At 41.8% G+C, this 72,089-nt stretch overlaps 1 protein-coding gene and 2 pseudogenes across 2 annotated transcripts; 1 reads left to right on the forward strand and 2 right to left on the reverse strand.

The window, feature by feature from the left end:
* Nucleotides 1-5,535: 5,535 nt before the first annotated feature.
* On the reverse strand, nucleotides 5,536-23,251 carry actr3b (actin related protein 3B). 2 transcript variants are annotated; one of them, XM_038997576.1, is made up of 12 exons: nucleotides 23,018-23,251; nucleotides 22,211-22,266; nucleotides 21,643-21,767; nucleotides 21,241-21,351; nucleotides 20,816-20,911; nucleotides 12,702-12,809; nucleotides 10,804-10,947; nucleotides 10,467-10,640; nucleotides 9,627-9,719; nucleotides 7,772-7,897; nucleotides 7,525-7,608; nucleotides 5,536-6,495 (listed from the first exon to the last, which is right to left on the reverse strand). In XM_038997576.1, the coding sequence occupies exons 1-12, from the start codon at nucleotides 23,059-23,061 to the stop codon at nucleotides 6,400-6,402; spliced, it is 1,257 nt and encodes a 418-aa protein (XP_038853504.1). In that variant the 5' UTR covers nucleotides 23,062-23,251; the 3' UTR covers nucleotides 5,536-6,399. The 2 variants fall into 2 exon arrangements, with proteins under 2 accessions (XP_038853504.1, XP_038853503.1); XM_038997575.1 differs by having other exon boundaries at nucleotides 5,536-7,608.
* A 515-nt stretch (nucleotides 23,252-23,766) lies between these two features.
* On the forward strand, nucleotides 23,767-27,645 carry LOC120050618 (annotated as a pseudogene).
* An 8,701-nt stretch (nucleotides 27,646-36,346) lies between these two features.
* On the reverse strand, nucleotides 36,347-38,327 carry LOC120050619 (annotated as a pseudogene).
* Between the last annotated feature and the right edge of the window lie 33,762 nt (nucleotides 38,328-72,089).

Genomic DNA, 72,089 nt, shown 5'->3' on the forward strand with positions numbered 1-72,089 from the left:
GTGTGTTTTGCTTGTTTTAGTGTTGGTCAGGACGTGAGCTGGGTGGGCATTCTATGTTGTGTGTCTAGTTTGTCTGTTTCTATGTTTGGCCTAATATGGTTCCCAATCAGAGGCAGGTGTTTTGTGTTGTCTCTGATTGGGAATCATATTTAGGTGGCTTGTTTTGTGTTGGGGATTGTGGGTGGTTGTTTCCTGTCTTTGTGTTCGTTTCACCAGAAAGGACTGTTTCGGTTTGCCACATTTGTTATTTGTAAGTGTTCACAGTTTCGTAATTAAACATGTTGAGCACTGGCTACGCTGCGTGTTGGTCCGATCCTTGCTACACCTTCTCTTCTCGTGAAGAGGAGGAAGGCTGCCGTTACAAATACATGAAAAACAAACAAAAGCAAAAAACAATCATATGAAACAAACACATTCTTCAGTAACACCCTCTAACATCCACGTGAATTTGCATAATTACATATTATGCAAATAATATTAATGTGGCAGCCTGAGCCTTGTATGCATACATTCATGTAAAGATATTCATGAGCTTTTGGGGACAGCTGTTTTTCTAAGCCCCACAATGTGTCTGTATTAAAACAATGAACATTCTGCTGAGTTTGAGTTTTTAGCCGAGCCTAGTGTAATTGCTATGCTACCAACAGTATTTCTGCTGATGTAAGGGAATTTATGAACATCATAATAACCAGCTTTATTGGTGTGGGAGGAGGGAAGATATGACAGACTAATCGCTACTCACACTGAACACACATACACACACACACACACACACACAAACATACTCTCTTCAAAACTAAGTCAGCTGTTGGTATGTCAGATATCAATGCTATGATCTGTAATGACATGTTATAATAGCTGCCATTTCAAACTTCTGGTGGCATCATCCCAATGGGCACAGATGTCATTTCAACATCTAGTTTAGATTTACATTAGGTTAAAGGTTTGGTGAAAAAATACGAAATGCCCTGACGTCGATGACTTTATGCAAATCCAATCAGTTTTCCACGTTGATTCAATGTCATCACATATAAAAAATAAAAATAAATGACGAACAACGTTGATTCAACCAGTTTTTGCCCAGTGGGATGTCGGCTATGTGGTGAGCGCAGCCAACCAGTGATGTCCTATTTTTGTTGAGCAGTGCTTGCATGTATTACTGGGGATTTTGCATTAATGAATTTGTCATCACAACAACTTGACAACTAAGCAAAGAAAATATTGATAAAATGTAATCAATTATTCAAACAAAGAAATCAATAATTTCCCTTTCCGGATATGGACCTATGTCTGAATTTCCAGCTACTGTACACTCCTGATTTATGAACTGTTTATGCTAGATTGTGTACATTACTCTAGTTTGACTCTATGGAAATCCATTAGCCTCAATTTACATTTCCCCCCTCAGTGTTCAGGGTAACAGTATGTCGGTAGGGTGTGATTATGCCCTAATTCTAATTAGATGAGCTCCATCCCTGGGGTGACATCCACCCAGACACTCCCTTCAGTAATAAGTCTCTCTGGACTGGAGCATCCACACCTCTAATAGGAATAGAGGAATATTATGTCAGGCCTGAAAAAGGTGGGCAGGGAGGGAAGGGGAAACAAAATAATGGAACAACTTTGGTAACACTTTACTTAAAGCTGACAGGAAAAATTTCTTATTTTAAAGCATATAATGTTATGTCTCTGTACAGCCTGGTCGGCAGCTTTAGACTGCTACAGTATACTCAACGTTTCTCCAAGGTATGCCAGGAGGTAGCGTAGCAAATGCTCAACTGACTCCAAATGGCTGTTCTTTAGTCAGGTATCAAGTGATGAGGGACACTTTTAACGCTTATACTGAAACAGCCACCCTCCAATGTTGAGTAACTCCCCACATTGTTCTGTCCACTGAGTTTTACAGGATAGACAAAGTGCAGTTTGACACTTTGCTCACTGGCCACATCCCTCTTGACTCATATCACGCCTCGGCTCCCCTCTGCACTTTCCATCCACCATGTGACTTCATATAGACTTTTCTATTTAAAAGCTGCCAAGGAGAGACTTCATCAGGGATAGAGATTCCTGTTTTTCACAGTACATATCACACTGATGGTGGAACTCCTTTGTCAAAAACCATGCTCAAATCAAATCAAATGTTATTAGTCACATGCACCGAATAGGTGTAGACACCTTACAGTGAAATGATTACTTACGAGCCCCTAGCCAACAATGCAGTTTAAAAGAAATACGGATAAGAATAAGAAATAAAAGTAACAAGTAATTAAAGAGCAGCAGTAAAATAACAATAGCGAGACTATATACAGGGGGGTGCCGGTACAGAGTCAATGTACGGGGGCACCGGTTAGTTGAGGTAATATGTACATGTAGGTAGAGTTATTAAAGTGACTATGCATAGATGATAACAACAGAGAGTAGCAGTGGTGTAAAAGAGGGGGAGGAGGCAATGCAAATAGCCTGGGTAGCCATTTGATTAGGTGTTCAGGAGTCTTATGGCTTGGGGGTAGAAGCTGTTTAGAAGCCTCTTGGACCTAGAATTGGCACTCCGGTACCGCTTGCCGTGTGGTAGCAGAGAGAACAATCTATGACTAGGGTGGCTGGAGTCTTTGACAATTTTTAAGGCCTTCCTCTGACACCGCCTGGTATAGAGGTCCTGGATGGCAGGAAGCTTGGCCCCAGTGATGTACTGGGCCGTTCGCATTACCCTCTGTAGTGACTTGCGGTCGGAGGCCGAGCAGTTGCCATACCAGGCAGCGATGCAACCAGTCAGGATGCTCTCGATGGTGCAGCTGTAGAACCTTTTGAGGATCTTAGGACCCATGCAAAATCTTTTCTGTCTCCAAAGGGGGAATAGGTTTTGAAGTGCCCTCTTCACGACTGTCTTGCTGTGCTTGGACCACGTTAGTTTGTTGGTGATGTGGACACCAAGGAACTTGAAGCTCTCAACCTGCTCCACTACAGCCCCGTTGATGAGAATGGGGGGCATGCCCAGTCCTCTTTTTCCTGTAGTCCACAATCATCTCCTTTGTCTTGATCACGTTGAGGGAGAGGTTGTTGTCCTGGCACCACCCGGCCAGGTCTCTGACCTCCTCCCTATAAGCTTTCTCGCCGTTGTCGGTGATCAAGCCTACCACTGTTGTGTCATCGGCAAACTTAATGATGGTGTTGGAGTCGTGCCTGGCCGTGCATGAGTGAACATGAGTGAACAGGGAGTACAGGAGGGAACTGAGCACGCACCCCCGAGGGGCTCCAGTGGTGAGGATCAGCGTGGCGGATGTGTTGTTACCTACCCTTACCACCTGGGGGCGGCCCGTCAGGAAGTCCAGGATAAAGTTGCAGAGGGAGATGTTTAGTCCCAGGATCCTTAGCTTATTGATGAGCTTTGAAGGCACTATGGTGTTGAATGCTGAGCTGTAGTCAATGAATAGCATGATCACATAGGTGTTCCTTTTGTCCAGGTGGGAAAGGGCAATGTGGAGTGCAATAGAGATCGCATCATCTGTGCATCTGTTAGGGTGGTATGTAAATTGTAGTGGGTCTAGGGTTTCTGGGTTAATGGTGTTGATGTGAGCCATGACCAGTCTTTCCAAGCACTTCATGGCTACAGACGTGAGTGCTACGGGTCGGTAGTCATTTAGGCAGGTTACCTTAGTGTTCTTGGGCACAGGCACTATTGTGGTCTGCTTAAAACATGTCGGTATTACAGACTCGGACAGGAAGAGGTTGAAAATGTCAGTGAAGACACTTGCCAGTTGGTCAGCGCATGCTCGCAGTGCACGTCCTGGTAATCCGTTTGGCCCTGCTGCCTTGTGAATGTTGACCTGTTTAAAGGTCTTACTCATATCGGCTGCTAGGAGCGTGATCACACAGTCTTCCAGAACAGCTGGTGCTCTCATGCATGTTTCAATGTTATTTGCCTCGAAGAAAGCATAGAAGTAGTTTACCTCGTCTGGTAGGCTCGTGTCACTGGGCAGCTCTCGGCTGTGCTTCCCTTTGTAGTTAATAATGGTTTGCAAGCCCTGCCACGTCCGACGAGTGTCAGAGCCGGTGTAGTACGATTCGATCTTAGTCCTGTATTGATGCTTTGCCTGTTTGATGGTTCGTCGGAGGGCATAGCGGGATTTCTTATAAACTTCCGGGTTAGAGTCCCGCTCCTTGAAAGTGGCAGCTCTAGCCTTTATCTCAGTGTGGATGTTGCCTGTAATCCATGGCTTCTGGTTGGGGTATGTACGTATGGTCACTGTGGGGACGACGTCATCGATGCACTTATTGATGAAGCCAATGACTGATGTGGTGTACTCCTCAATGCCATTGGAAGAATCCCGGAACATATTCCAGTCTGTGCTAGCAAAACGGTCCTGTTTTTTAGCATCTGCTTCATCTGACCATTTTTTTTATAGACCAAGTCACTAGTGCTTCCTGCTTTAATTTTTGCTTGTAAGCAGGAATCAGGAGGGTAGAATCATGGTCAGATTTGCCAAATGGAGGGCGAGGGAGAGCTTTGTATGCGTCTCTGTGTGTGGAGTAAAGGTGGTCCAGAGTTTATTTCCCTCTGTTTGTAATACTGGATGATCATTTTGAAAGATACTGTATTTGATCTGTAATACTTCAGTGGGAGATTATTGCAGTGCAATACATAGTAATGATACTGCTTATCAGTGTTCAACAGGGTTATAAGGTTATTTTTCAGGTAAGCTGCTGAGAGTACAATTGACACGTGACACCCACAGATTTACTCTGGTTCAAACGACTGTGTGTCCCGGGAGGGGTGTGCCAAGTTCACTCAGAGAACTCCTAGTTCCATTGTAATGCCTTCTGAGCATTCATTAAAGAACAAGAGAACATATTTATGGTTTGCAGAAGCCTTGCAGGAAGTTGGCCTCTTACTTTTGGTAATATTGAGCTTTTAACATGGATTGAACGCTGATCAGGAAAAATACGATACCACGACATGAGCTTTTATCATAAAGAATACCACTGCTATTAATATCACATGGAACAAGAATATCAGTTGTTTTTTTACACCATCAAATCCATTATTTTGTATGCCATTGGCCATAGAGATTGGATGCAATAACTGAATAACAATTGCAACTTTGGCTGACTCTGTGGCAACCCCAAACAAGACAATCAGTTTAATTGTTTTTATTATTTAACCTTTATTTAACTAGGTAAGTCAGTTAAGAACAAATTCCTATTTACAATGACGGCCTACCCCGGCCAAACCCGGACAACGCTGGGACAAATGTGCGCCGCCCTATGGGACTCCCAATCACGGCCGGATGTGATACAGCCTGGATTCAAACCAGGGACTGTAGTGACACCTCTTGCACTGAGATGCAGTGCCTTAGACCGCTGCACCACTCGGGAGGCAATGGGCTGTATACAACAACAAAGTCTACGTAATACACTTTCCAGAAATGGACACAATAAACAAATTAATTAAATATTTCCTGGTACTAAAGACAGTCATTTACTGTATGTCTGTCTTGAAAAGCATCACATTAGCTATCAATCAGAAACAACAAGCCATGAAGGTGCCAAGTACCTTTATTCACATCATACAGCAGTTTTATTTTTAGTGGGCACAGTTCCCTACGGAAATAACTTCTAGATACACAGAAATGTATAAATAAATACTTCAATATCATTATATACCATAGATAATTTGTGGCTGACAAAAATATATTAATAAATACTTTTGGACCTAATAAAGGAAATATCTCTTCTTTCACGTTACACTATTTCACGTCAATGAAGAACAGCATACGATCTACATCTTTATATATCTGTTCTGATAATCATTAATAGAAATATAAACACATTTTTAAATATGTTATATTGTAATATATAGTATCTTTAGCTATATATTCTATATACAATTTCAAAGCATGACATTCTATGGATATTGGACAAACGTAACTTGGGCTGCTCCAGAAGTAGCGTGGGTTGCCTCCCCACATGATTCATGCAGCCTGGGATGGGATCTAAAGTTAATCTTAAGAGTGTACAGCGAAACTAAGAGAGTAGGTGCAAGAAAACAGTCTTCAGTTCATGGCTTCAACCAAAGTGTTCCAGTTTAGATTTTTTTCTTGTTTAACTCTATTAAATAGTCTGCAATGTTGCTACAATGACAATATTGAAAATTCACTGTATGTGTGCTATAAGATGTCTTTGTCTAATTCAATGACTTTTATCCTTCACATTAATTCTAATTAGCCTATACTGATTGTACAATATACTGTAGTTGAGAAATTCAATTGCACATCAACGTCTAAGGGGCTCTTGTGTGGTAGGTTAGAGTGCTATGGTGGTAAAGTAAGGACATCAATCACGATGCATGGACTGACCCCAGGCCGGGGTCAACAGCAGGTTCTGTAGGTGTGGGTTTTAGCATTAGGACATGGTACCAAAGACTGGGTTATGGCGGCAGATGCTGGGGCCAAACTCATCGTAGTCCTTTTTTGAGTGACAAACCTGGAGAAACTCAGGCTGTGAAGGAAAGAAACGGAATACAAAAGCAAGGAGCAACAGGGGATTTATCTCAGTACTTTAGGCAGATGAAAAGGTTTGGATAACACCAGACACAGCATTATTACAGATGTACAATCTTAATTTGAGCCAGTTTGCTATAGCAGGAAAATAATCCTGCAGCAACAGGACATTTGCATTATTATGTAGATTTAATTAATTGTCACGACTTCCACCGAAGGTAGCTCCTCTTCCTGTTCGGGCGGTGCTCGGCGGTCGTCGGCGCCGGCCTACTAGCTGCCACCGATCCATTTTTCCTTTTCGTTTGTGTCTGTCTGTTTTGTTTACACCTGTGTCCTATTAGTTGATTTCGGTGGGTTTATTAACCTCCGCTGCCTGCTAGTCTTTGTGCGGGATTGTTTTGCTGTGGTTACGTTGTTAGGGGTGCGTGTCTGCACCACGGGGTTTTCTTTTCTCACAGCAGTTGTACCATTTATGAAGGTGGTTAGGAGTAGAGGTTTCTCCGTTTATTTCCCTGTGTGTGGCGACCTCGTTTTGGCGTGTTCCCCCCCATGTTGTTGTTGAGTTGGGACTACTTATTAAACGATTGTGCCACTAGGACTTCCTTGCTCTCCTGCTCCTGATTCCTGCACCTCCCTCCTTATTGGAGGCACGTAACATTAATGGACATTTTTTGTAGGAGTTTATCCATTTTTCGTTAGGGCAAAGTCAGACATTTTAAAGTGGAAATAATAAACTTTAGAAGCCTTTTTAAACCTAGAATACACTATTGTGCAGGAAAATGTTCAGCAACAAAAGAGTAATCAAATGAAGAGCCTACATCTGTAGGCTGAGTACTGTTTATATATTGATTATATATACACATTAATACAGTAGACATTTGTGATAGTGAATGATAATAATAATAATAACAGAACTTGTTAACCTTCACAGTATGACCATGTAGAAAATGTAGTGTGTATCTGTGTGTATGCGTGGGTGCGTGCTCTGTGTGTGAATGTGTACATGTGCACTGTGTGTGGTCTTTACCGTAGAGGCAAGCATGGATCCTCCAAACCACACGGCATAGCGCTGCATGTGGTGTGTAACAACCAGGACCTCCATGGGCTTGGGCTGAAAACACAGGAAAGTAGACAGATTACCATCCATCCTGAGCCCAGTTTCTACCCTGCATCACAATAGCCTGGACAATGTCAGATCTGTATTGCCAACTCCTATGATCGTTGTCGTACCAAACATGACCATTGGAGGCAGGAAAGCACGAACAGACACACACCTTTATCCTTCCTCCACTGAGCTCCTCACTCAATTTGAGCCGGGCGTCTACCGACCGCTTCAGGTCTCTCTGCAGCCGCCGGCCAAAGTCTCTGAACATGGTGGAACCGCCAGACAGGACAATATTCTGTAATGTGTCAGTACACAACACAACTATAGGGTGTCAGTTTTCTAGCCCATCAAAACAATAACAACACCTTCATTCATCAAGAAGTAGTCAATCTGGCTAAACACACAATCAAGAGACAGAAAAAATAAATAATTGGTGGGAGCTTATATTTATCCTTTTTTACACATACACAAGTATGTAATTTATACGCATGTGTGAATTGGAAATGTATTTTTTTAATATCCCACTTTCCCTGAGACACCGATGGAGTGTGGGGTCACAGCCAGGGTCAGTCATTATGAATGATGCACCTGGCGCAATTAGGGTTAAATGCCTTGCTCAAGGGCACATCGACAGATGTTCAATATTTTTGTGCATGCTTTCTGTGTCTAGTTAGGCTTCAATGTCATCACAGAATTAGGGCTTTATCACAAATTATTAACTGGGTGGTTCGAGCCCTGAATGCTGATTGGCTGACAGGTGTGGTATATCAGACCGTATACCACGGCTATGACAAAACATTTATTTTTACTGTTCTAATTAGGTTGGTAACCAGTTTATAATAGCAATAAGGCACCTCGGCTTTGCGTCGTGCCTAAGAACAGCCCTTAGCCGTGGTATATTGGCCATATACCACACCCCCTCTGGCCTTATTGCTTAAATAACAACCCTTGAAAGTTGCTGATATCTACACTGGTCAGGTCTCAAACCCTAACGAGAGCGAGTGAGAGAGAGAAAGGAAAAGGCTCAGGGAAAATCGGGACAGTCATTTGACCTTAATTAAATATTGACGTTCAGCGATAATAGGGGATCAACCAGCGATCCTCCGCCATTACAGGCCGAGGGGGTCAATCGTTTGTTAACAAACTTTAGAGGCTTTGGGAGGAAATGTATCCCGTTGTTTGGATTGGGCTGAGCTGGAATAACTTCTGGGGCAATAAAAAAAGTACTGTTCTCCATCTATTTTTCATCCCTCTCTCCCTCCCTCTTTCATCCCTCTTTCCATCCATGTTTTGCCTTTCTGAAATGAATCCATTTATTACTCGTGTCAGAGGAGGAGATGAGAGCCCAGCAGCAGAGCGTTTTACTGCAGATGACCACCTTTCAATTTGTGAAGAAGATGGTTTAAGCTTATAGTCCACCTCAGGTGTTGTGACTCGTGGGGATAGTTAGGATGCTCAGTGAATTGTTAAATGTATTCAATTGCCCAGAAGATTGCAATATTTTATTTTAGGCAGTTGGTTCACTGGGCTATTACAAGTTCAACGACTTGTCTCAATGTTTTTATAAATACCCCAGTTTGATGTTTTAATTTGATATGCAGATGAGTGGCATGGGGATCATGGACATTTATAACACATGAGCAAGATAATTTGCACTCATTCTGTGTTTAGAAAAAATATATGTTTTGTTGGCATGATCCAAGCTAAATGAAGAGTAGAATGTGAACTGAAATGGCCATTGAATAAGTCAGCTGCCGTGTTCAAGCCTATGTTCCCTCATTGCCTCCACAAGGCCAACATGCATCTACCAGTAAGATAACAAGGTGTACACTGACGCCTGGTGGACAAAATATGAAAAACTATTCAGAATCAAAACTGTCAATACTAAATGTATTGCAGAGCAAGTCTGACATATTTAAAATAATCTTCAAATCATATTCTTTCTTAAATGAATTGTTAAACTGGAAAGACATGCGTTTCCCCCATCACACAATCAATTGCAGAATGTAGTGTTGAAGCCATACCTTATATAGAGGTCTTCTGACATCTATTGGACAGTTCATTATAACCTCGTCAACTATATCTGAGATTGGCTGCATGAAGTCTGGGTTGGCAAACTGTAAAACACAGGAGCAGATTTAGTGGGTATTACATGTGAATGTTTAAAGCAAGGTCCAATGCAGCTGTTTTTATCTCAATATCAAATAATTTCTGGGTAACAATTAAGAATATTACTGTTATTGTTTTTAATTAAAATTTTCAAAAAAAAAAAAAAAAAGCTTCTTAGCAAAGAGCAATTTTTCAAGAAAGAATTTAGCTATGACTGTCTGGGAGTGGTCTGGAGAGGGGAAAACTGAAAACTAGCTGTTGTTGTCAGATAGGTTTGGAACTCTTTATTATTTTAAGTCTTTTTTTTCTCTTTTTTTTTTTAAAGTATTTTAATTTACCGCCTGGTGTTGTCACCAGGAAGGCCAAAACACCATCCCACCAAAACAGGCTGAAATATTAGGCTTTCTTTTCAAACAGCTCTTACACTAAAAAGGCATTATCATTCCAACCTCAGTGTGTAAATATGTATAAAACACATGGAAACCACGATGTTGACTGCACTGGGCCTTTAAATGAGAATAATCTTAAATTTGTCAACTTTATTCTGCATAACAATTATTTATCTTTTTTTTTTACTGATATCTTACATAACAACAATTGGTGCTTTCTTGAAGATACTCATTTCAAATGAGTAATTAATCCAATTGGATCCTTATTGGGTAACAACACTGGCTGATAACTGTTGTCATGTTAGTTCTTATAAATAGTGTAGCATAAAATAAACGCTACCCATTATTCAGAATATCAATGAATACCTCTGGATGAAAGAATATTTCTGGACCTAAAAAGCGTTCATATCCAACGTCTATGTGGAATTCAGATTTGCTGATGGCATTGATGCCTTTGTACTTCTTGATCCATTTCCCAGGGTCCGTGTCATATTTGGCAAATTCCTTCACAATGTCTGGACAGATGTAGCAGTACCTCTCCTGGGAAAACAAAACAACAAACAACAAATAAACAAGTGTGAGCTTACATTGTTCATTTATGTACATAATGTAGCATCAGTCCAACAACCATTACACCAATCAAAACCTCTTAAAGAGGTCGCTAGATGTTGCTAGGTAGCTTCACTACTATTCTCCTCCTCACCTTGACTGCCTTGGCTGTCTCCATGGACTGTTCCGGGGGGATGCCCACCTCCCTCTCTCTGAGGAGCTGCTGAATAAACAAGGTGATGTCTCGACCTGCTATGGGGATGTGTTTTATACAGCTCCCAATGACGTAGCCTTCAGCCTAGCACAGGACACAAGTTACAATGACTCAAACAGTCAACAACAGGTTAACATAACATGATCCTGATCATGTCTCAAAGAGTTACTCTATACCTGTAGCATAACTATGAATTTGCAAAACATGAAACACTTAAAGCTGCAATATGTATCTTTTTGGGCGACCTGACCAAATTCACATAGATCTGTCATTCTCATTGAAAGCCAGTCCAAGAAGCGATAGTTCTGTTCTATGTGCACTATTTCTATACTTCCTGTTCGTAAGTTTTTTTGCATCTTTTACTTTCGGTTTTGTTCACCAGCTTCAAACAGCTGAAAATACAATATTTCTGGTTATGGAGAAGATATTTCCCAGCGGTTTAGATGGTACAATGATTCTCTACACTATACTTGCTTGTTTTGTCACATAAACTAAAATTAGGCGACTTATTCTAATTTTAGCATCCAGGAAATGGCTGAGCGATTTCTGCATAGTCCATCTTTAGTAATAACAGGTATACCAGTGACTATTATTTTAAATAAAGTCTATGGAATTGAGGTGGGGGCATTTAGAAAACAGCTGACAGTGAAGAAGGCATCTGAACAAGTCTATGAACGTGCTGGGACTTTTACGTTAACAAGTACCAGTATATCTCAATATGGGTAGAGCACTTGTTTTTCACTGTATGGTATTCTATTTTATGGTATCCAATTCTATTTTATATTATATATAGCCATGAAGAAAAAGTCCACATACGGGATCCCAGCAATCATTGAATTTGACACAGCATTTTAATCATCATAAACAACAGACACAGAACTTCATGCCATATCACTTTTACAGAGAGGGAGTTATATTTAGGAGAGTCATGCGCACAGGTGTTGCATCTCAATAAGCTAAAGTGGCTACTTCTCCTTGTTTCCTCTCTGCCAGCAACCCTGATTTAAAAAGACAGGACAGCAACACTGATTTAAAAAGACAGGACAGCAACCCTGATTTAAAAAGACAGGATAGCTAAAAGCAATATGGCGAAGGCCCACAAGGGAATTTTCCTTGACCTGGAGGAGGGAAAAGCCACCTTGGACTGTTGAGAAACCGTATGGGAGTCTTAGGCTGCGTTTACACAGGCAGCCCAATTCTGATATTTGTTCCACTAATTGGTCTTTTGACCAATCACATCAGATCTTTTTCAGAGCTGATCTGATTGGTCAAAAGACCAAAGAGTTGAAGCATGTCCTGGGGTGGGGGGAGGGGGGGTTCAACCCATGTTACAGGGCTGTTTCTATCAGGGAAGGGATAGGATGGTTATAAAACGTCCCCTTACATGCCTTTCCTCATTGGATCTTCCCATTAACCCACGATGCCTTGGATCATGTTGTATATTGACATTCCTTTGAATTTGGACAGACACACAATCAAAACAGGTCAATAAAGGAGTTAAGTTGGGCTTGCTAGCTGCTTCCACTCACAAGAAAGACATTTCTGTTTTGTTCCCGCAATTAAAGCTAAGCAACCAAGATGGCCTAGCTTTTCTTGAGGAATGCCAACACATTTTGAGGTTTATAATGCCTTCATAAGGTTGGCATAGCACTTCTGTCATGGAATATTATGGCAACCCCAATGTTGATGGACGGTTTCATAACAGTTTAACGTGACATAAGACAGCATTAAGCTTTCACGACAAGTGTGATTATAAGCCTCTATGACCTATTAGGCCTGCGACCTATTATGTCATAGTGTCTTTTAACAACAAAAAAACTTTGATATGCTTTTGTTACCACAGGTATGGCATGGGTGACTCCATCTCCGCTGTCAATCACGATTCCTGTCAGTGTTCGCTCGCCTACTTGTCTAGATGTCCATGATGCTGCCAGGGCAAGAACTGCCTGAAATGAACCAGTACAATCACTGAGAGACAGATTTCAATGTGATTAGACCTAGGGCTGTGGCGGTCATTAAATATTGTAAACATGTTAGAATCTCCAGGCCTCCACGCATACATGCCGCTGATGTATGCCTTTGGAACATCTACAATGAAAAAAAGTCTAATAAACCCATTTAATATACCATCACAATAAATCCATTATTTATTTTAGGCAGGTCTAAAGAAACATTATGATATGAAGAAAATGTATTTCAGAAGAACAGAATATGAGTTGGCCTACTGTATGTTATCTGGCTATGCGCCCTACCATAGGCTGTAGACTAGTTCATTTAGCAGACAAGATATGCTTATAAGTCCCGTGCCATTATTTTATATTATATGATTTTATAGTAAGAAGAATATAATTGAACTTGGCTGAAGGATATTTTTCCCATTCCGGAGCAATGTTGAGAGTAAAAGTGATCATTTGAAACAGGTCCTATATGCTAATCTAGATTTTGAGTTAATTTAGATGTGAATTATACAAATCTTAGATTGTCTTAAAAATCAAAACATATTTGAGCTGCATGATGCGACTATACGCAACAAAAAGTCGCAAAAAAAGCTTACACTCTGTTCCTTGCTTCAGGCTGCACACCCTGTTCTCTCATCAAGTGGTCATATTTTCAACCATCAGACTATTCTCAATTTAATCTTGTCTTTACTAATATGGAGAAAAAAAATGATTTAGAATGGCCCAATATCAAATGGGTAGGAACAACAGGAGGCTGCTGAGGGGAGGCCGGTTCATATTACTGTACGGAAACAGCACAAATGGAATGGCATCAAACAACTGTAACCATGTGTTTGATGTATTTGATACCATTTCACTTATTCCGCTCCAGCCATTACCACAAGCCCGTCCTCCCCAATTAAGGTACCACCAACCTTGTGTTGTAGGAACAGGGGGCAGGGGAAAAAAGACATCATCCGTATGCACTCGAATAGCGAATGGAGGCTGCTTTCCCAGTTTAAATCATGCTGAGGCTAGTCCGGTTTTATAGCGGAGCAGCTGAGAAATAGACCTAAATATGGCAGCAGCTGGGATCCTCCTCTTTTTAGTAGCAACCATCATAAACTCTGCTATCACACGGAATTGCATATAGAAATGTCTGGGCTTATAAGAACACTTATTTCACTTCACGCATCAACCACTGTTTGAGGAGCATGCAGCCTCTCTGTATGCTATGGGCTCTCCAACCATGTTCCTGCAGCTACCCAGTGCTTCATTTGGGAAACCAAATTAAATCTGTTTGGGAATAGCGATAGTAACATGTTTTCATAACGCAACACATTTAATTAACTTAAACTGTTGACAGCCCCTCTCTCTGCGTGCTCGAAAAAGGAATGAAGGAGAGGAGGAGATGGACAAATTCACTATAATTGTAAGCTAACTCTGTAAGCCGCCCTGCACAATCAATGAACCAACAGCATCACCTAGGCCTATATGTTCTCTCCCAGACTCATGGATTGATGATTGGAGCGTATCATAAGGTAACCAGTATGAATAGCACAGTCCAGATTCAAAGGTGATTGCTAGAATTTGTTTAATTTTGAAGTATAGGCTAGACCAATTATGTACCAAAAACATCCTAAATCTATATATGTTTTTTTTTTAAATGTTTTTCCACCTTGCATAATATGCAATAGGCTATTAGGTTATGTATTGTCCAATGCCATAATCATTATTTTAATTCAGGTTTATTTTTCGGGCTTTGGCTCATACCGTATACAGTGTTTTCGGAAAGTATTCAGACCCCTTGACTTTTTCCACATTTTGTTACATTACAGCCTTATTATAAAATGGATTAAATAAAAAAAATCCTCAGCAATCTACACACAAAACCCCATAATGACAAAGTGAAAATGGGTTTTTAGAAATGTTTGTAAATGTATAAAAAATAAAAACAGAAATACCTAATTTAAATAAGTACTCAGACCTTTTGCTATAAGACTCTAAATTTATCTCAGGTACATCCTGTTTCCATTGATCATCCTTAAGATGTTTCTACAACATGATTGGAGTCCACCTGTGGTAAATTCAATTGATTGGACATTATTTGGAAAGGCCTACACCTGTCTATATAAGGTCCCACAGTTGACAGTGCATGTCAGAGCAAAAACCAAGCCATGTGGTCGAGGGAATTGTCTGTAGAGCTCAGAGACAGGATTATGTCGAGGCACAGATCTGGGGAAGGGTATCAACATTTTTGCCAGCATTGAAGGTCTCCAAGAACACAGTGGCCTCCATCATTCTTGAAAGGAAGAAGTTTGGAACCACCTAGACTCTTCCTAGAGCTGGCCGCCCAGCCAAACTGAACAAAAGGGGGAGAAAGGCCTTGGTCAGGGAGGTGACCAAGAACTCGATGGTCACTCTGACAGCTCTAGAGTTCATCTGTGGAGATGGGAGAACGTTCCAGGTGGACAACCATGTCTGCAGCACTCCACAAATCAGGCCTTTATGGTAGAGTGGCCAGACGGAAGCCACTCCCCAGTAAAAGGCACATGACAGCCCGCTTGGAGTTTGCCATAAAGACTCTCAGACCATGAGAAACAAGATTCTCTGGTCTGATGAAACCAAGATTGAACTCTTTGGCTTGAATTCCAAGCGTCACGTCTGGAGGAAACCTGGCACCATCCCTACGGTGAAGCATGGTGATGGTATCATCAAATCAAAGTTTATTTGTCACGTGCGCCGAATACAACAGGTGTAGACCTTACAGTGAAATGCTTACTTACAAGCTTTAACCAATAGTGCAAAGAAGGTATTAGGTGAACAATAGGTAGGTAAAGAAATAAAAACAACAGTAAAAAGACAGGCTATATACAGTAGCGAGGCTATAAAAGTAGCGAGGCTACATACAGACACCGGTTAATCAGGCTGATTGAGGTAGTATGTACATGTAGATATAGTTAAAGTGACTATGCATATATGATGAACAGAGAGTAGCAGTAGCGTAAAAGAGGGGTTGGCGGGTGGTGGGTGGGACACAATGCAGATAGCCCGGTTAGCCAATGTGCGGGAGCACTGGTTGGTCGGCCCAATTGAGGTAGTATGTACATGAATGTATATTTATAGTGACTATGCATATATGATAAACAGAGAGTAGCAGCAGCGTAAAAAGATGGGTTGGGGGGGTGGGGGGGGCACACAATGCAAATAGTCCGGGTAGCCATTTGATTACCTGTTCAGGAGTCTTATGGCTTGGGGATAAAAACTGTTGAGTAGCCTTTTTGTCCTAGACATGGCACTCCGGTACCGCTTGCCATGCGGTAGTAGAGAGAACAGTCTATGACTGGGGTGGCTGGAGTCTTTGACAATTTTTAGGGCCTTCCTCTGACACCGCCTGGTGTAGAGGCCCTGGATGGCAGGCAGCTTAGCCCCAGTGATGTACTGGGCCGTACGCACTACCCTTTGTGGTGCCTTGCGGTCAGAGGCCGAGCAATTGCCATACCAGGCAGTGATGCAACCAGTCAGGATGCTCTCGATGTTGCAGCTGTAGAACCTTTTGAGGATCTCAGATCTTTTTAGTTTCCTGAGGGGGAATAGGCTTTGTCGTGCCCTCTTCACGACTGTCTTGGTGTGTTTGGACCATTCTAGTTTGTTGTTGATGTGGACACCAAGGAACTTGAAGCTCTCAACCTGCTCCACTACAGCCCCATCGATGAGAATGGGGGCGTGCTCGGTCCTCCTTTTCCTGTAGTCCACAATCATCTCCTTAGTCTTGGTCACGTTGAGGGATAGGTTGTTTTTCTGGCACCACCCGGCCAGGTCTCTGACCTCCCCCCTATAGGCTGTCTCGTCGTTGTCGGTGATCAAGCCTACCACTGTTGTGTCATCTGCAAACTTAATGATGGTGTTGGAGTCGTGCCTGGCCATGCAGTCGTGGGTGAACAGGGAGTACAGGAGGGGACTGAGCACGCACCCCTGGGGAGCTCCAGTGTTGAGGATCAGCGTGGCAGATGTGTTGCTTCCTACCCTCACCACCTGGGGGCGGCCCGTCAGGAAGTCCAGGATCCAGTTGCAGAGGGAGGTGTTTAGTCCCAGGATCCTTAGCTTAGTGATGAGCTTTGAGGGTACTATGGTGTTGAACGCTGAGCTGTAGTCAATGAATAGCATTCTCACATAAGTGTTCCTTTTGTCCAGGTGGGAAAGGGCAGTGTGGAGTGCAATAGAGATTGCATCATCTGTGGATATGTTTGGGCAGTATACAAATTGGAATGGGTCTAGGGTTTCTGGGATAATGGTGTTGAAGTGAGCCATTATCAACCTTTCAAAGCACTTCATGGCTACAGACGTGAGTGCTACGGGTCTGTAGTCATTTAGGCAGGTTGCCTTTGTGTACTTGGGCACATTGACTATGGTGGTCTGCTTGAAACATGTTGGTATTACAGACTCAATCAGGGACATGTTGAAAATGTCAGTGAAGACACCTGCCAGTTGGTCAGCACATGCCCGGGGCACACGTCCTGGTAATCCGTCTGGCCCCGCAGCCTTGTGTATGTTGACCTGTTTGAAGGTCTTACTCACGTCGGCTACGGAGAGCGTGATCACACAGTTGTCCGGAACAGCTGATGATCTCATGCATGCCTCAGTGTTGCTTGCCTCGAAGCGAGCATAGAAGTGATTTAGCTCGTCTGGTAGGCTCGCGTCACTGGGCTTCCCACATGCTGTGGCGATGTTTATCAGCAGAAGGGACTGACAAGTCAGGATCGAGGCAAAGATGAACAGAGCAAAGTAAAAATAGATCCTTGATGAAAACCTGCTCCAGAGCGCTCAGGACCTCAGACTGGGGCGAAGGTTCACCTTCCAACAGGACAACGACCCTAAGCACACAGCCAAGACAATGCAGGAGTGGCTTCAGGACAAGTCTCTGAATGTCCTTGAGAGGCCCAGCCAGAGCCCGGATTTAAACCCGATCGAACATCTCTGGAGAGACCTGAAAATAGCTGTGCAGCAACGCTCCCCATCCAACCTGACAGAGCTTGAGAGGATCTGCAGAGAAGAATGGGAGAAACTCCCCAAATACAGGTGTGTCAAGCTTGTAGCGTCATACCCAGAAAGACTCAAGGCTGTAATTGCTGCCAAAGGTGCTTCAACAAAGTACTGAGTAAAGGGTCTGAATACTTATGAAAATATAATATTTTTTTTTTTATAAATTTGCAAAAATGTTTAAAAAAAAAAATTTTGCTTGGTCATTATGGGGTATTGTGTGTAGATTGATGAGGGAAAAAATAACATTTAATCAATTTTAGAATAAGGCTGTAACAGAACAAAAAAATGTAAAAGTAAAGGGGTCTGAATACTTCCCGAAGTCAATGTATAGGCCTATGAGTATGCATAAGCTTGAATATGTGTATGGTGTTCTAAATGCAATGTCTTAAATTATTTGAATAAATCATCATCTTATAAAGAGCTGCCAATTTTCAAACTAGAGGTCTTCACAGATCCACCTATACCCGAATACCGGAGACCGGGTTCCAGATCCAGAATTCTAAATTATGTCATGGGTCTGGGTTGGATCCGTTGTTATTTTGTGTATGATGAGAAAGCTCATGCACAGCTGCAGCCTCAATTAGCCTAGCTAGCTAATTTTAGCTAGCTTAACTAGCTTCTCCCACTTTGATGAAGTCAAGACAGGTACTATGTAATCATATTTCATGATAAAAAACCTAACTATGGCAGCTAATAGTCTACTATAGCGCGAGTCGGATTGGTTGGTTACTGCTCTCGTCTCTCCCTCCGCACTGCTCCGAATGTCACTGGCTCACAGTAGGGCCCCTCTCCCGCCTGCTAGAGCGCCACCTCTCACTCCCTCTCACGCTTTATCAGCTCCGGTTAAGAAAGTATCTTAAAACATGACTTTTCTGCTGCTTCCCTCACTCGATTCGGCCCGGGCTATGTCTATACAGAACGGGTCTAACTGTCCTCGGGTCCTGTTGAAACAGGTCTCTATATTTACTAAATGTATTTATGCATATCTGTTCCGGGTGGGAAAGCCTCAGGTCAATTTCGGAACGGGTCCAACGTTTTTGAACCCTGAAGACCTCTACTACCAACGCATGTCCAGAGTGCATAAGAGGAGATTACCGTGACTCAGCAATCACATGGAATTTGACTGCCATCATTACTCATTACTGCCATTGTGGCAGTAATATGGTCACCACAACAGCCCTAATTGGACCTCACCTTCATTAACATCTTTATGCATCCACTGATCTATCAAGTGTTTAAACATACAGTACCAGTCAAAAGTTTGGACACACCTACTCATTACAGAGTTTTTCTTTATTTTTACTATTGTCTATATTGTAGAATAATAGAGAAGACATCAAAACTATGGTATCATGTAGTAACCAAAAAAGTGTTAAACAAATCAAAATATATTTTATATTTGAGATTCTTCAAAGTAGCCACCCTTTGCTTTGATGACAGCTTTGCACACTCTTGGCATTCTCTCAACCAGCTTCATGAGGTAGTCACCTGGAATGCATTTCAATTAACAGGTGTGCCTTGTTAAAAGTTAATTTGTGGAATTTCTTTCCTTCTTAACGCGTTTGAGCCAATCAGTTGTGTTGTGACAAGGTAAGGGTGGTATACAGAAGATAGCCCTATTTGGTAAAAGACCAAGTACATATTATGGCAAGACCAGCTCAAATAAGCAAAGAGAAACGACAGTCCATCATTACTTTAAAGACAGGAAGGTCAGACAATGCGGAAAACTTTGAAAGTTTCCTCAAGTGCGGTTGCAAAAACCATCAAGCGCTATGATGAAACTGGCTCTCATGAGGACCGCCACAGGAATGGAAGACCCAGAGTTACCTCTGCTGCAGAGTGTAAGTTCATTAGAGTTACCAGCCTCTGAAATTACAGCCCAAATAAATGCTTCACAGAGTTCAAGTAACAGACACATCTCAACATCAACTGTTCAGAGGAGACTGCGTGAATCAGACCTTCATGGTCGAGTTGCTGCAAAGAAATCACTACTAAAGGACACCAATAAGAAGAAGAAACTTGCTTGGGCCACAAAACACGAGCAATGGACATTAGACCGGTGGAAATCTGTCCTTTGGTCTGATGAGTCAAAATGTTTGCGTAGGTGAACGGATGATCTCTGCATGTGTGGTTCCCACCATGAAGCACTGGAGGAGGAGGTGTGATGGTGTGGGGGTGCTTTGCTGTTGACACTGTCTGTGATTTGTTTTTAAATTCAAGGCACACTTAACCAGTATGGCTACCAAAGCATTCTGCAGCGATACGCCATCCCATCTGGTTGCGCTTATGGGACTATCATTTGCTTTTCAACAGGTCAATGACCCAACACACCTCCAGGCTGTGTAAGGGCTATTTGACCAAGAAGGAGAGTGATGGAGTGCTGCATCAGATGACCTGGCCTCCACAATCACCCGACCTCAACCCATTTGAGATGGTTTGGGATGAGTTGGACCGCAGAGAGAAGGAAAAGCAACCAACAAGTGCTCAGCATATGTGACAACTCCTTCAAAACTGTTGGAAAAGCATTCCAAGTGAAGCTGGTTGAGAGAATGCCAAGAGTGTGCAAAGCTGCCATCAAGGCAAAGGGTGGCTACTTTGAAGAATCTCAAATAAAATATATTTTGATTTGTTTAACACTTTTTTGGTTACTACATGATTCCATATGTGTTATTTTATAGTTCTGATGTCTTCACTATTATTCTACAATGTAGAAAACAGTCAAAAATAAAGAAAAACCTTTGAATAAGTAGGTGTCTCCAAACTTTTGACTGGTACTGTATATTTCTATCTAGGCTTACATGGAGTGAATGGATGATCATATCAAATACATTGTTATAATAATAAGACATCCTCAATACTTATACTATATACTACTGGTATATAACCATACATGAATGGGGTCATTGGGGTATTACACCTCATTAACATCACGGCAGATCAATAGTGTGAATGGGACATTATTTCTGTTGTACCTGCACTGCGATGTACAGGCCTGGGACATTAAAGGTCTCAAACATGATCTCAGCCAGATACTCTCTGTTCTCTGGCGTGTTCAACGGAGGCTCTGTCTGGGGACACAAACGTAAAAAACACTATACAGTCCAACTGACGCAGTCTAAGAGCAATAACAGCAAAGCTACAAAATAATACAATTTAAATGAGGTCTTACAAAAACCATGCACCTATTGACGGTTTTCATTTTGAAAAACATTGACTAAATTCAGAATGGGCAATGGGTGCATTCATTGATATTTATAAATACTGAAATGCCAGTTTCAAAAATAGAAAAATAAATACCAATATCTCTATTTCATTCCCATATATGTTACAACAAACAAAATATGTGTTATGGTGTATACTGGGGTATATAATAGCTTTACAATAAACTGTCTCTCACCATAAGGAAGCTATGGTCTTCAGGCTCTGCCCGCAGATACTTAAAGATGATCTGCTCCATGAACTTTTCCATCAAATCCCAGTCTTCCACCATCCCATGTCTGATGGGCCACTTTGGAGACAAAAGGCCACATGGTTACAACTCAAAACCACCCCTGTGGGTGAAAACTGGTCGAATCAACGTTGTTTCCATGTCATTTCAACCTAATGACGTTGAATCAACGTAGAAAACTGATAGGGTTAGCAAAAAGTAATCAACGTAAGGGCACTTTGTCTTTTTTTCACCCAACTTTTAACCTAAATCCAATGACATGGTGAAATCTTTTGTTGAATTCACATTGAACTTGACGTTGAACTGACATCTGTGCCCAGTGGGACAGATCCTATGAGTAGGATCAATCACCTTGGTTGCATAGTTGGGCTTATCAATGCCTTCATCTCCTATAAAGAAATCCAAGTCATCCACTCCCTTCACAAGTCGCCTCTGTGCCTGGTCTCCTACACCGGCTGACTCCCGTATAGCAATGCCTGAAATGGAAACACATAAGGGTAACGAACAGGTGTTACATTCTTCTCTAAACCTCCCGTCCATCAAGTCGATATACATGGACAGATGACGTACCAAGGCCCATATGTTCACACAGCTATCAAGCATATTTTAGAACTCTGTGTTCAACAAAGAACAGATCAAAACAGTCTGAAACTCATTTGTTGTCCGTTCCCTTGAGAAACGAATTGATGGTAATGAGTGAAATGACAGCTGGAGTGCAGTAACTTGCTCAAGGTTACACAGCCGTGTGATGAGATGGGAGGCTACACTGCCTTTAATTAGTGCTTTCCCAAGGCAGAGCTTGATTCAAATCCAAAAAACAAAACCTTAAACTCCAAAACTGATGTAAATAAAGCCATCTTCAAGTTAGAAGTGGATAGTGTTTAAAACATCTGCAACATAAGCTATACAGTATACTTACAGGATGGCATGATAAACTGTGGCTCTGTGTTTCCAGCATATCCAATCTTGGTGTATCTGCATTCAAAGAAAAACAACACAAAGTCATCATAACACAGCAAAAATTACAATGTTTGCCCCTAAGCATTGTGCAAATATACAACTTAATCATTTATTTATTTTCTGTACCATGGACTAAGCAGAATGCATTTGTCAATATATTCTCTACCGATCAATTTGCAATTAACCTTTCAGAAACAACCGAAACCTTTAGCAATTAGTTCCCTATAATAAATTTACAGCATCAGGTTCTGTCTCGACCCCAGCCTTTCTAATTAAGTAAAACTTCCTGTTTAACCATACTAATTCATCATGGAGGAAAAATGTATCTCCTCTAAAATGTATATTGTTAGCCAAAACATGCAGCTGTTTGATTCATAGAGATCTTGGAAAATGTACTGCCCACAGGCTGAGTTATTCATCAAGTTAATCACACCTGTGAGTTTACAGGCCTTCGGATTCAGAAAACAGTAGGCTCCTCTACGGCTAAAATAGTCTAAGTTTTAGAGGACACTACAGCTGTGGCCAATTGCACTTTATTTACATTAACATCTTAGCTATAGACCTAAAATACATTAGAAAGTATTTATTATTATATATTATACATTATGACATTTTTAATAGTATTATTTAATCTTTCCACTTGGGTGGCAAAGGTTGCCTTGATTGGTGGCATAACATAGCCTAACGTTAGTAAATGTCCTTTTCAAGGCAGATCACATACTGTATCTTCAGAGCAAGCTTAGCTGTTTCAAGTAAACAAACTCACCCTGTCCCACAATCTATCACGCAAGGGGGTAGAGGAGTTGCCATGCTCGTGTTGACGATTGTCCTATCGATACTAGAACACCATAGATTATTTGCAACAACTGTATCAGCTAGTTTAAACACAATGTATGATTGAAGGTTGGCTACACGGCTGATTGCACTGCCCCGTGCTCGCTTATTTCCCTGTACCGTTATTTATATTACAGAGTAGCCATTATATTGACCAGATACTCAAGTGGCCGCTCTAACAATGAAAATAAATGTCTTCAAAAATGGAAGGCAGTGGGGAGGGGGCACGATTAGGTGGGACCATTCTAGCCAATGAGAGGGCAGATACGCACAACAACAGGCACAACTCCAATATAAAGTGTTTTTTCTCAAAGTTGCCAGGATGTCAAGTGTCCTACTTAAATCAGTACACTCGCAACAACATAAGCATTACGAAACTTCTAGTCGATCAAATAAGCCATACGTAGAAAAGAAACCATTCACATTTTCGTTAACCAAATTCGACACTCTCTCGTTGACCTCCATACAAAACACCCTTTGCTTTGGTGACTGAAAAAACACAAAAACGCCACCTGCTGGAGAATACCGATTTTGGGCCCAGTTATCCCTCTCGCTCTGCCTCTTTCTCTCTGTTTCTATTTGTAGTAGTTTGACAGCGAGAGTACTTCCCGAGTCAAAGGGAAAATTGAAAAAATAAAAACAAGCTGGCTGGCTCCGTTATCCACTTGAGCTTAGTCGGGAATGGGAACTTGCACACCTGATCGTGAGTCAGTTTCTCATTCGTAAATGCTCTGTCATGTAGTGATTGCTAATACAGGATCAGCTGTTAGGCTACAGAAAAAAATGCTTTATTGAAACCTGTGAAAGTATTCTTGAAAATAATGTTTCGCTAAATGATATGGCTAAGGTGTATGCAATTAAATAACCTTGTAATTTTGTGAAGAAGCTGCAAAAAACTAAATGCCACGGCACCAATGTATTTCAATACTCACACCGCAAGGTGGCATCTGAATCCCACTGTTTCCTCTCTGGCCACGAGTTGTTAGGCAACCTTGTTTGTATTGTTCACGCGCCCAATAAAAAGGAGGTGACGAATATTCTGTCACACAAGCTAATAGCCTTTATTCTTGATAACGTTGGGATTAAGACCAATTATACTTAACTATTTTTCATTATGTATTTCATTATGTCTACCAGAGAGGCACGATAACCATCCTGTAACCATTTAAATAGCTCATCTATGCCAGATATTACGGTAAATTTTCAAAAAGCAAGGAAGACTATTTGAAAATGCGCGTTATTTTTCCTGACAGCAAGCAAGAGAAGATGACTACATAAATGACAGAGAACGGTGCACAAATATGTCGCAAACTAATCTATAAGTGTAAAAAAGTATCTGACGAAAGGTTTGTAAGAAACTAATTTGATGTCACATGACGAAATATGGACTTTGCCACCACCGTCACGTGCGCATTTCCCATCAACAGCGCACAATTCGGTCAAGTCTTTCCCCAATGTACACTAGCTAATTATTACACCAGCATACACCTAATAACTACCTGTTTGTCTTAAGTGTTTGTTTTCAACATTACTACGCGTAATCAAACTTTACTGACACTCCATACCGGTTAACGAGTATGTAGATAACTGTTTACAATTTATTCCGTCCAACATGATCTAGTAACGTTAAACACAGACACATCGCAGTTACTTAGCTACATGAATTTATTGCAAATATTATAGTGATTTGCGGTTTCGCGGGGCCCCTCAACGTCCCTTTTTTGGGAAAAATGTACTTCCTGCAATTCTGCACATTTTTCTCTCTGTCCCATGGAAAAATGTGTAGAATTGCAGGAAGTACATTTGTACATTTTTTTGGGGGGAAAAATGTACTTCCTGCAATTCTACACATTTTTCCATGGGACAGAGAGAAAAATGTGCAGTTTTATAACTATCTCATATTATTCTACACATTTTGGGAGGGGCTCCTCCAGGGGTTGGGCCCCTAGTGTTTGTGGGTCCTGCATTGCAGGGTTGTGTCCTACACTAGTATTCTGATCTTGGTTGAAGATACTCTGTTATTTTCAGTAGTGGTGTGTAAAATCACTGTGGAAGCCATGACAATAAGAATACATATTTATGTGTTTTTTGATTTGATATGCTTTTATTTATATTTTTATTTTTATTGAAGCCTGCCACTGGTTATTTCCAACCTGTTTTCCCGCCGTTGGCCAGAGAGGTGCTACTGTGCACTGTTATTGATTGGTATGATGTCATTGGGAAGAAAATTTTGCCTAAAATCCAATTATGTTTATTATTGTGTTTTGTGTGTATTGCTATATATGACTACTGAAGGTGAACTTGAACTTCGAGTAAGCAGCTAGAAGTACTTTGTTATCAAAGTAAAATCAGAATTAGCATATGGGTCATGAAGCTTTAGTTTTTTTTAACCAAGTGAGTTTGTATTTTCCTTTAGGTGTTTGCTAGATTGAAGGGGAGATGATCATTGACGGACATTGAACCTGACATCTTTCCTGGACCAATTCAAGATAGTTTGGCCCTATAGACTCATTTAACTGCTGTTTAGACAGCAAGACAGGACAATGTCAGTACATATAAAGAAATAACCACAGTAGTCGCATGTTTTCTCTCCAGGTGACGTTGTGGAGTTCCATGGCATGAGGGCATTGGGAAGACGCAAACCCTGTCCAATCTGGTGACCCACTGCATCCTCCCAACCGACTGTGGCGGCCTGGAGGTGAAGGTCATGTACGTGGACACCAACTACCACTTTGACATGCTGAGGCTGGTGAAAGTACTGGAGCAGCGCCTGGGGGAGGATGGTGATGCGGTGGTAGAGCCTGAGGAGAGAGTGAGAGCCTGCCTGAGCCGACTCTTCGTCGTCCTCTGCTCCAGCTCAGTCCAGCTGCTTCTCACACTGCACTACCTGGAGAATACCTTCTGCAGCCGGCACGCCCTGTGCCTATTGGTCATCGACAGCATCGCAGCCTTCTATTGGGTGGACCGGAGCAGCGGAGAGGAGAGCGTGGCCAAGCAGGAAGCCATACTCAGGAAGTGTTCAGAGCCCCTGGAGACGGTGGTCCTCCTCCCATGCCTCAGACTTTGACAAGGCCTACATCAACAGGGATTGGCAGAGGCTAGTGACACACAAGGAGACGTGACCAAGGACAGAAACCAGGTGTTTTCAACTGCATACACCACCACAAAGACATGAGGCGCTAAACACTCCTCGTTCTGTGTAATGTAAAGGGGATTTCAGTTTTTATAAAGAATGTTGTTGAACTCATTTGATTGAATTCTATTCCAATTCCGGATGTGTTCAACTGTTAGAAGAATGATTTTGAACTATAGCAACTTTTAGTGATTTTATTTCTAACAGTTGTTGGATTATTTTTAATCCACCAAATGTGGATGGTTATTATGTTGAATGTAATTTGTTTGTTTTGTTAAGAGGGGAAAAAATAAAAGAGTAAGATAGGGCAACTGTTACACACAGAGGTCGCAAATGTTTTGAAAAGAAATCACACCAGTTAAGTTCTGAGAACTTGCTTTTGATAGGTAGCATTCCTCTGGTCTGGTCCGGAGTGTACGTGGTATGCCGAAGGGAACTCTAAGGTTATTATGCTATAAATCCTGCTGCTATAGCAAAACATGTAACTTTGTTTACTATACACACCCTCCATCCCTCAACATAAAAGTCTTCATTTTACGTAAATATTTACATTGTTCATTGAGCAGCAATGCCTTTCTTCATTGAAGTGCTGAATATTTAAGTATAATTCAAGCGGTTAAATATGCTTTACTCTGTAGCGATAGCTGTAGGTTAAATATTCTCATGAAAGCCTAAAGGCCTGAAATATTTCATGTTGTGTTATATCAGTAAACCTGAAATTACTCTTCACATGAGATCTTCTTTAAGTATTTTAGGGATGAGCATATTTGACAGAGACAGAGAGTTTTGACAGGCAGTTCAAGGATAGAGTGGATGGAGCAGAGCATCTGGAGCTCAGTCATCCAGTTTCAGGTTTAGTCTGGGGTACAGTAAGTGTTCACCAAACTCACCATGTTTAGGACTTCCTTAATCACTTAGCGTGATTGATAGTTTTATATTTTTCATGGGCTGTTGGTCTCCACTTTTGATGCACAACATCAATTCCCAGGTTCAGGCCTAGCTTATAATATGGGGAGTGCTTGGTCAATCTAGCAAGCACTGCTATTAAAATGGGGTCTTCGTGTTCAAGCAGGACAACTCTCTCCCTACTCAATTATCCCCTGACTTTTGACACCCAACCAGCATCCCACAGCGATACCATAGATAAACAACAAATTATACAGTCATTGTCAGTCAATCATCCCGTGGAACCCAGGCTGCTAGTAGCTCATTGACGGAGACCAGCTGTACTGTACATAATAGCAGGGTTTTGTTCCCTCCCTGTGGATCCTTGTATTGTTTCACGGCTCTCTGTTCTATAAGGCAAGCCTTACAGAGTAATTAGGCACCGAATGGTTTGTTATTACTCAAAGAGGAGTTGATAAAAGTACCCATCCACCCCTTCTCCAACCAGCAGCAGCTGTTCACTCCAGTACTTCATTGTCCCATGTCATGTGACCAAGGTTATAGGTTTGTGATTTAATATTTGTTTTTATTTCTATTTTTAGATTTTATTTGACATTCAGTTTAGTTTCAGTTAGTTTTCAGACTTGATTTACTAGTTTTTATTTATACTGAACAAAAATATAAATGCAACATGTAAAGTGTTGGTCCCATGTTTCATGAGCTGAAATAAAAGATCCCAGAATTTTTCTATATGTACAAAAAGCTTATTTCTCTCCAATTTTGTGCACACATTTGTTTACATCCCCGTTAGTGAGCATTTCTCCTTTGCCAAGACCATCCATCTGACAGGTGTATACAGGTGCACCTTGTGCTGGAGACAGTAAAAGGCCACTCCAAAATGTGAAGTTTTGTCACAACACAATGCCACAGATGTCTCAAATTTTGAGGAAGCATGCAATTGGCATGCTGACTGCAGGAATGTCCACCAGAGCTCTTGCCAGATAATTCAATGTTCATTTCTCTACCATAAGCCGCCTCCAATGTTGTTTTAGAAAATTTGGCAGTACGTCCAACCGGCCTCACAACCGCAGACCACGCATAACCACACCAGCCCAGGACCTCCACATCCAACTTCTTCACCTGTGGGATGGTCTGAGACCAGCCACTCGGACAGCTGATGAAACTGAGTAATTCTGTCTGTAATAAAGCTATTTTGTGTGGATAAACTCATTCTGATTGGCTGGGCCTGGCTCCCCAGTGGGTGGGCATGGCTCCCAAGTGGGTGGGCCTATGCCCTTTTTTGGGATGTCACTTCTTGCCTATGGGGGAAAGTAATACATAAGGGGATGGGCCAGGACATGGGTTTGGTTAGGTTTAACTATAAATCGATCCTAATGTGACTTGGATTTAAAAGGAAAGGCTCCTACACTGGATAAGTGCCATGTTAATACCAATCCAATGCTTTTTTTACTTTAATAGTAGATTTAAGAAAAATCAAGTACCTTTATCTAACAGAAAGATAGAGGAAAAAACAACAAATGAAGTCATGGCCCATTTGAAGTTATGTTTATGCAGTGGAGGCTGGTGGGAGAAGCTATAGGAGTAATGGTTAGAATGGAATTAATGGGACTAAGTCATGTGGTTTCCATATGTTTGATACATTTAATACCGTTCCATTAATTCCATCACAGCCATTACAATGAGCCCATCCTCCTATAGCAGTGGCAGAAACCAGATCCAGTGCCACAGGGCACAGCTTTGAATAAACAGCCATCCTTGCCTGCCAGAACTGAGGAGGTGACTCTGTAAACAAGACACCCTTTACCTCTTCCAGATATTTCCACAGCTCACAAGGGCAGGGCTCTACAGTGCGCACATTTTACTCTCATATGCGGCTAAATATTTTGCTGTTCTACCTGGAACTTTAATTTAGGAGCACCAGTATGCCTAGAAAAATTAAGTATTCTAGCTTTAATACCTCAAATATTTTTCATTGTGCTTTTAAATGTATTTGTGTGCGCCTACATTTTTCAACTTAGATTCGCACATGCTCCTTGTAAAAAAGGTCAGCGTAGAGCCCTGCACGGGGAACTTAATGCCCTGCTAGGTTGACACTCCGCCTGGACAGTGACCTCAGACACAATCTTCGATGTGAGGAAGCTATATTTCTGAAGCACTGGGGTCGAGATCCTTGCTGGATTCATCGTGCTGGCATCGTCCTGGGGTCATGCTGCTCCATGGTTGTACTCTCTGATTTTCTGAAGTACAAAATACTCTGCTTCCCTCATCAATGGCTCCATCTCTGTTGAGTGAAGTGCCAGAGGAACACTTGGGTCCATCGGGCAAGCTGCTGCAGGGTTTGGCTGCCAGAGGAGTTAGTATGCATGCGAAGCACTCACGGAGTGGCTTCAGTTGGACCTGTGCCAACTGTTTTGCAACAGTAGTTGACTGCAAGTGTGCCTCAAGGTTGAGAAGGCACAGCACCACATTAGACAGCGACTGGCTGTCAGTTTCAAGTTGATCGGTGTGGATTGCAAAGGGCTCCAGCAACTTCATAAGCTGCTCTAGCTTGGCCCAGTGACGCTCCGCACTCACCCTCTGATTTTTCACAGTTAGGTAGTGTGATAGCTAGTGATAGGTATGCACAAACTAGGCCTATTTGAGCATTTACCCGCCAGATTTACATAAGTATTCAGACCCTTTACTTTGTTGCAGCACCTTTGGCAGTGATTACAGCCTTGAGTCTTCTTGGGTGTGACACCACAAGCTTGGCACACCTGTATTTGGGGAGTTTCTCCAATTCTTCTCTGCAGATCCTCTCAAGCTTTGTTAGGTTGTATGGGGAGCATCGCTGAACAGCTATTTTCAGGTCTCTCAAGAGATGTTTGATCGGGTTCAAGTCCGGGCTCTAGCTGGGCCACTCAAGGACATTCAGAGACTTGTCTCGAAGCCACTCCTGTTTTGTCTTGGCTGTGTGCTTCGGGTTCTTGTCCTGTTGGAAGGTAAACCTTCGCCCCAGTCTAAGGTCCTGAGCGCTCTGGAGCAGGTTTTCATCAAGGATCTCTCTGTGCTATGCTCCTTTCATCTTTCCCTCGATCCTGACTCGTCTCCCAGTCCCTGCTGCTGATAAACATCGCCACAGCATGATGCTGCCACCACCATGCTTCACCGTAGAGATGGTGACAGGTTTCCTCCAGAAGTGACGCTTGGCATTCAGGCCAAAGAGTTCAACTTTGGTTTCATCAGATCAGAGAATCTTGTTTCTCATGGTCTGAGAGTCCTTTAGGTGCTTTTTGGCAAACTCCAAGCGGGCTTTCATGTGCCTTTTGCTGAGGAGTGGATTGCGTCTGGCCACTCCACCATAAAGGCCTGATTGGTAGAGTGCTGCAGAGATGGTTGTCCTTCTGGAAGGTTCTCCCATCTCCACAGAGGAACTCTGAAGCTCTGTCAGAGTGACTATCAGGTTCTTGGTCAACTCCCTGACCAAGGCCCTTCTCCGCTGATTGCTCAGTTTGGCCGGGTGGCCAGCTCTAGGAAGAGTCTTGGTGGTTCCAAACTTTTTCCATTTAAGAATGATGGAGGCCACTGTGTTCTTGGGGACCGCCAATGCTGCAGACATTTCTTGGTACCCTTCCCCATATCTGTGCCTCGACACAATCCTGTCTCGGAGCTCTACAGACAATTCCTTCGACCTCGTGGCTTGGTTTTTGCTCTGACATGCACTGTCAACTGTGGGACCTTATATAGACAGGTGTGTGCCTTTCCAAATCATGTCCAATCAATTGAATTTACCACAGGTGAACTCCAATCAAGTTGTAGAAACATCTCAAGGATGATCAATGTAAACAGGATGCACCGGAGCGCCATTTCGAGTCTCAAAGCAAAGGATCTGAATACTTATGTAAATAAGGTATTTCTAAAAACATGTTTCCGCTTTGTCATTATGGGCTATTGTGTGTAGATTTATGAGGAACTTTTTTTATTTAATCCATTTTAGAATAATGCGTAACAAAAGGTGGGAAAAGTAAAAGGGTCTGAATACTTTCTGAATGCCCTGTATACACTGGCCTTCAACTTGAATGTCCCCCAGCATGAATGATACAATTGTGCATCTTCATATTATCAGTCATGTTTGAAATGTTCAGTAATAACCCATACTGTCCTTCATAATCCATATTCACAAGGTGTTGCTCTTGGCTATAAAGACCTTAATTCTAGTTTTCTGGAATACGAGTAACAATACTAGTTCACAAAATCCCACTCAGAGGCCAGATAGCTCAATCCTTTATCAGCAAATGTGAGTAAATGTTGTCAGCACAAGCTATCAATCTATTTTTATGTAATGCACATTACATGATGCCACACAGGCTCAATATCAAATGAATTATGCCACATAGGATCAATATCAAACGGATTATGCCACACAGGCTCAATATCAAATGGACCCAACCCCAAATTATCCATTTGTTTACCTACTGATTGCAACTGGGTCCCCATGCCCACATTAAACTGGCTGACTCAAAGACCATGACAGCACAGCAGTCTTTAACTTAGGTTCAGAAAATCAAATGAATGCCAAGCGGTGCACAAAAGGGAGACAGTTCCTCTTAATTGATTTGTTTATTGCTGTTGATTTTATGTGCGTTCTTCAGCAGTTAACAAAAGGCTTGATGCCTGGGGAGGGCTTATGGCTCTGAATGATATCCTTTAGTAGTCCAAGCCTGGGGTTAAGAAATAGAACTGTTCAACAACATATCCCTAATTAGAAGACAAGAGACCAATGGTTCTTGGTTCATTATTTGGCTATGTGTTTAGTTGAATGTGTGTGTAAGTTTTATTTAGGCTTTGAGAAATAGTGAAATAAGGTAAAACATAATGGAAGTTGCCACCTAACTCCATTAAATCCAGAGTGATGGTCTTTAGTCTCCTATGTGGCATGCATTCGTCTTTCCATCTCTGCTGACTGGTTTAAAAATAGTAACAGATTGCAAAATTAAAAGGGGTGGCAGGCAACCTAGTGGTTAAAGCATTGGGCCAGTAACTGAAAGGTTGTTGGATCAAATCCCCGATCTGATAAGGTGAAAATCTGTCACTCTACCTCTGAGCAAGGCAGTTAACCCACTGTTTCCTGGGTGCTGAAAACGTAGATGTTGATTATGGCAGCCCCCAAAACCTCTCTGATTCAGAGGGGGTGGGTTAAATGCAAAAGACACATTTCAGTTGACTGCATTCAGTTGTACAACTGACAACAATATTCCATTCAGCAGACACTTTTATCCACAGCATCTTACATACATTTTACATATGGGTTGTCCTAGGATTTGAATCCACTACCCTTGGGTTACAAGCATCATGCGCTACCAACTTACAGTTGAAGTTGGAAGTTTACATACACCTTAGCCAAATACATTTAAACTCAGTTCTTCACAATCCCTGACATTTAATCCTAGTAAAAATTCCCTGTCTTAGGTCAGTTAGGATCACCACTTTATTTTAAGAATGTGAAATGTCAGAATAATTGTAGAGAATTATTTATTTCATCTTTTATTTCTTTCATCACATTCCCAGTGGGTCAGAAGTTTACGTACACTCAATTAGTATTTGGTAGCATTGCCTTCAAATTGTTTAACTTCGGTCAAACATTTTGGGTATCCTTCCACAAGCTTCCCACAATAAGTTGGGTGAATTTTGGCCCATTCCTCCTGACAGAGCTGGTGTAACTGAGTCAGGTTTGTAGGCCTCCTTGCTCGCACACACTTTTTCTATAGGATTGAGGTCAGGGCTTTGTGATGGCCACTCCAATACCTTGACTTTGTTGTCCTTAAGCCATTTTGCCACAACTTTGAAAGTACGCTTTGGGTCATTGTCCATTTGGAAGACCCATTTGCAACCAAGCTTTAACTTCCTGACTGATGTCTTGAGATGTTGCTTCAATATATCCACATAATTTTCCTGCCTCATGATGCCATTTATTTTGTGAAGTGCACCAGTCCCTCCTGCAGCAAAGCACCCCCACAACATGATGCTGCCACCCCCGTGCTTCACGGTTTGGATGGTGTTCTTCGGCTTGCAAGCCTCCCCCTTTTTCCACCAAACATAACGATGGTTATTATGGCCAAACAGTTCTATTTTTGTTTCATCAGACCAGAGGCCATTTCTCCAAAAAGTACGATCTTTGTCCCCATGTGCAGTTGCAAACCGTAGTCTGGCTTTTTTATGGCGGTTTTGGAGCACTGGCTTCTTCCTTGCTGAGCGGCCTTTCAGGTTATGTCGATATAGGACTAATTTTACTGTGGATATAGATACTTTTGTACCTGTTTCCTCCAGCATCTTCAGAAGGTCCTTTGCTGTTGTTCTGGGATTTATTTGCACTTTTCACACCAAAGTACATTCATCTCTAGGAGACAGAACACGTCTCCTTCCTGAGCGGAATGTCAGCTGCATGGTCCCATGGTGTTTATACTTACGTACTATTGTTTGTACAGATGAACGTGGTACCTCCAGGTGTTTGGAAATTGCTCCCAAGGATGAACCAGACTTGTGGAGGTCTACAATCTATTTTCTGAGGTCTGGGCTGATTTCTTTTGATTTTCCCATGATGTCAAGCAAAGAGGCACTGAGTTTGAAGGTAGGCCTTGAAATACATCCACAGGTACACCTCCAATTGACTCAAATGATGTCAATTAGCCTATCAGAAGCTTCTAAAGCCATGATATCACTTTCTGGAATTTTTCGAGCTTTTTAAAGGCACAGTCAACTTAGTGTATGTAAACTTCTGACCCACTGGAATTGTGATACAGTGAATTATAAGTTAAATAATCTGTCTGTAAACAATTTTTGGAAAAATTCCTTGTGTCATGCACAAAGTAGATGGCCTAACTGACTTGCCAAAACTATAGTTTGTTAACAAGAAATTTGTGGAGTGGTTGAAAAATGAGTTTTAATGACTCCAACCTAAGTGTATGTACACTTCCGACTTCAACTGTATATACTGTAGGTACAAAGGACCGAAGTTACCATGGTGTTAATGTTTCATGAATAAAACCTCACTGTAGTCATGTATCAACGCAGAGTAAAAGTTGGCATTTGTGAGGATGGATACACAAAGAATACAATCAGTATATTCTACTAGCCACTGCCTAAGCTAGGCTATCTGGCGGGTGTGAGCCAGTGGTAACCATAGGGTTGCTTCAGCAGGAGACCTCCAGCTGGGGTAATTTGTAAATTTATTGTCCAAGTCACAGGAGGTTGGTGGCATGTTAATTGGGGAGGACGGGCTTGTGGTAATGGCTGGAACAGAATAAGTTGAATGGTAACAAATACATCAAACACATGGTTTGATGTCATTCCATTTACTCCTTTCCAGCCATTATTATGAGCCGTTCTCCTCTCAGCAGCCTCCACTGTTCCAAGTCTCTCAAATGTTAAAACACTGCAGAACATGACACAAAGAAGGGCTAATTAAGACCAATAGATTGGCGCATGTTCAATTATGATTATTTAGTTCTTTTCAATTCTCAGGTTTCAAAGGGCTTGGGTTGTATAGGGAGAGGGGACTCCATTAGGATTGCATAATATGACAGGGAAGAGAGCGGTGCAGTCCCCTTCAAGGTATATACAATTGAGCTTGAAAGAAGAATGCCTCGCATTAGCAATTCAAAATTAATCCCATATTGTATCAACATAAGACCTCCCTGAATTAATTAGAAATTATTTGGGATGGCAAAACATAACATTCAAATGAACCTTTAGCTTGAGCTAGGCTGTATAAATTGCTCTTTTAAAAAATGTAACTAAGCAAGTCAGTTAAGAACAAATTCTTATTTACAATGACGGCCTACCTCAGCCAAACCCAGACGATGCTGGGCCAATTGTGTGCCGCCCTATGGGACTCCCAACCACGACCAGATGTGATACAGTCTGGATCCAAACCAGGGACTGTAGTGACGCCTCTTGCATTGAGATGCAGTGCCTTAGACCGCTGCGCCACAAACCCAGCTAACAATTCTAGGGAGAGAATGTTTTTGTAACGTTAACTGTAAAGGTACTCTAATGTTTGAGTGTCCAGTTTTCTGTTAGAATGTTCCCCTAACTATCTCTGTTAGCATAAACCTTCTGAGAATCTTTTTGGCATGTTTTGGTGTTAAAGTTATGTCAAGCAGAACTTATCTAGAACGTGGTTAAAATGGTCTCAGAATATAACACATTAATTTGATTGATGGGTTTTATGGGACGTTGTAAGAACATTCACGTGTCCAGTTTTCTAAGGGTTATGAGAATATTCCATCAACGTTTCACCAAATATTCACAGAACATAACTCAGCAAAGGCAGCAGTGATCTCTTCGTCCAGAAACACCACATCAAAGCTGAAAATCATCTGGAGGTTGTGCACAAAGGCACAAATATGGTAGCCAAAGTTCCAGAAATGCATGAAAGATGAGAAATCTATACAGCTTATTATTTTTGTGACCCCCCCCCCCCCCACACACACACACACTTCGAATACTCCATCGTATTCGATGATGACTTCCCCTTTTGAGTTAACGGTGAGTTCTTTGGTGACTGGAGTCCAATCTGAGATCCACAAACTTTTTGGAGGTGGGGCATATGCAGTCTGTGTTGGTGAGGGCAGGCATGGTTGTGTGTCTCCTGAGCTGTTTTTGCCGTCTCTTTGTGCTCCTCGCCTCTCTTTGGATGACCATGGCCTCCATACTCTTGCAGTTAGTCTTAGCAAGTATTTCTGTATGGGGCACACGGTTGCACCAGTTGATTCCCAGGATGGAATCGCTTGAGCTGCTTGTTGTGGCGACTGTAAATGACCCAGTCTTCACAGCTGTAAAGAAGTGTGGTGATGCAGACGGCTTGATAGACGGTGACTTTGGTGTGGAGGTGTAAATCCCTGTTTTGGAAGACCCTGCGTCTGAATTTTCTGAAGGCAGCTGATGCTTGCTTGATCCTATTTTGAATTTTGAGGTCGATGCTGCAGTCCTCCGAGAGAATGCTGCCCAGGTATTTGAAGGACGGAACTATTGCCAGTGATTTGTGTTCAATGGTGAAGACAGGCATGGTGGGTGGAGGACTGGATCTCCATTGGCAGACCACCTCTGTCTTGGTGGTGTCGATTGACAGTCTCATCCTGCTATAGACCCTCACAGCCGCTACAAGGATGGACTGAAGGTCTTCCGAAGTGTGGGCCACAAGAGCACAGTCATCAGCATACTGCAGCTCAAGAACCCGCTCCGTCAAAACCCTGGTGGTTGCTTGGAGCCTATGTTGAATAGGTTTCCATCCAGCCTGAAGTCCACCGCAACACCACTGCTGTCCTCAAGCTCATTGTGGAGAAGCTGGGTGACACATAGGAGGAAGATGTTAAAGAATACCAGTGCCAACACACACCCCTGCCTCACACCGATGCTTACTCCAAAGGGCACTGACTCCTGCCCTCCAATGGCCACCCAAGCCATCATCCCATCAAGGAACTGGCAAAGGATGTTGACAAATTTGTCTGGACAGCCAAATTTGAGTAGAATGCCCCGTAGTAGTTCCCTGCTCACTGTGTCGATATCCCCCGGCTGTTCCCGCAGATGGACTTGTCACCATTGTTCTTATAGATGGTGACAATGTTTGCATCTCGCCACAGTTGGGGGACCATCACCTGGTCCCAAACCTCAGTAATGTACTGGTGGAGCGTTCTGGTGCAGAAGTCTTAAGTAGCTCTGCCGGGATGCTGTCAGTGCCAGGAGTCTTGTTGTTCTTGAGGGAACGGATAGCTGATAACACCTCTTAGAAAGTTGGCAAATGGTTGAGGTCTTGAATGGGTGGACAGACAGGTAGTTTTTCCAGGATGGAGTGCTCTGTAGGAGAATGCTGATTGAGTAGTGCTTCAAAGTTGTCAGCCCACCTAATCAGGATCTGCTTTTGGTCCTTCAAGAGAGTCAGACAATCAGCTGTTTTCATGGGGGTGATGGAGCAACTTCTAGTGGCATAGATAGCTTTAGTTGAGTTGTAGAAATTGTGCATGTTTTTTTTGTCTGCATAAATTTGGATTTCCTGTGCCTTATTCGTCCACCATTCGTTCTGCAGCGCACGCAAGGTTGTTTGCACTTCCTTGCGCGATGTGTGCCATTGCTTGCGAAGGGTTGCAGATGTGGATGTGTTGAGAGTAGCCCTGTGCACTTTGTGCATATTGTCCAGTATGGCTGTGATGGTGTCAGAGTTCTCATTGAACCAGTCTTGATGTTTCCTTCCTCTGTAGCCAAAGGAGTGGGCCGCTGCCTGATAGAGCACTGAGCTAATAGATGCCCACTTCTGGTCCATGGGGTCCTCTGCACTCAGAAGAGACTCAGTCTCCCTCAGCCTTTCAGCGAGAGAGCGACGGAACTCGTCCCTTACTGCAGTTTTCTCAAGCTGGATACAGTGCAGACTCCTCTTACTGGACTTCTGCAGGCGTTGGAGGGGACGTATTCTCACCTGGAGTTTTGGCAGTATAATACGGTGATCTGTCCAGCATTCTGCACCCCTCGTGGCAGGTGTCAGCAGGACGTCATTAGTGTCAGAACGTCTCACTATGATGTAGTCAATCAGGTGCCAGTATTTGGAGCGTGGGTGCATCCATGATGTCTTGTATTTGTTCTTCTGCTGGACCAAGGTGTTGGCGACAATGAGATTGTGCTCGGCACATAGAGTTAGCAGTCTCACTCCGTTCTCATTGACCTGGCCAACACTATGCCTACCCAGCACTCTGTTCCATATCCTGTTGTTCTGTCCCACCCTAGCGTTGAAGTCACCCAGCAGAAAGATGGCCTCATCTCATCTAGTGACTAGTAGAAGTAGTCCTTTGCCTCATTTTCAGATGGTAACGTTGGTGCGTATGCACTGAGAAAAGTAGCATAACGCATCTTAGCTAGGGGGATACGGAGAGACATGAGTCTTTCACTTATGCTGACAGGTGTTTCGGTGAGGTTGGGTAGAATGCTGTTCTTAATTGCCAGTCCCACACCGTGCTGTTGTTGTCCACCCAGAGGGTAACCTTTCCAGGAAAAAGGTGCAACCTTCTACCTCCTCTTTCAGGGAACCTTCATCCAGGAACCTGGTCTCACTCAGGGCAGCAATGTCAATGTTGTAGCGCCTTAGTTCTGCAGCAATCAAAGCTGTTCTCCGATGGGGTCTATCGCTATTATCGTCAGTGTCCCAAAGATTCAGGGGAATTATTTTCTTTTGCATTTTTTGACCGCTGAGTGGAACTCCCGATAGGTGCGGTAGCCTATCCTGGATGGAGTGAGTGGGCAATTTTTAGGCCACCCTTTCTAGACCTCTCCCCAGCTGGGGTGAGCAGTGTGACTCCTAAATAGGGCAGTTCAGTCACACAGGGGTCTGCCGAGAGCAGCTGCCACTCCAGTCCCAGCTGTTGGTGACCATAATAGCCCTGTGCCGCTGGCATGCAGGGGTCTGATTAAGGGCTCCCGGTGCATTCACTCCTGCCCCTGTCACCAGACATCCCAACACCGCCAGACTTTAGCCTGGTTTCCGTGGATACCTGCACAAAGGAAGTTATTTAAAGTGCCACTGAGGGTACGCAATCCCCAACAGAAGGAAGGTGAAATTCCAGTGGCAAGGGGGAAACCCAGGATGACCAGTATCTTCCACAGCTGCAGGAGGCAGCCGAAACCCCAGTCTGTCAGCGTCCACCTACCGCGCTCCGCCAGCACGCTTCTTTTCTCTCAGGGTGTGCTCCCCTTGCCTTTGTCGTACCAGACTAACCCACAAGGCAGCGGGACAGTGGTTGATGGCTGCCAGGACGTGTCCACACAGAGGTGAGCCTGTACAGACGCATCTCTGCGGCCCACTGCTGCTCTGAGATCCCCTGCCAGTTAGCCTGGAGTATCAAGACAACCAGTTAACGTGTGCCACCGCGAGGAGGCCTAACCCGAGTCTTGGTCATGGAGAGGCTTTGTAACGGCAAGGGGAGACTTGTGCATGAAGCCGCTCCCCAACTCACCACAAGGGCCAGCCGGCGGCAGCGAGTTATAAGCGAGAGTATGCAAGCACGTGGTAATCGGGCATGCAACTTTCCTCTACCTAGGTACTACTGCACTAGACAGTGACAAAGCAAAAAACATTTTTTTTTTTTTGCAAATGTATTACAAATACAAACAGAAATACAAGTTTGGAATCCCCAAGACTCTTCCAAGAGCTAGCCATCCGTCTAAACTGAGCAATCACAGGAAAAGGGCCTTGGTCAGGGAGGTGACCAGATGGTCACTCTGAAGGAGCTCCAGAGTTCCTCTGTGGAGATGTGAGAATCTTCCAGAAGGACAACCATCCCTGCAGCACTCCACCAATCATGCCTTTATGGTAGAGTGGCCAGACGGAAGCCACTCCTCAGTAAAAGGCACGACAGCCCGCTTGGAGTTTGCCAAAAGGCACCTAAAGAATCTCAGACCATGAGAAACAAGATTCTCTGGTCTGATAAAACCAAGATTGAACTCTTTGGCCTGAAATGTGATATTTCAGCTTTTTATGCTTTATAATTTTGCAAAAATTTCTAAAAACCTGTTTTTGCTTTGACATTATGGGGTATTGTGTGTAGATTGATGAGGAAAAAAACTATTTAATAAATTTTAGAATAAGGCTGTAACATAACAAAATTTGGAAAAAGTCATTGGGTCTGAATACTTTCCGAATGCACTGTATATCAACTGATCATTACTGTGTAGCTTGTTGGCCAGTAAACAACTGTGATGATTACCATGGAAGTAATGGCTGAGTCTTACTTGATGGATGGCAAATTCTGCTCTCTGTCTAATCAATAAATTATGTTCTGTCTTGACTTGGGAATGAGTACTAGCTACCTGGTCTGAAAATAGTGTTTTCTGATAACGCTCTTTCGCAGTTAACAACATTTCCAAATCTGATATATTTTTAATTGTGATTCAACCCAGATTCAAATGAAGTAGCATTATTTTTTATAAAACCTTTGGTGTTATCCCGAAGAATCCTGGGATCGTCTACTGAATTTGTATTGATCATTGTTAATTAATTTCGTTCAATTTAAAATTGTTCACAGAGTGTAGAGTTTTGTAGTAATAAAATGTTTGTGACTTTTTTGGAGATTCTAAAATTTGAAGTTGACAGTAGTAAGCATGGTGGTCAGACAAGCTATATTTTCTTGATTAAGGAAAATAGAGGTGTAGATAACAGTATGAAATCGATTTGTGAGAATTGTTATTGCCTGTATGAGTACAAAGTGTACTCTTTTGTGTTAGGATTATGTGCTCGCCAGGTATCAATGAGTTTGTAATCAGAGAGTTTACAGTATGCCGGAGAGCCTTGGTTGTATGTGGATTGTAGTCGGTCTTCTTAGATTTGTCCAAAATATCATTCATGTCTGTCCCAATAACGAAATGGATTCAGCTAATTCTAACATAGGATCATATGAAGTTGGAGCGTACACATAAATAAAGGCAATTTTCTTTCCATTATGGTTATATTTAAGGTAAGTGATTCTGCCTTCTTGGTCTTCGCCTTTACCCAAGATGGTAGTTCTGACTTTCTTATATATAATTATAAAAACACCTTTAGTTTTGTTTGGAGCTGATGAAAAAGTAGCCAGTTCGTACAAATGGTTCTCTATTCTATGTGAGTCCTTTTGAAGCAGGTGTGTTTCTTGGAGCATTTGCTATATCAACATGGCTTCTTGCTAGCATATCAAGACATTCAAGAGGACAGTTTAGGACTTTCAGATTCCAAGACAGAATGTTGCCATTGTTTAAAGAAAAATCATGTATTATTAATGATGTCATTGTTATCTTTAGTGCTAATAAGCCCATGGATGTGTAACAAAAAGCAGGACCCACAGGGAAACCGACCAATTGGTCGTTCCCCACCCAGAACTCCCCCGGGAACCATTACCCCTTCCCTCCTCCCCCTTTCCATAGCCCTCCCCTCCCTAGCCACCAACCCGCCTTCCCTCTCTAGGCACTTGTGTAGATCTGAAACAACTTGAAATGTGTAAGTAATAGGGTGAATGCACTTTGAATAAATCTCAGCTCTGTTAAAAGTACACTCAATAAAATATTTGATTGATCATAGTGATTCAAAATTAGATAACTATGCAGAAAGACCTTCAATTGCTGAAATAATAAATATAATAGATTATGAGAATAGTCAGATTAACTAATACCTGACATGGATGTGGTGGTGTAGTGGGAAGCTTGGTGCACCTTGAACCAAGAAGTTCTGAGTTCAAATCCCAGCTGTGGACATGTTAAATAATAATTACTGTATAAATGAACATGTACAATGTAATCATGTAAGTTGAAAAAACTGTATGTTAAAAGCACTGTGTGAGTATCCTTGCCAACAGGCAAAGAGCTATCAGTGGTTCACCAATCAGGGCCTTGATTGGCTCTGTGATGTGTAATGAACTTTTCTTTGGACAAATAAATGTTCTTCCAACGTTCCCACAAAGCATGTCTAGATCAATAATATCTTATTTCCTGAGAACATGGCAACCATGTTCTGTGTATGTTTGGTGGAACGTTGATGGACTATTCTCCTAACCCACAGAAAACAAACAACAAAACAAAACACTGAACTATATGAGTCCTACTCCTCAACACACTTAACCGGGCTCTCACGGTAGAGAAGAAGCACACTTTCATTGACCCAAATGCACACACACACACACACAACTGAGGACATAAAAGGAGGATATAAGTGAGCTCTGAGGGACTCAGCGAATCAGTGAAGCACTGTCCTATTAGACAGTGGAACCTCTTTCAACCCATGAAGCGCATTTCCTCCTGCACCTGGACCAGTCTGGACTTCCTCCATCCCATCCTTGACCCTCAGAGAGTATCCCACTAATTAGTGAGAAAAATAAATCTAACGAAAAGGACTGTGCAGAATCAATAGAAAATGTAACACTATAGTATCATTGGCGGATGTTGATGAATGTATGGGAAGTCTTATTTGTCATCTCAAGGAAGTTGACGCATGGTGATTTAATGTAATTTGTGATTCACTTTTACTAAAAAGAAATGGATGCCTTATCCCGTGCTATAAGTGTATGTGTGTGTGTGTGTGTGTGTGTGTGTAATACCTTAATGTTTAATAATCAACTTATAATATGTTATACCATGTACACTATTCATAACTATCAGAACTCCCACAGTTATCCTAATACTTTTCTGTCGTGTAAGGCAAAATGCAATTAATTATGTTATGCATTCCTACCAGCTAGTAGAGTAGAGACGTTGTGTTGTATTTTATATTAATGTATTTTAGCAATAGACATTACCAATAATAATCTATTCCACAATGTGATAACTCTGAGAATAAGGACTGTTGTAGCAACAGATATAAAACAATTTACTGACTTGTATGCAACACAAAATAACAGTTATGTTGCCTCTGTGCACTGTTGAATAAAACCAGCAGAAATTAATCGAAATTGAGAGAATGCATGGCTAGGCGAAACAGAATCCCATCCACTATTTAGGAACTCCAGATCTATGTTTTGAGAGTTCTTGGCTGATGACTGAGAAGTCTCTTTACCTGGATAGTGCTCCATTGTATCACTCCGCAGGGTCAGTGAGACTTTTTTCATAACATGTATTACGCGGTCTGACACAAAATGCAACAATTTACATGTGTTTTTATTTATACATATGTATAAGCTTATTTTTTTAATACATGGTTTATTCCTGTTCGACCATTATTTGATTTAACACGTCTTACTTAATGTTTAATTGGACCTATTTCCGCGTCAAACGTTGACAGGCAGTGCTTAGGTCTATCCTAAACATGGCCACCATGATGGAGTAAAGCTTCAACTTTAAATTTCACATTTTTAGAAGAAAACTTATACATTTTCTATATTTTGACAGGAATGTTTCAACGGAAGAAATTATATCAGTCATCTTATCCATATGAAATCATTGGAGAAAGTTTCTTGTTGGATTTAATACTGGTTTAAGTTGTCTGGAAGCTGGAAACGAAAAAAAAATAATTGCATCAATTCCGTAAGCGTTTTAATTTCTCTCGATAGTTTTAAAGCTTTTACAAACCTTTTGTGGGATTTTTCAAGTTGTGGATCTATCTTAATTGCAATAATTTTGCTGTGAAGAATTGAAGAAACGATTGGGATGTATTTTATAATTTTTATGCGTTTTCTGGCAGAAAGTAAATCTTGGTGGTCGAAGGGAGAGTAGTAATGTTCACTGATTGACGTACTTTTAAAGAAGCCAATAAACTGAAGAATACATAAAGGGATATTACAGTTTGTATGGTTTTGAGGCGCCGAAAGTGCACTGGTCACTTCCCCCATATTTTTGAATTGGTGGATGAACGAGTCAGCGACAACTCTTACCCCACTTATACTAAACGAAAGTATGACATTTCTCATATGGCTTTAAAGGTCATGAAGGAAATACATCTAAACTTCTAGGTTCTAAAAGGTAAGCTGTAATGTATTTCTCTATATTTTACTCAGTTATGTGTTTTCAGACGTGCAGCGAGAACCAGCCCCCTTCAAGATTTCCGTGTGGCCAATCATGTTACTGTAGAGTGCTCTGTTTGTTTATAATTTTGATTCTAATATGTCCTTTGAAGAGCGCAGCTTCTTGCTAAAACTATTTCGTACTAGAATTCAACTTAACGGCCGGCAACTCAGCATTTTACATTTCAGTTTTAATTTGACTTTAACCGGATGGTTCGGCTACTCACTCAAGAAGATCAAACAATAGTGTTTGGCAGGGTTGTGACCATCAAATGATGCAGTCAAAAAGTTGTGTTTTCAGAGCTTTGAACAACATACATTCAATCCCAATGCCCACTCTTGAACTGCACCTATGGGTTTTGACCTAAGCATATTAGAGCCTGAACGTTTAAAACCAGAGGTCTTCAACTCCAGCCCAGGATATTTGGTGTACATGCTTCCATTCCAGCCCTTTAGCAACACCTGGCATTGCATGTTATGGCCCAGACTGAAGATACAGGATTGGTTGACTCTTTTAATCAGGTCAGGTATTGGTGATGGGCTGGAATAAACGCTTGCACACCCAGTAGGTCTCCACGACCTAAATTGGAGAAACACACGCGTTATGGCTCTTGATAGGACATGAGGAGAGTCCAGTGTTTATTATAACCACGAATTGCAATATATTTTCTCAATAACTATGCCCAACTTTTTAAGTCATGTTTCTTCAGATCCTGCCATTGACAACCAAGGAATCCAGTTGTTATTATAGACAGAAGTGCAGCTGATTCTATTCGATATTGTCGTCTCTCAAATCAACAAATAAGTCCTAACTCCTTACCTAGCAGTCGAGGCTGCTGAGGGAGGACGGCTCATAAATGGCTGGAACGGCGCAAATGGAATGGCATCAAACACATGAAAACCATATTTGATGTAGGTGATACTATTCCGCTCCAGCCATTACCTCGAGCCTGTCCTCCACAATTAAGGTGAGACCAACCTCCTGTGTTACCTGGTGATGTACAAGTAGATTCAAGTTTTAGATTCAAGTACAGTGAAATGCCTTTATTGCTAGCTCTAAACCTGACAATGCAGTAATCAATATCAATGTAGTACTAAAAACAACAAGATGGTACAAAAACACACGATAAGTAAGCTAGCTATATGCAGGGTCAGTTCCAATACCATATTTACAATGTGCTGGGATACTGGAGTGAAGGAGGTAGATACTTTTGGTCATGTAGTGTATGTGGACACCTGCTCGTCAAACATTTCATTCCAAAATCATGGGCATTAATATGAAATTGCTGCTATAACAGCTTCCACTCTAATGGGAAGGCTTTCCGTCAGATCTTGGAACGTTGCTGCAAGGACTTGCTTTCATTCAGTCACAAGCATTAGTGAGGTCGGGCACTGATGTTGGCCAATTAGGCCTGGCTCGCAGTCTGCGTTCCAATTCATCCCAAAGGTGTTCGATGGGGTTGAGGTCAGGGTTCTTCCACATCAATCTCTACAAACCATTTTTGTATGGACCTCGCTTTGTGCACGGCGGCATTGTAATGCTGAAACAGGAAGCGTGATTCATCATTCTAGAGAACGCTCTTCCACTACTCCAGAGTACAATGGCGGCGAGCTTTACACCACTCCAGCCGACGCTTGGCATTGCGCATGGTGAGCTTAGGCTTGTGTGCGCCTGCTCGGCCATGGAAACCCTTTTCATGAAGTTCCTGTGTCCTCGATGGCTGTGTCCTTATACACCAGTCAGCAATGGGTGGGGCTGAAATGGCCAAATCCAGTAATTTGAAGGGGTGTCCACATACTTTTGTATATATGAGCCAATTTAGCAATTAGGATATGTTATCTGTAAAACCCCACAGCCTTGTTCTAAAAACAGCTTTTATTTATTTGAGTACTCAAAAAATGCTAGTTTGGGGTTTCACTCCAATTTGTTGTCACATAGTTGCTAAAGACCCAAACTAGCGTTCCCACTATGTCATATTAACCCTGTGATTATTGCGTCTTTGGTATGATATAAGTTCAAATGTGAGTTACACTTGTGAAGTCAAGCCGTAGAACCAAGAATAACAAGGTGATGTCTCATTTCATATTGATCTATTTTTGTCTCGCAGAGCCTTTTACATAACGCTGAGTGGTCAATTCAACGTCTGAAGTGGCCGTACAGCATTTACTACGATGCAGCCTCTGCAGATGTCCTGGCTTTCATACTTCTTGCGCTTAGCGGAGCAGAGCTATTGTGAAGGAAGTTGTCAAGGAAGTGAGTTTTTGTTTATACAGGATGTACTGCCCCCACCTACTGTCAACCAATCATGTCAATGTGAAGCTGTACGGAGCCTTCTGCATTGTTCCAAAATTTGAGGCGCATGGCGATGCGTTATGGAGCTTGATTTGGCCTTTGCATGCCACCAGAGGGTCCGCAATATCGCCATACACTCTATACGAAGTCTCTGACCACATTTTCGGTTGAAGCATAAATTGGATTTAAGACAGTAAAGAGCTAAAGAAAATGTTATGAGAAGCTATGTGCATTGTTGGTCAGGGAAGGAAGATCAAGACGGAATGCTGCAGACAGGTAAAAGTGGAGGACAGTGTGCAGAAAGCGAGCGGAAGAGGATTGTCAGAAGTGGAGGACGTTGTCAAGGAACACACACCAGGAAGCTTTTATTGATTGGAGCAGTGGTAGGAGGAGTTGAGAACATTAGTCGTCACTTACCATCTTCAAAACAGTGTTGTCAGTGTTCCAGGTCTGATGCCATCATCATTAAAATGTGAGATGTCTGACTTGGACAATTTGGCTTTAACGTTGTGTGAATGTAGACCGTTTATGGCTAATGTTTAAGGAACTTTGAAGGCTGGTTCCTTGGATTCAAATTAATCTTTGTTTGGGAAGCCGACCATGAAGTTTTCATAACTGTTTTGTCAAAGAGTGATAGGATGACATGGAAGGGAAATTCAGAGAAGATCCTTGAATATAGGACATGGAATGGCTCAATTAATCTTAATTTCACCGCAGCAAATGCAATCACTCTAAAACATGTAATGGTCCTGTAGTGCTTTCTTGGAACCTAGCGAAGATGGAGGGCTGGAAAAAATTCAGTCCTCCCTGATATGATAGGTCTCAACACCCCATTTTGTTTCAAAGACCATTGGGCCACACAGGTGAAATCTGAGGCTGTATTTACACGGGCAGCCCTATTCTGATATTTTTTTCCACTAATTGGTCTATTCACCAATCACATCAGATCTCTTCACCTAAGATCTTTTTCGGAACTGATCTGATTGGTCAAAAAACTATTATTGGGAAAAAGATCAGAATTGGGCTGCCTGTGTAATAGAAGCCAGAGGGATTCAGTTTTGAGTTTGATTTTTGCAAAGCTCAAAGGACACTAATAATGTCAAGAAGGAAGATTATTTAGTATCACTATTTTCACTGTTTGAAGGGTACCTAATACATAAGGACTTCATACCACATTCATAACACATATTCCGATGTCACTTACAGTGCAAATGCTGACTGGGCTCCATGTCAACAGAACTATATCTGTGAGGCTTTTATGCCAAAAATAATAATAATCAGATTCTGGAGATTATTGCCTCTTGGTAGCTGCCCTTAATGGTGAAGATGAACCTATCAGTTGGAGAAATTAGTCATCCTTAAGGTGTCGGATTGCTATATAGTGCATTCTAGCAAATCTTTGAAAAATATAAAATGACATTCAGGAAGTCTTGAGGTTAAAGAAAGGCATGCTGGTCTTCCATTCCTAAGAGCCTACAGTCTCTTGGCATCGTTGCAGAAATGGATTGCAAACTGTTGTGGCAGTGATGGTCGTGGTTGTTAAATTAGCTGAGAGAACCGTCAACACCCACTTAGCTGCTTGCAGGCCCCTCCTAGTCGTACTAATGCTTGTGCAACCATTGCTGTGTTCAGTAGGAAGAAATGGGTGATTTGAGGGGCCTGTTTAGGAGGGTTTAACGTTACAGAACATTTAGGTAGAAGGGTAGCTATAGTGTAGAACAGGTGTTATGGTCTGTAATGTGCACTATGAGTATGGTTACATGCACACAATAATGCCATTATTGTGGATAGTCAGATTTAATATACTAGTTTGATTGAAACGTTTACATGCTTTGCAAGAAGAACGATTTCCCTAATAATCCTGTTTACATCTGAAATCAGGCTACCTGATGGCACTGATAAATGCAGAAAATCGCCAATCAAAATAAATGTTCTACCACAGCATCCATATTCCTTTTTTGGGAAGCATATTTGACTCGTGAGTTCGAACATATGAAGTTTGTATGTGAAAACGACTTCTTCTAAGAGGCATACATTGTTCCGAACTCGCTTCACTCGTGCTAAAGAGGGAGGCTCGCTAGGCTGGTGGTAGCACATGTGCAGATAAAAATATACTGCTGGAATGCGGGTGTTTACATGTCCTAAAAAGAAAAAATATTGCTCAAATTTTGTTTTAATCGGCGTATATTTACTTCAATTTTGACCTTACGCTGATTTAAGATAAGCAGAGTAAGATGTTTACATGACTATTGCATAACCTGCCTACTGCCATAATCTGTTTTAATATCTAATTATTAGTGTGCATGTAAATGTACTCTCATAGGTAATTGTGTTAGTTCTATTCATTACATTTGACTGCAAGGTTTCTAACATTTTGTTTCACTTCACTGAATACATTCCAGAACGCATCCAATAAGAAATAATTTTGTTTTTACATTTCAAATGTTTATTTCTACAATGAACACAACAAATGTCTCCTGACCATCCTTCACCACAACTTGACAAACACAATGGATTGTGTTAGAGGGAAATATCTAGTTCAAGATTGAGACATGCGACCTGGCAGCTTGAGAATAGCCCCCCCACATACACAAACACCTTTACATTAATGATGTTAATATTTTTTTGTCATACGATTTGGAAGGTGTCACCACAATAGGCCTTTATGGTGAGTGCTGTATCTACTCCAAATGTTTGCTACATTACATCAAATGTTTACTGTAACACATTTGCTTTGAGAAATATCAGAAAATATTCTGTTGGCCAAGCCTACGACATTACCTCCGATAAGAGGGCTACAACAGCAAACAAGCAGGGCCAAGGCAGCCACATGTCCCGAGCAAACCACATGCACTACATGTGGACACCTACTCGTCGAACATCTCATTCCAAAATTGTGGACATTATTATGGAGGTGGTCCCCCCCTTTGCTGCTATTACAGCCTCCACTCTACCTGGGAAGGTTTTCCACTAGATGTTAGAACATTGCTGCAATGACTTGCTTTCATTCAGCCACAAGCATTAGTGAGGTTGAACACTGGTGTTGGGCGATAAGGCCTGGCTCGCAGTCGGTATTCCAATTCATCCTAAAGGTGTTCGATGGGGTTGAGGTCAGGGCTCTGTGCAGGCCAGTCAAGTTCTTCCATACAGATCTCGACAAACCATTTCTGTATTGACCTCGCTTTGTGCACGGGGGCATTGTCATGCTGAAACAGGAAAGGGCCTTCCCCAAACGGTTTCCACAAAGTTGAAACCACAGAATCATCTATAATGTCATTAAGATTTCCCTTCACTGGAACTAAGGGGCTGAGCCCAAACCATGAAAAACAGCCCCAGACCATTATTCCTCCTCAACTTTACAGTTGGCACTATGAATTCGGGCAGGTAGTGTTCTCCTGGCATCCGCCAAACCCAGATTCGTCCGTCGGACTGCCAGATGGTGAAGCGTGATTCATCACTCCAGAGAACACGCTTCCACTGCTCCAGAGTACAATAGCGGAGAGCTTTGCACCACTCCAGCCAACGCTTAGAGCGGTGATCTTAGGATTGTGTGCGGCTGCTCGCCCATGGAAACCCTTTTCATGAAGTTGCCGACGAACAGTTCTTGTGCTGAAGTTGCTTCCAGAGGCAGTTTGGAACTTGGCAGTTGCAACTGAGGACAGACAATTTTTATGCGAAACACGCCTCAGCCATCAGTGGCCCTGTTCTGTGAGCTTGTGTGGCTTAACACTTCATGGCTGAGCCGTTGTTGCTTCTAGACGTTTCCACTTCACAATAACAGCACTTACAGTTGACCAGGGCAGACATTTTGATGAACTGACTTGCTGGAAAGGTGGCAGTGAAAGTCACTGAGCTCTTCAGTAAGGCCATTCTACTGCCAATGTTTGTCTATGGAGATTGCATGGCTGTATGCTCAATTTTTATACACCTTTCAGCAACGGGTGTGGCTAAAATGGCTGAATCCACACGTTTTGAAGGGGTGTCCACATACTTTTGTGTGTATGATATGTATTAGTGCATCTCTCCTTAAATGTGAGAATCCATGTTTTTATGCTCAGTGATGTCCCAAAGATCTTGCTAGTGGGAATGGGTCTGTGATGTGAGGTGGACACTTTGAAATGCCAATACTCAAGTTATAAACATGTATTATACACTTCCGATTCTGGTGCCATAGGCACATAGCCTACCCTTCAAGCGGCCAGCAGGCTCATAGTCTGTGTTTGTGGTCTGCCCAGCGATGTTGTGAGGCTGAACAGTGACTTGGCTCTAGTAGTGCATTCGAGACCTAGTAAAATAAAATAAGCCGGTACAGACGCACAGCGGGGGACCCTGCTATTTATTTTCTCTCTAATTTTTTCATTCTCCACCCCAGCATGACTGTGCTTAACAAAATGGCTAAATTAATTTATGCAGTAGAGAGCGATGCTGCCAAGCAGCACGGAGATGTCCCCCAATGCGAGACTTCGCACATCTGGTCTCGAAGACATTACAGATGAGTCAATGTCTGCTTTCTTCCTTTCCCCTCTTTCTTGTGCAAGAGCTCGCCTTACCTAGCTCTGCTAAATTGACACTGGTCTGTCCACTGTACAGTTGTGCCTTTCATCAAGCAGTTGTAGTTGATATTGTTAATTTTCTCAGTTATTAGAAGTGGAGGCTAGATCTGCTGTATTCTGTGGTCGTTGTTGGTGGCTTAAGGGGTGGTAAACCCAGCTAATTTGCTCGTCAAAGTTGAGGGGGAGTGCTGTGACAGTGATGGCCATCCTGGCCCGTCTTCTATGTGTTTCTGCATGCTTTGCATCATGAGGTATGTGAAAGCAAGTTGAGTTGTGTAACTTTTGTGTTGTTACACAATGTGTTGTAACTTTTGCACAAGCATGCCTGATTCAACTAGTCGACTATTCATCAAGCTCTTGGTTAGTTGAATCAGGTGTGCTGGTGGTGGAATCAAACAAACGTGGAATGGCTGGGCTCAAGCACGGCTCCAAGCGGGTTGGGAAACCGGATATGTTGCATTGAAAGATCCTTATGTCATCAAATTTTGCCATTCGTAGCCAATATCAATGTGCCTACTAGTGGACAATGATAGATTTATAATTGTTTTTATATATATATATATATATATATATATATACAGTACCAGTCAAAAGTTTGGACACACCTACTCATTCCAGGGTTTTTCATTACTTTTACTCTTTTCTATATTGTAGAAAAAATGTGAAGACATCAAAACTATGAAATAACACATGGAATCATGTAGTAACCAAAAAAGTGAGATTCTTCACAGCAGCCACCCTTTGCCTTGATGACAGCTTTGCATACTCTTGGCATTCTCTCAACCAGCTTCATGAGGTAGTTACCTTGAATGCATTTCAATTAACAGGTGTGCCTTGTTAAAAGTTAATGTGTGGAATTTCTTTCCTTAATGCATTTGAGCCAATCAGTTGTGTTGTGACAAGGTAAGGGTGGTATACAGAAGATAGCCCTATATTATCTATATTATTGTAAGAACAGCTCAAATAAGCAAAGAGAAACGACAGTCCATCATTTACTTTAAGACATGAAGGTCAGTCAATCTGGAAAATTTCAAGAATTTTGAGCGTTCAAGTGCAGTCGCAAAAACCATCAAGCGCTATGATGATACTGGCTCTCATGAGGACGGCCACAGGAAAGGAAGACCCAGAGTTACCTCTGCTGCAGAGTGTAAGTTCATTAGAGTTACCAGCCCAAATAAATGTGTCACAGAGTTCAAGTAACAGACACATCTCAACATCAACTGTTCAGAGGAGACTGTGTGAATCAAGCCTTCATGGTCGAATTGCTGCAAATAACATTAGATCGGTGGAAATCTGTTCTTTGATCTGATGAGTCCAAATTTGATATTTTTGATTCCTACCGTCTTGTCTTTGTGAGACGCAGAGTAGGTGAATGGATCTCCGCACATGTGGTTCCCACCGTGAAGCACGGACGAGGAAGTGTGTTGGTGTGGGCGTGTTTTGCTGGTGACACTGTCAGTGATTTTATTTAGAGTTCAAGGCTCACTTAACCAGCATGGCTACCACAGCATTCTGCAGCGATACGCCATCCCATCTGGTTTGGGCTTAGTGGGACTATCATTTGTTTTTCAACAGGACAATGACCCAACATACCTCCAGGCTGTGTAAGGGCTATTTGACCAAGAAGGAGAGTGATGGAGTGCTGCATCAGATGACTTGGCCTCCACAATCACCCGACCTCAACCCAATTGAAATGGTTTGGGATGAGTTGGACCGCAGAGTGAAGGAAAAGCAGCCAACAAGTGCTCAGCATATGTGGGAACTCCTTCAAAACTGTTGGAAAAGCATTCCAGGTGAAGCTGATTGAGAGAATGCCAAGAGTGTTCACAGTTGTCATCAAGGCAAAGGGTGGCTACTTTGAAGAATCTGAAATATCAAATATATTTTGATTGGTTGAACCATTTTTTAATTTTTTTTATGAGTAATGATTCCTTATGTGTTATTTCATAGTTTTGATGTCTTCTCTGTTATTGTATAAAATAGTAAAAATAAAAACCCTGGAATGAGTATGTGTGTCAACTTTTGACTAGTACTGTGTGTGTGAGATATATCTCACACACGCACACTCAGGTTGGATGCTCCTCATCCAACCTGATAGAGCTTGAGAGGATCTGCAGAGAACAATGGGATAACCTTCCCAAATACAGTCATGCCAAGCTTGTAGCGTCATACTCAAGGCTGTAATCGCTGGCAAAGGTGCTTCAACAGAGTAATGAGTAAAGGGTCTGAGTACTTATGTAATTGTGCTATTATTATTATTTTTCTTCAGTAATCTCTAAACCTGTTTAATCCATTTCAGAACAAGGCTTTTCTGAATGTATTGTGTGTGTGGATGGATTTCAGTAGAAGTCCACTGTGTCTCATGGCGTACTCAAACGGGGCACCTTACAATACAGGTTGTGTGTTAAATCAAACAAGAAGTTGTTTTCTGTTCTTTTTATCTACTTTGGTATTTGATTGTCTTACCTAGCAAGACAAATGTATCCCCACAGCTCCAATCCGATGTCCCTGGTTCAATTAATAAACTAGTCTCCTTCTCTCTCCTCATCTCTATGCTCTCCATCCTGGTCCGCAGAATGTCATCAGAGGACAAGAGTCTGGATCCCTCTGACCACGGACAGTCTACTCCCCTGAGCAGTACTGGAGGGCGCACCCCCTCCCCTGCCCCCACAGACCGGCGCACTCGCGGCCGGCCTCGTAGGGATGCAGGCTCTGGATTACCCACACCCAGAAAGAAGTAGGTCCCTCTGCACTCTAATCATGGTGTGATGCTTAGTTTTGACGCCTTGGCTGATGGTGTTGCCCTCTGTGGGTTCATTGGTCCTTGTGGCATCTGGTCTTGTGGTGATCTACTGGATGTATTTTACTAAGCAGTTTGGTTGTTTTGGGGGGGGCTGGTGGGAGTCTTCATTTTGGGTGGTTGTGAGTTGTAAAGGTAGAATTAATTATTATCGTAGAGGATAAAAACACCATTAAGTCTACCGACAGATGTCTCTTTGGCTGGTTCAGGTTTATTACTTAATCAACTCATGGAATTCTTCAGTAATCTTGCCATTTCTTTCAAAGCGGACAATTTTTAAAAAACATTTTTAATTGGTAATACTCATCTCCCTCAGCCCCACAACCCCATAGGTCCACTAAATGAATTTATTAAGTACCATGAATTATTAAATCTGCCAGCGTTTTCATCTCCCACTACGCGGCCTCCCAAATGAATCATGAGTGCAAGGAAGGGGATATGTGCTGCTGTGGCTACATGGATAACCCAAGCTATCCCCAAACGTTGCTGGTGGGGAGGGTTATGTGTGTGTTTGGAGAGGGAAGTGGGGCGTCACAAAGTGTGGCGTGGAGCCAACCTAAGCCGAGATTCCACCTTGAGGAACCACTCATGTGTTTTGAGGTGCATTGGCTCCGAGGAAGCCGGGCGCCCCCTCGAGGCACTCAAGGAGACTGTCACGTAGAGTAGGCCAGAAGGCTAAACTGAAAAACCTAACCTCTAACAAATGGCAGAGCCGCAAAAGTACTTCTGTATAAGGGTGTTTATTTACGTAGTGAATCCGGAAGAAAAACAACAGTACTGCCATCCAAAGTATACATTATGGGGACAGCTTAAAAACAATGCTGCCCCTATCAACAGCTTAATCCAAAATGGTTCCCCCCTTGAACTGAAAAAGAGGCTCCTTTTGTAGGGGAAGCCCCTCCCATCAGAACATACCCAGCACTTATTCATTAAGCAATTACTGTCATCAAAGCCTACATTTTCCACTCAGCTAAACATAATGAATTAAATACATTGCAACACGTTTCTCATGATACAATATACCAATATAACACATTTAGAAAATCCCATCCCTACTGACATAGTCTTCCAATATGCCCATTCACATGAACGAGCCATTCGGAACAGGCACTACAAAGCCAACCCGATTACCATAGCTCTGGTCCTTATCCCAGCATACCCAGAAGCTACAGAGATGGAGAGAGAGGAACAGAACCAAACAAACAACACGCTCATCCATAACATTGATTAGTACAATAAACGTTGCTAAATTAAACATGAACGCTTGTCTGTATATTCTTTATACCATAAACTGTTACTGACGGGAGGTAAGAATAAAGTGTAAAATGTATGTACTAAGATAGGGAAGTGAACTTGTGTCGACCCACATTGTTAAAGGAGCAGGGAGGCGTGATGAATGTGTGTGCTAGTGTACCAAACGCTGCCCGCGGCCAGTGACGGACTTCTCCGTCACAGAGACACTGCCTAGAAACTGACAATGTACCCGTCTTTTCATGTTTTTCCTTTCCGGTTGTTACATTTTGTCTCAGAGATATCCCCACAATCATCCTTTCACATGGCAGACTCATACAGGAGAGAAAGTATTGCATACCATCTATCACTAGAATACCATCTATCACTAAACCAATCAAGAACAACTCTAGAAGATGGTCTGTATAACTTTGTGGGGAGGAAGTTGGTCTTCAGATGAAGGATGTGATTGGCTTAAGGCTAACCCATTTAGTTGACTGGTCGATAGGCTGTTGGTCGACCAAGATTTCTTTAGTCGAGCAGTAGCAATAAAAAATATATCATGGTGTACAAGACACCTGTCTGATTCGCGCCTGCCTGAGTGGACTGATCCATTGTGGTGGGGATGGAACAGTCCATCAGTCTAAGACGTGCTACTGCAATTGTTTATGGTTATGTTACATAAGAACAATGGTGCAACACTACTAAAAAATATTATTTTATAATAAATGCGCTAGTGGTCGCTTTCTGCGGTTCAGAAACACATCAGTGCGCTGTTGGGTTGGCGCCTTTTCCGAGACCATGTTGCTCTTTGTATAATAGCAAAGTTAACCAGCATATTGGTGTTGAGAACAATGTGGCGGAGGCAGCAGTAGAATGAGGAAATGACAAAACAGCCCTTGTATCATTGTCTAAGAAAAGTGAGGAGAGAGGAAACCCCAACTTAAATAGGTCTATAATCAAGAGCCTAACTGTTAAATGTGCCCTGCTTTATAAATCATCCTTATGCATCTACAGGAATAAGACATCCTGCTTCTGTTGCCTGTTTGTGTTTGTTTAGGAGCCTACTGATTCCGTGAGCACCAAGCCTCACGTAAGTAAGCAATTTCACAAATGCAGCTTTTTTTAGTCTTTGCTCTAATTAAGGCTTTGCACTTCGTTTTTTTTTTTAGAACAGCCTCTCTGGTATTATTTCTCATTTATTTAGTGTTTACATTGTTCCAAATTGTCTGAAAAATAATATTAACTATAATAACTATAATACAGTTATCCTATTTATCTTATTATTACTATTATTATAATGATCATAAGTAAGGTCATGATCATTAGTAGGCTTAGTATAGCCAACATTGAGCTGTATGTAGGCCTAAGAGCGCATCCTGTTTAGTCTTAATACCGTAACTTACTTAGGACTATATTTCAATACTTATAGGCTACTGAATCCATCATTCATTCGTTCATGTCATTACACAGCATATGAGTCATTCATGATTTTCAAATGCAATCAAGCATTTTTGTTTTAGAATATAGTGAGCCTTGAATAATTGGCTTGAACAATAAATGAAGCATTCCATTTCAGAAATTGCATTCATGAATGAATGCGACTGTTTTTAGTCGTTCCTGTAATAAAGGCTTGACAAAAAAATATTACAACAGACTCTCTGGTACGCTTATTTATTTAGTGTTTACATTGTTCCAAAAGGTCAGAAATGATATTGTAATCTATACAGCACCTGTTTGGCAGACACAATATTCACGCAGCGTTTGCTCCTTACCTTCTTTTTCTTGATCTCCAGTATTTTCCACAACTAGTAAAGTTTATTCCACACATCTGACTTTCCCTGGCTTTCCCAGTAAACATTCCCCCATTTTTGAGTTTGTCACGTCCTCAGCATTCATTTTGCTGTCATTAAAAAAAAAAAAAGAGCGCATCATTCTTACCAACATTCTGGATAACATGAAAAGAGCCTAATCAGCTCTGCTAGGGCGGGTAAAATGGTCACCATGATCTCATTTGTGTCTGGAAGTAGCTGGCAAACTAGCCCATGTTAGCCATTTAGCTTGGGTGCTTGACTGCAGTTGTGAGGTCAGAATGTTCGGATCAATCCTACTCATCACCCAGAGCGTCCAGTGTGCGCTCGAAATGCTCAGAGTGAAACGCTCTGAATTTACAATCTGACAGCACAGTTGCAGTCATCAACCTCTGGATAACATGAAAACAACCTATGATGAATCGGTGTAGACAAAGAAGGGCTCTCCAGTAGTAGTAGTACCAAAACATTCAAAGGCCATTTTCTCAAAAGTGAGTTTATCAACTTTCAAAGCAGAATTACTTTCCCATTGTTTCTCAACTGTAGTGTATGATATACCATTTTGTAGCTCTGAGTCTATACTTTTATCCAATGTAAAAAAACACAATTTCAAATTTTGCTACCTAAGACCGATTTTTGAGCTGGTCATTCACAGGCTACACGTGGGCCATTTATATATCAACTTTCACAGGGAATACTTTATTACTTGAATATTGCCAAATGCATCAGTAACAAATATTGAACCTATTTATTGCAACCCTTGCTGTTAATAGATCGCAAAGCAGCATACAACTGACCAAAAGGTTTGGAAATATATATGTTCACTTTCGCATCCAAAGCTTTAACGTATCTGAAGTGCAATTGCACTGTTTAGCTCAAATCTGAAGGCTGGGGGACATTTAGGACATACTGCAGATTGCTCAAATGTCCTAATGATTATGATCACACTTCCTCAATTCAAATATGGCGACAGTTTGGTATGGTTTAGAAACTTGGAACCAAGCTTCAATTATCAGTGTGGCCATATCACCTGGACATGTTGAAATACTGTATCTTCACATCTAGAATAAAAAAAACTTCAGGCTTCTGGCATAACTGTCAATTTAATGGGAAGAAATAAAGAATTACAGGTTGCAGTTTGGGAAAAAAACTAATCCCGTCCGACTCGTCCTCTGGAATAACGGACATTGTGGAGTAATAATTACATAACCAACGTTCTCTATAGGTCTTTGGTCACGTGCATGCGATGCATACATGTTTCACGTTAAGAGCGCAAGGGTTAAGGGAATAGGGATTTCAAATGAGGGATTTCTGTAACAACTTCTCTGCTTCAGCAACACTGACAGCACGATAAACACTTTGATGTTCTCTGGTGGTCGCTGCAGCAGGAAGGAGAGAGTGAGACAACGGGTGCTAGTCAGTCACTCGCTGTGTTATTTTTATTTCTTTTTTGAACAGCGCAGCAGGTCTGAGCTTGGCCCGGCACAATCCAACCAATTGCTGGTCAGACTCCCTCTGGTCATTTGTGTGTCTTAGCTATTTAATCACAGTGTGCTTAAAGCATCAGACAAGCTCAGTGAAATATAGTTGATTTTGATTAAAACACACAGGACAGGATGTGTCAATGTATGGAAAAATATACGTTTAAAAATGTCAACAAATCGTTTGGTCGTAAGAACAGACGACTCTTGGTCGACCAAGATCAGGGACAGCCCTAGATTGGCTACTTGCAACATGACAGCCAGTAAGTGAGTGGTGTGCAACAAGCCTTTGTTAGTGCAGCTACAGTGGCTTCAGAAATTATTCACACCCCTTGACTTTTTTCACATTTTGTTACAGCCTGAATATAATTGAATTTTTTGTTGTGTGTCACTGGCCTACGCACAATAACTCATTGATGTCAAAGTAGAATTATGTTTTTAGACATTTTAATAAAAAATGTAATAGCTGAAATGTATTGAGTCAAGTATTCAACCACGTTGTTATTGCATGCCTCTAAGTTCAGGAGTAAAAATGTGCTTAACAAGATACATAATAAGTTGCATGGCCTCCCTCTGTGTGCAATAATAGTGTTTAACGTGATTTTTGAATGACTACCTCTCTGTACCTAACACATCAAATTATCTGTAAGATCCCTTAGTTGAGCAGTGAATTTCAAACACAGATTCATCCAAGAAGACCAGGGAGGTTTTCCAATGCCTCACAAAGAAGGGCACCTATTGGTAGATGGGTAAAAATAGAAAAATCAGACATTGAATATCCCTTTGAGCTTGGTGAAGTTATTAATTACCCTTTGGATGGTGTACCAATACACCCAGTCACTACAAAGATACAGGCGTCCTTCCTAACTCAGTCGCCGGAGAGGAAGGAAAACGCTCAGGGATTTCACCATGAGGCCAATGGTGACTTTAAAACAGTTAGTTTATGGCTGTGAAAGAAAAAAACTGAGGATGGATCAACAACATTGTAGTTACTCCACAATACTAACCTACAGTTGAAGTCGGAAGTTTACATACACCTTAGCCAATTACATTTAAACTCAGTTTTTCACAATTCCTGACATTTAATCCTAGTTAAAAGTCCCTGTCTTAGGTCAGTTAGGATCACCACTTTATTTTAAGAATGTGAAATGTCAGAATAATAGTAGAGAGAATCTTATTTCTTTCATCACATTCCCAGTGGGTCAGAAGTTTACATACACTCAATTAGTATTTGGTAGCATTGCCTTTAAATTGTTTAACTTGGGTCAAACGTTTCGGGTAGCCTTCCACAAGCTTCCCACAATAAGTTGGGTGAATTTTGGCCCATTCCTCCTGACAGAGCTGGTGTAACTGAGTCAGGTTTGTAGGCCTCCTTGCTCGCACACGCTTTTTCAGTTCTGCCCACAAATTTTCTATAGGACTGGGGTCAGGGCTTTGTGATGGCCACTCCAATACCTTGACTTTGTTGTCCTTAAGCCATTTTGCCACAACTTTAGAAGTATACTTGGGGTCATTGTCCATTTTAAAAGACCCATTTGCGACCAAGCTTTAACTTCCTGACTGATGTCTTGAGATGTTGCTTCAATATATCCACATCATTTTCCTTTCTCATGATGCCACTTATTTTGTGAAGTGCACCAGTCCCTCCTGCAGCAAAGCACCACCACAACATGATGCTGCCACCCCCGTGCTTCACGGTCGGGATGGTGTTTTTCGGCTTGCAAGCCTCCCCCTTTTTCCTCCAAACATAACGATGGTCATTATGGCCAAACAGTTCTATTTTTGTTTCATCAGACCAGAGGACATTTCTCCAAAAAGTACGATCTTTGTCCCCATGTGCAATTGCAAACCGTAGTCTGGCTTTTATATGGCGGTTTAGGAGCACTGGCTTCTTCCTTGCTGAGCGGCCTTTCAGGCTATGTCGATATAGGACTAATTTTACTGTGGATATAGATACTTTTGTACCCGTTTCCTCCAGCATCTTCACAAGGTCCTTTGCCATTGTTCTGGGATTGATTTGCACTTTTCACACCAAAGTACGTTAATCTCTAGGAGACAGAACGTGTCTCCTTCCTGAGTGGTATGACAGCTGCGTGGTCCCATGGTGTTTATACTTGCGTACTATTGTTTGTACAGATGAACGTGGTACCTTCAGGCGTTTGGAAATTGCTCCCAAGGACGAACCAGGCTTGTGGAGGTCTACAATCTATTTTCTGAGGTCTGGGCTGATTTCTTTTGATTTTCCCATGATGTCAAGCAAAGAGGCACTGAGTTTGAAGGTAGGCCTTGAAATACATCCACAGGTACACCTCCAATTGACTCAAATGATGTCAATTAGCCTATCAGAAGCTTCTAAAGCCATGACATAATTTTCTGGAATTTTCCAAGCTGTTTAAAGGCACAGTCAACTTAGTGTATGTAAACTTCTGACCCACTGGAATTGTGATACAGTGAATTAAAAGTGAAATTGGTCTCTAAACAATTGTTGGAAAAATTACTTGTGTCATGCCCAAAGTAGATGTCCTAACCGTCTTGCCAAAACTATATTTTAACTTCACTAGGGTAGGGGGCAGCATTCGGAATTTTGGATGAAAAGCGTGCCCAAATTAAACTGCCTGCTACTCAGGCCCAGAAGATAGGATATGCATATAATTTGTATATTTGGATAGAAAACACTCTAAAGTTTCCAAAACTGTTAAAATAATGTCTGAGTATAACAGAACTGATATGGCAGGCGAAAATCCAACCAGGAAGTACTATTATTTTGAAAGGCTGTTTTTCCATTGAAAGCCTATCCACCATGCAAAGACTTAGGACCCAGTTCACGAGCTCTGTGGCTTCCTTTACATGTGGCCTGTCTTTTGGCATTGTTTCAGGCGTTTACTCTGAAAAATTAGGGAGATACAGCACTTTCAATCAGTGGCCAGTGGAAATTTCCATTCATCAGCCATACGCCTGATCAGGAACGCGCCTTTCTTGTTTCTCCTTTCCTATTGACGAAGCTTTTGTCCGGTTGAAATATTATTGTTTATTTATGACAAAAACAACCGGAGGATTGATTTTAAACATCGTTTGGCATGTTTCTACTAACTTTTATTGTACTTTAAAAAAAAACTTTTCGTCTGGACGCGCCTTAAGCATTCGGATTACTGGACAAAACGCGCAAACAAAAAGGAGGTTTTTGGTCATAATGAGGGACATTATCGAACAAAACATTTTTTTTTTGTCTAACATGGAGACCTGGGAGTGCCACTAGATGAAGATCATGAAAGGTAAGTGATTAATTTTAATGCTATTTCTGACTTTTTGGACACTCTCCTTGGCTGGAAAATGGCTGTATGGGTTTCTGTGGCTAGGTGCAGACCTAACATAATCGCAAAGTGTGCTTTCTCCGTAAAGCCTTTTTGAAATCTGACACAGCGGTTGCATTAACTTCTTGGGGCTGCAATCCTGCGCCAAATTCAAAACAGAAATCTCATAATTAAAATTCCTCAGACATACATGTGTCTTATACCATTTTAAAGGTAATCTTGTTGTTAATCCCACCAAAGTGTCTGATTTTTAAAATATGCTTTTCAGCGAAAGCACCACAAACGATTATGTTAGGTCACACCAAACCACAATAAGCACAGCTGTTTTTCCAGCCAAAGATAGGAGTCACAAAAAGCACAAATAGAGATAAAATGAATCACTAACCTTTGATGATCTTCATCAGATGACACTCATAGGACTTCATGTTACACAATACATGTATGTTTTGTTTGATAAAGTTCATATTTATATTAAAAAATCTGAGTTTACATTGGCGCATTACATTCACTAGTTCCAAAAACATCCAGTGATTTTGCATAGCCACATCATTCAACAGAAATACTCATCATAAATGTAGATGATAATACAAGTTATACACATAAAATTATAGATATACCTCTCCTTAATGCAACCGCTGTGTCAGATTTCAAAAAAACTTTACGGAAAAACCAAACCGTGCAATAATCTGAGACGGCGCTCAGAACAATAGTCAAATTAGCCGCCATGTTGGAGTCAACAGAAACCAGAAATTACATGATAAATGTTCCCTTACCTTTGATGATCTTCATCAGAATGCACTCCCAGGAATCCCAGGTCCACAATAAATGTTTGTTTTGTTCGATAATGTCCGTTATTTATGTCCAAATACCTCCTTTTGTTAGGCATTTGGTATACATATCCAAACGCTCGACCGAGCGTTACTTCGGACAAAAACTTAAAGTTATATTACAGGTCGAAGAAACATTTCAAACTAAGTACAGAATCAATCATTAGGATGTTTTTATCAAACTTCTTCAATAAAGTTCCAACCGGAGAATTCATATGTGTCTTGAGGAGGAACGGAACGCAAGTGGATATCATGTGGAATGCACGTGACCAGAAAATGGCTGACTCCCAGACACTTGTTCATTCTGTTCTTATTCAGTACCACAACACAGTAGAAGCCTCATTCAAATTTCTACAGACTGTTGACATCTAGTTGGAAGCCCTAAGATGTGCAACTTCATTCATATCTCAAGGGGATTTCAATGGGAACTGTGTTGAAAACCTACCAACTGCAGATTTCTCACTTCCTGTTTGGATTTCTCCTCAGGTTTTTGCTTGCCATATGAGTTCTGTTATACTCACAGACATCATTCAAACAGTTTTAGAAACTTCAGAGTGTTTTCTATCCAATACTAATAATAATATGCATATATTAGTAACTGGGACTGAGGAGCAGGCCGTTTACTCTGGGCACCTTTCATCCAAGCTACTCAATACTGCCCCTGCAGCCATAAGAAGTTAAGGAGAAGTTTATCTTTATTCGTATGTTTAACACTTGTATCGTTTATCAATGTTTATGATGAGTATTTCTGTAATTTGATGTGGCTCTCTGCACTTTCACCGGATGTTTGTTTGAGACAATGCATTTCTGACCATAACGCGCCAATGTAAACTGAGATTTTTGGATATAAATATGAACTTTATCGAACAGAACATACATTTATTGTGTAACATGAAGTGCTATGAGTGCCATCTGATGAAGATCAAAGGTTAGTGATTCATTTTATCTCTATTTCTGCTTTTTGTGACTCCTATCTTTGGCTAGAAAAATGGCTGTATGGTTTTCTGTGACTAGGTGCTGACCTAACATAATCGCATGGTGTGCTTTCGCAGTAAAGCCTTTCTGAAATCGGACACTGTGGTTGGATTTACAAGACGTTTATCTTTAAAATGGTTGATAATACTTGTATGTTTGAGGAATTTTAATTATGGGATTTCTGTTTTGAATTTGGCGCCCTGCATTTTCACTGGCTGTTGTCGAGGTGGGACGCTAGTGGTTGTGGAGTGGTTGAAAAACTAGTTTTAATGAATCCAACCTAAGTGTATGTAAACTTCCGACTTCAACTGTAATTGACAGAGTGAAAAGAAAAAAGCCTGTACAGAAGGAACTCTGTGGCAAACAATTCACTTTTTGTCCTGAATACAAAGTATTATGGTTGGGGCAAGTGAAACACATTACCGAGTACCACTATCCATATTTTCAAGCATAGTGGTGGCTGCATCATGTTATAGGTATGCTTGTGATTGTTATGGGGAATTTTTTTCAGGATAAAGAAGAAACGGAATGGAGCTAAGCACAGGCAAAATCCTAAAGGGAATACCTGGTTGTCTGCTTTCTCCCAGACACTGGGAGATGAATTCACCATTTAGCAGGACAAAAACCGAAATGACAAGGCCAAATCTACACTGGAGTTGCTTATCAAGAAGACGGTGAATGTATCCGAGTGGCCGAGTTACAGTTTTGACTTAAATCTACTTGGAAAAATCTATGGCAAGACCTGAGAATGGTTGTCTAGCAATGATCAACAACCAATTTGACAGAGCTTGAAGAAGTCGAACAAATTCTGGTGCCTAGCGCCATGGACATGAAAGGCAATTTGTATCAGAACTGTTTGTTCTTCCATGATCAGAAGGAGAATTATGAAATCGCTACAGGTTTAGATAAAAAAGACCCGCATGTGAGAGTGGCAACACTGCTCAGTGTTATTGGAAGAGTGCCATATGCTTCAGCGTCACCTAGATCTGGGGGAAGAGGATAGAAAATCCTTGACGGTTTGCAAAGACATTTTGAACTTACCTGTAATGTGATTTATGAAAGATTCATTTTTAACACATGATCAAACTCAAGCAGAGATGTGTGGTCAATATGTTGTGAGGTTGCGTCAATTGTCGGATTCATGTGATTTCGGGTCAATGAGAGACAAAATGATCAGAGACAGACTTGTGATTGGCTGTAAAGATAAGAGAAAGTATGCTGCGTGAACCACAACTTACGCTCTGAATAAAGCCATATATATATATATATATATATATATATATGCAGAGCAAGTGAACAGACGCAGACCCAATTAAAAAATATGAACACTGTCCCTGAACAGGCAGAATCTGTCAATTATGCCACTCGGAACAAATACAGAGACCATGTCGATAGAAAATGGAAACATAATTCATCGGACCGTGATCTAAGGCGGAAAAATACTAAAGAAGGGTGCACGTACTGTGGATCAACACACGCAAGAGCGAAATACCCAGCATATGGGGTTATATGCAAATTCTGTGGAAAAAATAACCATTTTGCTGAAGTGTACAGACAGACAAAGTAAGCCTGTCAATCTGCTAGAACAGGATATATGCAGTGATCAAAATGATGATGAAGAAGCGAACATGCTATACATGACAGATGTTAATTCTGTTCAAAGTGGCAAAGATAAATGGTTTATGAACTTAAAGCTTACCCCACTGACATGTGAGAACTGCGATTATGAACCAAGCAGCAGTATCAAATACCAGTTAGACAGTGGTTCAAATATACTCAGCTACAGAGACTTTATGCAAGTAATGCAGGATGGAGATACAAAGCCTCAACCAAGCAAGGCAAGGCTAAGGCTGTACAATGGCTCGATTATTACACCAGTAGGGGAGTGTGAACTACAAGCCAATCATGATAGGGAAACGTGCTAAAGTTCCAAGTGGTGAAAACCTTCCAAAAGCCTCTTTTTTCAGCAGAAATGTGTGAAAAGCTTAAGTTGCTACAGCTCAACCACCAACATGTCATTCATCACATCAGCACTAAAGAAAAACAAAAGGGCTCATCTCAGAGGTGACTGTTTTGATCAATACCTTCATGGTAGGGACTTTATCACGGTGCACACTGACCACAAGCCGCTTGAGGTTATCTTAAAAAATTATCTGACTGCCTTGAAGTGATGATGCTTCAACGTTATCAACTACAGGTACTATACAAGAAAGGAATAGAACTTCACATTGCAGATTTCTTGTCTAGAGCAGTACTACCAACAACTAGTCACCTGCAATATCGGACAAATGAGACAGTGTATGCTCTACAGGCTGAGGTTGTTGATGTTTTGATCAGTAGCATGGTTCACATCTCCCCGCAGACACGGGATGCTATTAAGGCTCATTCAGCAGAGGACAAGACTTCTTGAACGCTTCAGTCTTTTATCCTAAGAGGCTGGCCGGACACAGGAAAGAGTACGCCCATCCCGGTGAGGGACTACTGGACATACAGAGACACACTCACAATGCAGGAAGAGGTTGTCTACAAAGGCGACAGGGTGGTAGTGCCAGAAACTCTACGCCCAATGATTCTCTCTCGTATCCATGCAGGGCACTCGGGTCGAAGCCAGTCTCAAGAAAAGCCAGAGGCTCAGTATTCTGGCCCAACATGACCCAAGAAATTAAACATTTTGTGGCTGTGTGCCACATATATAAGCTAATTCTATATGAAAAGGAAGATATTAATATAATGGGAATAATGCCAAGCCAGAGATGGTGCCTGTGGGGCACTTATCTAGGATATATAAACAGGTGCATTATGAATGTCTGATTAGGATGTTGTGACCCGTAACATGTTATACCTGAGTAAAAGATTATGCTTGAACTTTACTAAACTCTCTGACGTTAGTTATTCACATACACACAAAAACACATTGTATTGGATAGAAAATATGACTGAAAGCCCACAATCCTAAGGTTATTTTTGCCCCGTCACTTGGTTTGGTATAAAGCTGAGGGATGACGCTGGAGAAATGTAACCATGCTCAAATTCATGAGCTATGGATGCAACTGACAGTCAGTAATGATTGGGTACGACAGCTGTACTAAGCTAATCAGGTGTTTCTAAGGTATTTATTTTCATATATATTATTTGAAATTGCCATTGGACAACTGGAAATATCCCATATTGTGCCTTTTTTAAATGGCTCGATGCTACTTAGTGCTATTGAGAACTTGGGACAGCTTGGTTGGCCTAGTCAAAATGTCACCTGGCTGATTATGGACCGTAAATGCATGGCTGGTGTTCAAATGATGTCATCGCTGACTTCCTGGAAATGTGTGTGTGGATGACACTGCTCCTTGCCTGTTTTCCCATTAGCATTCTTCTATACATACAGTGTAATGTATATGCGCTGCTGTATGGTGTTACAGCTGTTATGTGATCTGTCTGCCACTTCCTAGAGGCTCTGTTCCAGGTAGTCCTTGTTTTTCTTCAAGGTGTGTATGTGTGGGCAGGTGGGCATGGATCGTGGGCGCGAAACAAATACACACTCACACCGAGGCGATCTTAATATGTCCCAGATGGGGAATAAACAACGTATCCTTGAATAACAATGATTTACAGTCGTATGAAAAAGTTTGGGCACCCCTCTGAGGCTGCATAATAATTTACTCTGTCGTCACAGAAAATGATCACAGTGGCATGCCATTCATTTTCTAATAAAAGCTGAGCACTGGGGTATTGTCCAGACAAACATTTTTAGTGTAGCAATATTAAGTTGTATGAAATTAAATCAGATGTGAAAAATAGGCTATGCAAAAATGTGGGCACCCTTGTCATTCTGTTGATTTGAATACCTGTAACTACTTAGCACTGATTAATTGGAACACACAATTGGTTTGGTGAGCTCATTAAGCCTTGAACTTCATAGACAAGTGCATCCAATCATGAGAAAAGGTATTTAAGGTGGCCAATTGCAAGTTGTTGTTCTCTTTGACTCTCCTCTGAAGAGTGGCAACATGGGGGCCTCAAAACAACTCTCAAATGATCTGAAAACAAAGATTGTTCAACATTATGGTTTAGAGGAAGGCTACAAAAAGCTATCGCAGAGATTTAAGCTGTCAGTGTCCACTGTGAGGAACATAGTGAGGAAATGGAAGACCACAGGCACAGTTCTTGTTAAGGCCAGAAGTGGCAGGCCAAGTAAAATATCGGAGAGGCAAAGGCGAAGGATGGTGAGAACGGTCAAAAACAGCCCACAGACCACCTCCAAAGACCTACAACATCATCTTGCTGCAGATGGTGTCACTGTGCATCGTTCAACAATTCAGCGCACTTTGCACAAGGAGAAGCTGTATGGGAGAGTGATGCGGAAGAAGCCTTTTCTGCACACACGCCACAAACAGAGTCGCTTGAGGTATGCAAACGCACATTTGGACAAGCCAGCTTCATTTTGGAATAAGGTGCTGTGGACTGATGAAACAAAGATTGAGTTATTTGGTCATAACAAGGGACGTTATGCATGGCGGCAAAAGAACACAGCGTTCCAAGAAAAACACTTGCTACCCACAGTACAATTTGGTGGGGGTTCCATCATGCTGTGTGGCTGTGTGGCCAGTGCCGGTACTGGGAATCTTGTTAAAGTTGAGGGTCGCATGGATTCCACTCAATATCAGCAGATTCTTGGGAATAATGTTGAATAATCAGTCACAAAGTTGAAGTTACGCCGGCGCTGGATATTTCAACAAGACAACGACCCAAAACACTGCTCAAAATCTACCCGGGCATTTATGTAGAGGAACAAGTACAATGTTCTAGAATGGCCATCCCAGTCCCCAGACCTGAATATCATTGAGAATCTGTGGGATGATTTGAAGCGGGCTGTCCATGCTCGGCAACCATCAAACCTAACTGAACTGGAGATGTTTTGTAAGGAGAAATGGTCCAAAATACCTTCATCCAGAATCCAGACACTCATTAGAGGCTATGGGAAGCGTCTAGAGGCTGTTAGTTTAGCAAAAGGAGGCTCTACCAAATATTGATGTGATTTTTCTATTGGGGTGCCCAAATTTATGCACCTGTCTAATTTTGTTTTGATGCATATTGCACATTTTCTGTTAATCCAATAAACCTAATTTCACTACTGAAATATTACTGTGTCCATCAGTTATTTGATAGATCAAAATTAAATTGCTGATCCAAACACCCAATTATTTATAAATGGAAATCATGGAAATTGTCAGGGGTGCCCAAACTTTTTCATACGACTGTATAGGGCTCAATCTATATCGGAATTATTGCCTTGACCTTTTGCAACTCATACCTTTCTTTTTATGTCAGAAATGACCAAGCTTGGTTTCTAACTAGAAGAACCCTTTTTCAGAGGAAATTGCTACATTTTTCTGCAAAGGTTTCGCTTCCCTATTCCTCCTCATAGCTCCTATCTTTTTCTGAAGGAAATCTTGTCCCTAGACCCACTGTGCTTGTCCCTAGACCCACTGCGTATGTCACTGAAGTGTCTCTGTGTGCCAGGCTTTTTAAAAATATTTTTTTACAAAGACTGCAAGAGCTTAGAGTACCTCCTTGAGACTGCTTGCATAACCTAATGGCTGCTGCGTGTGTTAATTTCTCCCGTTGCGGCAATGCCCAAGGGGTCTGGGCAGTGAATCACCAAAACTCTTACCTGACTGTCTAAATGGCTGGCATGGTTTTTTCGGAACAGCTGTCAATCAAGAGGGTGCTTTACAAATAGCTTTGATAGAGACGCTTATTCGCAATATGGACACAATGGCTCCATATAATTTTGATTTTTTTTAATAATTTCAGAGCATTGGTATTTCTTATGTTATTGGTGGCATAGAATCGTGTTAGCAGTGAAATAGGGGTGGAAGGCACTTGGTTGATGGCTATCAAAGAATGTGATTTAGGAAAGCCCCAAATACACCAGACTAGGAACCCTGGTTGTTCCTGGGTCTACTGTTACTGTATTGTATAAGGGGCTTAATACACATTCAATATCTTGGCCTTACGGATGTATCAATACAATAGCCACATTACATTTTGCCCCTTTAGTGGTCAGACCTAGTCGCCATTGATGTTACCCTAAAATAACCTCCATGCCTCTGTGTCGCAGTAGTGCACAATAGTGTTTTTTGTGGTTGCCAGATCTCAACCCCAAAGCTCAACCTAGTTTTTGTGCTGGAGTTTAAACAAGAATTCTAGGAGTACTTATTTGCAACACGGCTCTTGCAGGTAATGAATAGGTTGAAGGTAAATTTAATTTACCCTTGTTTGCTTTTGGTTGGGAGGAAGGAATGTCCTGTGAGTCCGCATATCAAAGGTTTCTAGCATTGCGTTTGTTTTGAATCTGGTTTAAACAATTGCTTGTAAAAGCTTGGAAGTGTAAAAACTGAGAGGAAATGGTTAAATGGCATGCTGGGAAACAGCTATGGAGAAGGAAGTATGCCCCATCCCAGCCAGTTAATCCATGCCGGGATTTCGCCACTGCCTTACAAGCTGGAACTACTTGTAACAGCTTTTTTTCCGGCTCTCTTTCTCGCTCTCTCTGCCCAACACTACCTGCTCCGTTTCTCACTGTAGTAGAATTGTGACCTTAAGTTTCTGGATGTGTGTAAAAAATAAATAAATACAAATTACCTTCAAATTCCTATTTTTGTGTCGATACCACATGCTTTTGAGTGGTGCAAATGTAAAACGTGCATGGAATTGGAATTAACAAGAGTAGCACTTTGATCGGTCCTGTATTGGTGTTTCTGTGGGGGGGCTCTTTATATGAACCAGTACATTTTCATTCTTAGTATAATCTAAGACTAACGGTAGCCTAAACTTAGAAATATGGGGGGTGGGCTCTGTTTTATATGAACCAGTAAAAATGAATTTGAATGATTAGCTATCCACATCGACGTGACCACAGTGGAGAAGGTGGAAAGTACCTCGGTGTACAGGTCACTGACAATCTGAAATGGTCCACCAACACAAGCAGTGTGGTGAAGAAGGCGCAACAGCGCCTCTTCAACCTCAGGTGACTGAAGAAAGTCAGCTTGGCCCCTAAGACCCTCAAACTTTTACAAATGCACAATTGAGAGCACCCAGTCGGGCTGTATCACCACCTGGTACGGCAACTGGAGCACTGCAACCGCAGGGCACTCCTGAGGGTGGTGCAGTCAGCCCAACGCATCACTGGGGGCACACTGCCTGCCCTCCAGGACACCTACAGCACCTGATGTCACAGGAAGGCCAAAAGGATCAATCAAGGACATCAACCACCCGAGCCACGGCCTGTTCACCCCGCTATCATCTAGAAGGCGAGGACAGTACAGGTGCATCAAAACTGGGGTCGAGAGACTGATGGCCTTAAGATAGAAGCTGTTTTTCAGACTGTTAAATAGCCATCACTAGCCGTGTACCACCCTGCACCTTAGAGGCTACTGCCCAATATACATAGACATGGAATCACAGGCCACCTTAACAATTGAACTCTAGGCACTTTAAAAATGTTTTCATACAGCTTTACTCATTCCATATGTATATACTGTATTCTATTCTACTTTTAGATTTGTGTATTGTGAATTGTTATATGCTACTGCACTGTTGGAGCTAGGAACACAAGCATTTCGCTACACCCACATAACATCTGCTAAATATGTGTATGTGACCAATAAAATGTGATTTATTGGAGTTAAGGTGGCTGATGATGACGATAAGCATACTCCTGTAAGACTGTAACATGACAGTTTTCCAAGAGTTCCTCCTGGGCCATATGACCAATGGATGCTACACCGGTTCCCTTGGGCTGAGCCATGTCTTTAGGACCGTCCTCATCCCTTCTTCTCTCTGACTAGCGGTTGGTTAGAAAAATAGTTTTGTTCAAAAGGTTTGCACAAAATGGAAAATTATCTTTTGTGCTCTTGGCATTGAAAAGAGAAATGCCAAGAGCCTTATTTAGGATTGTCACTGCTGTTTTTCTTTGCGAGTGGCACCTTTTATCTCCGACCGGACTGCAGCATGTTGAAGGATCTGCCTTATCTACCTTCGGGTTACACATTAGCCCACATTTCATCATTTGTTTACCTCTGTGATGCACGGGAGTTAGGACAGGTACACGTAAAATCCATTTAGGTGCCCCCGCTTGGCAAAACCCATGGATTCTGGGAAGTCACATAGCCATGATGCATGTATTATGCAGTGCCTGCATACCAGTATGCATCACTGTACTTCTGTTTTTCTTCTTGTTTGTTTAGAGGTTTCTCGTGGGGTTGTGCACTGTTTGACTTCATGCATGGATTAACCAACGAATCCCTACGAGGACTTTTGAGGCTTTTCATTTATTTTTTATCAGTCTTATTGTCAGGCACTTGACACTAGAACATGAATTGTCTGGAGGTTGCATATATTGAGGGTCCTTGCATTCTTTTTGCAAACATGGGCCACTTGACATTGTTGGTGTTCGACCACTGTTCCACCGTTAACTTAAACTGTCCAATTGGAAATCCCTCAAGTGTGATCCATTCTATGGGCAGCCGCAGCTCCACCACCTCCTGAACTGCCATGCATGTCCAACATATTGCTAAACTAGGTACCCTAGAAAACCTTCCCTTCCTCATATCGTTTCCTTAATGACTAAAATGTCTGGTCTGGCTTCCACCTATCAAGTCCCTTTACTTCATCTGTTTAGGACACAGATTTGGAGACAACCAGTGCCTAAAATGAACACCCGCCACCCGTCAGAGTTTTCCATCGGAGGATAAAATGTCTATTTCACGAGCCACAGTGCGAGCATTTCACTCGCATTTGTGCTGCAGTAGCTTTTTTCTAAGTATTTCTGCCGTTTTGTTTCATAGCTACAAATCTTATATAGCCTATCCCACCTCGCGCAGCAACACTGACTGGCTGGGGGCTGTGCGCACGTGCTGAGTGAAATATTCATTTTTAGAAGCGCTGCGCACAGGTATAAAAGTTGGTCTAATTTACTTGAAACTAAAGGACACTGAAGTGAGACTTCGTCCTAGTGTTTCTTGGCTATTTGCATTGTTTTGTTCACAAGCAAGGTTGTTTTTCCAATGTTTGAGTTTCAACTGCTAGGGAAGAGAAGACAACACGGCTACTAGTCAGATTAGCCAGACTCAATCTCACAGGTACAAACATGAGTCTTTTTGCCACGGTAATCTCCCACTCTTAAAGGGGCAGGTGAAATTTGTCTC

The sequence above is a fragment of the Salvelinus namaycush genome, chromosome 7, assembly GCF_016432855.1.
Source record: "Salvelinus namaycush isolate Seneca chromosome 7, SaNama_1.0, whole genome shotgun sequence".
Classification (NCBI taxonomy): Eukaryota; Metazoa; Chordata; class Actinopteri; order Salmoniformes; family Salmonidae; genus Salvelinus; species Salvelinus namaycush.

Coding starts and splice junctions, on each gene's coding strand:
- actr3b (XM_038997575.1), bottom strand. CDS start 23,061: ATGGCAACTCCTCTACCCCCTTGCGTGATAGATTGTGGGACAGG. Junction 21,768..22,210: donor ACAGTTTATCATGCCATCCT/GTAAGTATACTG, acceptor TTTCCATTTCAG/GCATTGCTATACGGGAGTCA. Junction 21,352..21,642: donor AGCCCAACTATGCAACCAAG/GTGATTGATCCT, acceptor TTGTCTCCAAAG/TGGCCCATCAGACATGGGAT.